The sequence below is a fragment of the Ylistrum balloti genome, unplaced genomic scaffold (genome assembly GCF_031769215.1).
Source record: "Ylistrum balloti isolate Yb309-2 unplaced genomic scaffold, AGI_CSIRO_Ybal_v1 Utg369772, whole genome shotgun sequence".
Taxonomy (NCBI): Eukaryota; Metazoa; Mollusca; class Bivalvia; order Pectinida; family Pectinidae; genus Ylistrum; species Ylistrum balloti.
This window is the reverse complement of record NW_026781965.1, coordinates 3,062,152-3,123,099: the sequence shown is the minus strand read 5'-3', so window position 1 is coordinate 3,123,099 and position 60,948 is coordinate 3,062,152. Positions and strand designations below refer to the sequence as shown.

The window sequence follows — 60,948 nt, the reverse complement described above, 5'->3', positions numbered from 1 at the left end:
AGTGACGTCATAACTTCGTAATGAAATATTTAATTGTGACGTCAATAAAGAAATAAAGAGGAAGTATATCGTATATTTATTTAGTTTTAATGTCAATCAAATGAAACGTTTATAAATGCTGGTAATAGTATATCATGTTTCGTGACAAAAAGAACATTCGTTTCCATTTTATATGATACAAGTGTACTATTAAAGGCACAACATCTCTAATTTCTTCAGTCTGAAATAGAAGAAAGAAACATGTTAGGTCATCTAAATAGGAAACATACCACATTTTTTTAGTAAAGTTATATCGAAATGTGATATTCACTTATGATCCTTGTGTAATCCTTTCACAAGTCTGAAATGGAAATAGAAATGATCCCCTCAATACGAAATATTCATTCTTTTTATCAAAGTTATATCGAAATGTGATATTTACTCGTGTTTTGTAAAATCCTTTCACGCTTACACGATAAGTAAAATTATTAAAGTTGATGTACACATTTACTCCATGTTTGTTCTCTTCTGTAAAAAAGTTCTAATGTAATATTCTACTACAACAATAATAAGTCACATGTAAATTGGTTTGGTTAAGCTTCTTCTATTTTTGCATAAAGTTTGAACAAACGGCATGCCTACAAAGTTTAAAACATGGTGCATTCAATTTAATTTGATAATTTAAAAATTATGCAGTTTATGTTTTCTATAATGTATTTAAGCTATTTCTCGGTTTCGTTTTCCATTTTAGCTTTCCAATTTCAATTTTTTGAGTGAGTTTACACAGTCGTTATAATTATTTAATCTCGGAACCCTTTGATGTCTCATTACTCTCCTATGTTAGTAATATGTTGTTAATGTGTACACCTTTTGAACCTAAGCTTGTCTCTGCTGTTTAGTACCAGTTTCCATGTTCATAATCCCATAATCCGCACCTACATCACAGCTAGTTTGTTGCCGGGTGGATGTATCTAATTAGTCTGGAGATCGGTATCATACAAGACTATTTGTATAGATAATTAAACTCCCTAAAGCACTGTTTAAAAGATTAAAGTTTATTTGTATGGTCTTATCGGCGTAGTCTAATCTGTTAATGAGTCACTAATAATTTAGCATCTTTTGTTTCTATCTCTGTTCTAATCTTTGTTTAAGGAGGTTGATATGTCCTTGCAGGCTACAGTCAATCATACGCCAGAGAATACTTGTCACGATATTGCTTCATTTTTTGTTTTAAATTACGGGTACTATTTACTCGCCTCATCAATTTCATAAAACTATTTCCTTTTATGTTGTTCTGTTACCTGGAGTGTTACTCTCTATGGTTAGTAAACAGAAGGGTTTGATGAAATAATACTTCCAGGTCATACAGTTTATGTCCTTGTTTTCGCTAATTTTGCAATTAGTAAAACGCGTACTGCCTCAGAAAAGAAAGCTCTTGTGATATTTTGTACAACATACCTAGATTAATAATTCTATGTCATTTCATAACCTGGTAGCTTTTCCCGAAATAATGATGTTCAGTAATATGAATTTCATAATTTATAGTGTTGTGATGTCTAAAAGAATGTTAGGTTAAGTTAAATCATTGTTTGTATTGATAGGATGTATTGTAACTGCTGTAATTTTAAAACGATTTTATGCTTTTGATAGGACACTGAAAATGTCAAATGGCTAGTATACCTGCGGAATCTTTGTAACTACTACACTCCGCTGTGGGTCCAATTATCTCTGCTTTAATCGTAAACAATCTGTATATCTACCGCGCCACCCCTAACCTGAGGTCTGAGGTTGTGCCCTCCACGACCTCTTCTTCCCGGGTATTATGACATATAATATTATAAAGCTGAATTGTCGTCCTCACGCTCAGTTCGATCTGAACGACACGAATACTGGCCATAAATCAGCACGTTAGCCAGTACCTAGTGTCACACCCTGGCATGGTGTGCTGGTGTATCATCGACAGTGTCCGGCCGGAGACCTGATCGGGTTACACTTAGATCTAGTCTTGTCATCTAATCATGGACGCAGCAATGCGTCCAGGAACGTGAACACCTCTAACGAAGCTGAAATCGTTACCATTGCGTTTGTAAATAAATAATATATATATTTAAACATGAATAAATATAAATTAGGGTTTGATAAACGTATTTTCTGTTGTTAAATCTATATTTATCTATAAGACCATAAAAAGCTTGGTCTATCATATATTTGTATTATTTTCACTAATACATCGATCACATTTTTAAATACATCTACAGCAAGATATTACTTTTACATCTCTATAAATAAAATGTGTGACCTATTTCAAATGATTGTAACGAGGACATTCTTGTGTTTTTATGCACAACGATCCATTGTAAACATTTCTCATGAATTTTTGAGATACAATTCTCTACGTTTATTCATCAATATTAATTCATTATCAAAACATTATCTTATCTCTGTTGGCATATTTGATACTCCATTTTTCTATCCTTTTTCATTTTTAAAACTTATTTCATTATTCATATCCAGTATTGTGTGTGATGTATGAACTCTGTGTATTGTCTCCGGTAAGTTTATATAGTTAAAACCTAATATGACTCGGTCACATTGTTGTCTAAACGTTATATATTTTTGGATATAAGATAACATGAAATATAACTAGTGGTTGTGAAGTTATTTGTAAATTTTGCATTGTGTAGTTCATATGATTTATGACATTTGTATGTAAAATTTCATGTATATGCTTTTCAATATTTGATTGATGTGGTATACATGTTTTATTGTATTTGCTTCATGTGATGTAAATGCAGTGTGCAATGTATGTAGTGTAAATTTTTACGATATATGAATTGCGTTTTTTATGTGATCTATAATATTAGTATTTGTAGTGTGAGAGGTTTACCATATTGTGATTTGTTTTCTTTACTTAATCTACTCTAGACCTTCTGGACATTATTTTGTTTATATAAATCAGAAAGCTAACATGTCTTCTAAATAGTAGTATCATTTCCGATCAATGTCACAAGGACGAAAAAAACAGGACAAAAATGAAACATTGATAAACTCGTTAAGATATTAATTATTAAGATTGTTTGTAATACGTGTCTGATACAGTATCATAACAGACGAGTACCTGATACCTTTTACACGGTATTAGGAATAAGTGGAGATTTTTCAAATGTTTTATTCTATATAGGACTAATAAAATATTTACGAGAACACCGGCATGATTGCTGATATACAGCTGATGTATGCTGTCGTCTGCCACCTTTGTCATGTAAGTTGTATGCCACAAACTTTCTTTAAGTTTAAATGAGCAATAAAACTTCAAAGATTTCAATATTCATATCTGTACGAATCACCCCTTCACGTTTGTCTTCAAACTGTCTAATACAATCCATCTGCACAACGAAGTGCTTACATAAAAAATTATTATTATTATCGAGATTATTTTGAATTTTAGATGTTGAGGATCAAACAAACTTATTTCCTTAAAGTTTTAAAAATTATATAAAGTTAAAGTATCATCTGACAAATCACAAAGCCCGAGATTCATAAAGTTTTAATCTTCTTATAACAACTGGCCAGGACCTTCAGACGACTCGCCATAGAATCGGGATCACATTTGGTGGAGTGACGTCATAGTGTGGCTCTGTACTTGAAAATCTCTCATTCTAGAACCAAACGGTGGTATTAAGAAATGATGTCGGATTTATTTGTGATAGCATTTTTGTTCTGTTTTAACAGATAATAAATACAGAATCTGACAGGAAAATGAAGATGATAAAAATCATTAAAATAATCATTTCACCTTCAATAAAATGAAAAAATAATTAGATAAAGAGTTAAAAATGCAATAAAAGATATTTTAAATAAAATTTGGTTTAAAAAGTTTTAAAATAAATAAAACGTGATTATAATAATAATATAAATGGTTTGTCTCCTATCATACAACCTATATAGGTATGCTGGAATCATATTAGTATTCATGATATAGCCATTTATATTAGCACAATATTGTTTACGGTACTCTGCGTTTATTAAACAATATACAATATTCAGATATAACTTACAGTTATTAATTTTTATATGTAACACGTGTAAATTTCGTACGTAAAATTGTTATCAATATGTAATTAATAATTATTGTAAACTTGTAATCAAGAATGTTTTATGTTGCACTGATGCATAATTCACAACTTGTTAAGTTGTTATTTGCAATTTCTCGTACGAGTTAACTACTACTATTTCATAATTAACTTAACCAATGTTATAATCGTGTTGATTTGCAATTATTCATTAATTTATAATTGGAGATCAGCAATGCTTTATTTGCTTATATTTTACAATTAGTTATTAGCATTTTCAATTATGATTAACATGAAAATTACTGCATGTATTATCAATGTAATATTCTTAAATATATTCTTTTCTTTAACTAAAATGATATATGAATATATTATTGCGTTTTATTTTTAGAGGTCTGTCTAAAGGGGCTATTTTTTTCCCCGTCAACTCAAAGCACCAATAGTCACCAGAAATTATATACAGGTAAGCCCTTACTTAAATAAAGAATTCGTGATTCAGAAGTTTAAACTTCAATTAGATAACAATGTCGAACAGTTGTGAATATTGCGGAGATTTTGAAAAACAAATTATTTGTGTACATTTGTAACACCTACGATCATTAGTTGAAATTAACATTCATATATGATATCACATACCAGTTTATATTAGTTTATTTTTTCGATTATCTCGAAGTACTATTCGTTTTCATTTTCTGCAACTTATTGTTTTTTCCTTATTAATCGTGAAACATTATATTCTCACAAATTCGCAGGTTATTTTTGCCATTAGAAATGAACACAGAAATAGAAGATTTTATTTTTTATGTACGTTAATAAACAACACATTGTTCTAGTCAGCAGTTACAAATGGGAATATTTTATTACTAAGACCTAAACAACAAAGAAAATACCGACACGTCAATAAAATCTTAATTCAAACTCCAACTTGATGAAACAGGGGCAAAACACGATTAAAAGTAAAGCTAGGTAAAACATTGATGCTACACAAAATGCAACGGATATTTGTGAACTCAACAGTATTGGTCTTTTCAGAGGTTTTAGTTCGGTCAGTACAAACTTACGCGAGCGACAGGCCTTTGTGTTAACGGCAAATGGTCTATGTACATGATGAAACACTGGTGAGACAGGTTTCTACATCAATTATCATTGATAATCCCTGCTGACGTTGTTTTTGTTGCTATAGATTTGTCAGCCTACATCTTCACGTACTGTGAGTTGTCGTCATGTTCAACAGGGACGCTATTAAAAATACAGTCAACTAAGAAACAGCTGATGACAGATAGCTACATCAAAAGGAAAATTCCATTACATCGAGTTTTTCACTCAGAAGTAACATGCAAAACTTCAAACTTAAAATTTATTTCGTAAACATATTATTCCGTTGCTGTTTTAAAGAAGGCCATCAAAACAAGCTCGCTTTTTCATATGATGCTAGATGATATGAAACTAGATGTTATGAGAAACAAGGTGCAACCAAAATAACAAAGAGTGTGAGGTTCTCCCGGCTCCCTCATCAAAGGAGGGGGCCTCACCTTCAGCAGGTGGTTCGTAACGTAACGTAAAAAGTAAACTTCTAACAGACTGCAGCCCATAATACATCAAACACAACGGTTATTTAATATTATACACCCCGCGGAATATTCCTGTCGCATCAAAACCGCCTTATTAATGAGAAAATGTTTTATTATTATATTCGTATTTGCATTCCACAATTACCTGAGACACCATGGATAATTGTGATCACCTGGGTCATTTAACGACAGCTACATTGCTGTAATGTACAGGTGTCCGGTACTGTCCACACAGAGATCACTTATACTTCCAAATACATCGAGAACAAATAGGCATGTAATTATTCTAAACATGGCAACTAATAAGTTTTACTTTAAATGAAGACGAATGATTTATGGAATTGAAACACTCATATGAGGAGATATTTCTCCCATTTCAATCTCGAACTATGTAAAATAATGTAAATACAAAACATTTGTAACTTGAATTTGCCTTTTATTTGGTAAATCAAACTGCATAATACATACGCAACGATACATTATACACAATTTTATTATAACATTCCGGAAACATAGCTAGCCGGTTTTTTTCCGCGTTTTGAAAAAAAAATCAAACAGTGTCATAAACATGCTCGAAACTAACCACCACCAAATGGAGCCAAATAATACATTAAGGTATTGGATTACATTTATTGCATCTGAAAATGTTGAAATCAATTCTAATCAATACTGCGAGTTAAATCTTCAAGATTCACTGCATTGGAATAAAGCATTATTAAAAATGATATACGATACAGTAAATTCATCGTTTAAGTATCACATAATATATACAACTGATTTTAACAGTTCTCTAGAGATGATATCTCAAAAGGTAATGAAGATATTAAGACCCGGATGTTAAAAGCTTAACTTCAGCACGAGTCACGTGTAAGCACTGCCTTTTCACGCAAATGTAGATAACAATCTGGCCACTTTACAACTAGGAGATGGTCATCAATCGTAATTAGGACCAATACTCGCTTACACCTGTCTAAACGACAGATACACCTAGCTGTATCAGCCGACTTTTCTCCAGCTGCCGTCGTTGCGCCCTTGTTTTCCTCTTTCACTTTGCCAGAGTGTCTTTGCCGCAGGGGAATATAACCTAGCATCTTTAAAAGCACAAGATGGTATTTAGAGAAAAGCTATGTACGCTCCATTAGGCTTTCAAGTGTCAGTACTAATGGAAATGGGAGTTAATTCACTCTCAGTCTATCAATAGTATGTGATAAATTACACAAGTCAGCACGTTGACATTCACAGTAATTACGGTAGGCTGGAAACTTTCTTCATACTTTTTTTTACTGGAAGATTGATTTTTCAATACAATTTTAAATTCGAATAACTGTTTGGAAAAAACCATTGTATCCAATGGGAGTTTAAGAAAAAATCTTTTGAAAAATGAATCTCTCGACTATCTTTTTATCAGGGTCTCAAACGACAAGGTGTTAGATTATATAATATTTATACCCTTCGCATGATATGTTGACACCATGCTTGTCAAAACTAGTACATCATTATATATGCTGTAATATAAGTGTAGGTGATCAAGAAAAAAAAGGGAAAAAAAAAGAAACATCAAAGGCATTTAATTGCTGTGGGTTGTGACCCTTGCATGTAAATGTACTTTCTGGTAACGAGGCAAATTTCTCAATATTTTAATAGGATCGGGGAATGTGTAGAGTTTTATTAGAATATATTAAAAATGAGTATAAGAAGAATGTCAAGTCAAAAGTACACATAGTTCATTTTAATTTGTATTTAAGTGCACCTGTTTGTGATTACTTCGTCGCCATAATTTCAATATGAATCTCTATTTAGAGAGCTTTTGAACTTCATTAATTGTACTTGCATTCATTTCATATTATTCATTTGCTGGTTTAACTAACATTAATCAGCGTTGGTATTATGAAGAAACACTTGTGAATATATGTAACGCAGATTCAGTTCTTATCTGAACATGTTTTGTTCATTTATATGTGATCATCATTACGTAAAATACAAAAGACAACGGTTATTTGTTAATTTGATAGCAACAATAGTCTGGAACTAGTTTGGTATATGATATGAAATCATATATTTGTAAGCAAACATTAAATAAAAGGTTCTAGGTCATTTTAAGAAAATCTAAGCATATATGATGACTTATAATAACGAGTGTACAGTTACGACACCCCATATTCCAGGGAAAAAGTAGTTTGGTGGGATTCTATCACAAGCTAATGTAACAGGTGAAGGCAGTTACGTAAGGTATGCTTACAGTTCCTTTCAACATACCTAAATCATCTCAGTAAATTAGGCGTTCAACTTATCATTTTTAATTAAATGAATAAATAACAAAAATATTATTGAGGACAAAAACGAAAAAAAAAAAAAAAAAAATTCACAAGAAAGAGGCAGATTTGTAGTGCCAGAATTTTCATCCTTTCAATCATTCTTCAGGCCAAGAAAAGAATGCTAGAATTTTTGTCCTGCTGATATGGGGGTTCAACCACAAACTTATCGTTGATTTTTTCTACCTCGTGCGTCTCTATCGTAAATGAGGAGCTTTTTAATCCTGAACCATGTAGGTATTCTACTTGATTTTTATCAGAACGTCGTTCGTTATTCTCGGTCTCAATATTGTTTCGTCTGCATGCCTGGCGGATACAGATAGCTAACGAGTTGCTCTGTCTGTGGGGCAGGTCCACACAAAACGCTCGCTAGTCACACATCTACCGGATTCCATTCATCTTATCTTTCTAGGCTTACTTTTCCTGGTAATTAGACGGAATGTAAAGTTAAGCAGAGAACGACAAAGTCATGTATATTTTTGAAGATACAAAGGTATCGTTAATTCACAAAGGTAATTGTAGGAAATACGGCGCCGAAACTTCCATCAGCGTTGTCATAAGGTTAATTTGTATGTCATTGTACAGATTCTACAAATGTTTCTTCCGTAATCAAGAAGAATCATGCCTTGGAATTGCTGAAAAACGACAAATCATCATGCAAAAAAGGTGAGAACATAGCAACAGTTATTAGAAGCTAGGTGATAATTACAACGTTCTAGCATAATAATTCTAACGTCTTCCTCCACTTTATCAATACGCTTGTTGCATGAGAGAAACACTCTAAATTGATAACTATCTCACTAAATATGGTGGCAATATCATGCTCAGTGGCATACTGTCTGGAAGGGGATGTTTATATAGGTGTAGACAAGAAGTGCGTTACAGAGCGTGGCTGGGAGGGGCTAATATGCTTACGAAATATAACGGACTTTTTACCGTTTTGATGCAATTAATCGCTCACATGCTTCCTATTTAGACTAGGAAGTGCTCCATGTAATGGTTACTTCTGTGGCATCCATTTCACCAGCAATGAGGCGTGGTGGTCACTGAAACAGGCCGACACATCCCACTAGGGACTATTGTCCCTGGGCCACACCTGACTGCACTACACCTCTCCATATCTCCTCTAAATAGACTTGTTACTATATATTTTATGCAACAGGATTATAAATTGAAATAGTGTTGTATTCAGTACTTGTTAGCTTTACTGCAGATTCAATCTAAGGATCTGAAATGGTCCATAAATTTCTTTGGAAAGAGACATTTGATAAAACTGGCTTAGATGACGGAGATTTCTTAATCAGTCGGAGCCATGATCCACGACCGGGCTCCTGAAAACACCATGATCGTATCTACAAACTTAGTAATTGATTTGCAAGTGAAGCAAAGGATAAAGTGGCTGTAAACAGAAAGTTGAAAATAATTCTCGTTTGCCTAATGTATTATAAGCAGTACACGAGGGCAAGTGTTCAATCATAATATACTGCCAAAATATATCTTTAGTAAGTGTTTTGGCAATTAGACTATTCAGACACATGTCCTACAACTTATGATATATGGAATGCATATTCATCATGTTATACAGAACTCTTCAGTTATTTAAAAAAAAAGAATTAGCACATGATCAACTTTGAACGTATGAACTAAAAATGATTTCAACAATAGCTTTTCTTCAAAGTATGAAAAATAATTGGAAAATAATTTTTTTTTCAAGAGTTGAAGAAGAAATCGGGAAATAATGATGGCAAGGAAACATTAAGGAAGATTTTTTTCCTCAAAATCAAACTTTAGAAACTCTTAACATTCAAGTACATTCGAACGCCTCGTCATTCCTCACACGACTACAATGTAGTAAGTACTGGTTTATAATTTTGTTGTCATTCATCATATCGTGTTCTATTTGTTTGTATAAAATGATATATTTTCGAATATTTCATTTTATATCCATTTTATTTTAAAAGCTGGTCAACTATAAACACAGGAGATCCTTTCAGAGAAATGTATCCTTTTAGTTTTTGTATTATTTACCACACACCTGTGATGTGATGATTATAAATATGATAAGGAATTTTCTTATTCTTGATAAGTAATGACAGACCCAACTCCTGCATCACCATCCACTTTCCTCAAGTCAAAAAAGCTTTCATCTCGACAACATTTTCATATATATTGTATTTCTAATAGCTTTGAAGTGAAATACTCACACTACAACTTTTTATGGAAGCAATAAAGATGAATATTTTGCTAACTTAATTATGCTGAATCATTCGCAGTTTACATTATGTTTTATGAAAAAGAGAAAGTCAGTTTAAACGTTCCAGCCAAACCACGACATAATGAAATAGTTGAACACTAGTGTAGATGTTGCTGATAAGCGAGGGGTGGTTCTATACACGAACAGCAGGCAGTCATAAGAAAAAGGCACTGAGGTGTGAAGTACGATCACAATATTTTAATAGCATATGCGGTTGGGAAAACTTGGGCGCCAGTGTTTCTCTTTAAAATTTGTATTAATTAATAAACATATAAAGCAATTGTAGAGGGGATTTGTATTGTACTGATACTTAATTGAGCGAATTTCAACAGCACTTGCTCACTTGAGTGGAAATGAAAGCCATATTATAAGTCGGACTTGTTAGGATTATATTGTACAATATATATCCATTTATGTCACCCTAGTAGCTTCCCAGGCACATCATCTCACCCGCTAGAAATGTGATTGATTTCACCACAGGTAGTGGACATTTTCTCACCTGTACATACCCTGGCACTAGAACATCTACATCAGGACAATGAACAGGTTTAAACCATTATCGAAAACATCCAAACGCCAGGAAATAGAGTATGGTGCCCTGTGGTGGCCAGAGCTTGCCACTCACAATCACCGGTAAGATGCACGTATATCTAGAAGAAAATACCCCACCAGAATACGATAATAAAGTATGACAAATTCATATATATAATGAAAAACTATTTACGTAAAGTTCTCTTAAAGAAAAATTGAAAAAAAATACTTTTCAGAACAACAATATCTGTAGTAAAGATATACTTCCAAGTTGGCATTTTTTCCCTCTTACAGTTTACATCGAAGGTTCCCATTATCGCTTCGTATACCAATTTGGAAACAGGAACTGATAAATAGTATGACACATTCTTGTAAGGAACTTAAAAAAGTTTTGTTTACATAAAGATATAAATCATTGAAAAATACGTTAAATTACATATTTAATCTAAAAGATTTCAAAAGTACACAACCTGGTGATCTGATATCAAAGAAGTTACATATTCTGACGTACGTAATGGAAAATATTATATGTTCAACAATACGTGTTTTTCACAATTGATGAACAGATCATGGCGATACGTTCATAGTTAAGGCCATTCTGTTATCATTATGTAAGAAAATATTCACTATCGGTGATATCTTCACAACATTTTTTAATAACTGATCAGGTCATATGTAAATATCTTGAAATTAACGTAAAAGGTGTATTCAAATATACCATTTGAAATTAAATGCGCTACCTCCATCAGTGTTCAGAAAGAGAGATTTACGAGAAATTTTTCAATGAGTACAATCTAAATTTGGGATAATGGTTCATACCTGATAAGAATTCATTCAAATGAAGCCAGTATGTAATAAAGAACAAAATATCATGCAATACATTCGACAGTTTAAGTAGCATCTATTTAAATGAGATTTGAAGATTTACTGTCTATGTTGCAACACGTCTTTTCTGTATTAAATCGTTCATATTTAACTCAACTCCTGATTATGCTGTGTATATTTGATAAGTAATGAAATCAATTTGTTTTATAAAGTTGATCTATATATATATATTGATCCATTTTAAGCTTTCAACTTTACAAATCACACGCAATTTTGTGGTAATACATTTTACATTTCATATAGACTAAGAGTCACTTCAAACGTTTGTTCTCTTTTAACCGTCCTTTTGTTATTGCCTTCTCTCAATTCCTATTTCGGCACATGTCATTTTCTATATATACGTTTTGTATCTTTATTCCTTCCTTCTTTGACGAACGTTTGGAAATGCAAACTCTATGGTGATAGGTTCTACTATTAAACGTTTGAACAAGGCAGAACCTATAAGTATAAGAAACAGAAAGATATCACTGACTGCCTTTATCTGTTTTCTTTTTCTATTAAAAATAAAACTTATCATACACACACTATTTTAAACGGAAGCGGGAAACGACAGTACATAAATTATTATTAAGATCAACAATAGCATGAATATGTATTATGAGGGACTTCCAATTTCAGTTTGCAAATCAGTCTGTGATATGACTTCAATTTGTTGAAAAAAATCAGAAACATTAAACAACTATGGCAATACCGATTCATAAATTCAGCTGTATGAAATGATAGATTGAATTTATTCGTGGTTGTTGGATTTCTAATAGACAGGTGTTACACCGTTGCTAATATTTATACAACTAATAAAAGATATCTTGGGGAAAAAGATTTTCAAAAAATAAGCAATATTCTCGTCTATATCTAGAGAGAAGCAGGTACACAACATGAGTAGAGGATACAGATGGGGTTAAACATCATTAGTGGTGACACATTTAATGGAGGCACATATGGTTCCTGTGATATCTGTCTTTCTTTGTTGAAACAGATTTGCATGTAGTGGAATTGGATAGAAAATTGTTCATACATTCATATATATACAAGACTTTGCCCTGTAAAATGTGTTTACTCAATATCCCAAATTGAAGAGAAAAGAAACCCCAAAAGATTGAATTATGGAGTTTGAGTGCCTTTCTACATCTAAAAAAATGTGTAGAGTTAAAGTGAGTTTGCTGTTTAGGGTGATTGTGATTTCACTATTTAGAGTTATTGTGAATTCACTGTTTAGAGTTATTGTGATTTCACTGTTTAGAGTTATTGTGAATTCACTGTTTAGGGTGATTGTGATTTCACTGTTTAGAGTTATTGTGATTTCACTGTTTAGGGTGATTGTGATTTCACTGTTTAGAGTTATTGTGATTTCATTGTTTAGAGTTATTGTGATTTCACTGTTTAGGGTGATTGTGATTTCACTGTTTAGAGTTATTGTGATTTCACTGTTTAGAGTTATTGTGAATTCACTGTTTAGAGTTATTGTGAATTCACTGTTTAGAGTTATTGTGATTTCACTGTTTAGGGTTATTGTGATTTCACTGTTTAGGGTTATTGTAATTTCACTGTTTAGAGTTACTGTGATTTCACTGTTTAGGGTTATTGTAATTTCACTGTTTAAAGTTACTGTGATTTCACTGTTTAGAGTTATTGTGATTTCACTGTTTAGGGTGATTGTGATTTCACTGTTTAGAGTTATTGTGATTTCACTGTTTAGAGTTATTGTGATTTCACTGTTTAGGGTGATTGTGATTTCACTGTTTAGGGTTATTGTAATTTCACTGTTTATAGTTATTGTGATTTCACTGTTTAGGGTTATTGTGATTTCACTGTTTAGAGTGATTGTGATTTCACTGTTTAGGGTTATTGTGATTTCACTGTTTAGGGTGATTGTGATTTCACTGTTTAGAGTTATTGTGATTTCACTGTTTAGGGTTATTGTGATTTCACTGTTTAGAATTAGTGATTTCACTGTTTAGAGTGATTGTGATTTCACTGTTTAGAGTTATTGTGATTTCACTGTTTAGAGTTATTGTAATTTCACTGTTTAGAGTTACTGTGATTTCACTGCTTAAGGTGATTGTGATTTCACTGTTTAGAGTTATTGTGATTTCACTGTTTAGGGTGATTGTGATTTCACTGTTTAGAGTTATTGTGATTTCACTGTTTAGAGTTATTGTAATTTCACTGTTTAGAGTTACTGTGATTTCACTGCTTAAGGTGATTGTGATTTCACTGTTTAGGGTGATTGTGATTTCACTGTTTAGAGTTATTGTGATTTCACTGTTTAGAGTTATTGTGATTTCACTGTTTAGAGTTATTGTGATTTCACTGTTTAGGGTGATTGTGATTTCACTGTTTAGGGTGATTGTGATTTCACTGTTTAGGGTGATTGTGATTTCACTGTTTAGAGTTATAGTGATTTCACTGTTTAGGGTTATTGTGATTTCACTGTTTAGGGTTATTGTGATTTCACTGTTTAGAGTTATAGTGATTTCACTGTTTAGGGTTATTGTGATTTCACTGTTTAGAATTAGTGATTTCACTGTTTAGGGTTATTGTGATTTCACTGTTTAGAATTAGTGATTTCACTGTTTAGGGTGATTGTGATTTCACTGTTTAGGGTGATTGTGATTTCACTGTTTAGGGTGATTGTGATTTCACTGTTTAGAGTTATTGTGATTTCACTATTCAGAGTTATTGTGATTTCACTATTTAGAGTTATTGTGATTTCACTGTTTAGGGTGATTGTGATTTCACTATTTAGAGTTATTGTGATTTCACTATTCAGAGTTATTGTGATTTCACTGTTTAGAGTTATTGTGATTTCACTGTTTAGGGTGATTGTGATTTCACTGTTTAGGGTGATTGTGATTTCACTGTTTAGGGTGATTGTGATTTCACTGTTTAGAGTTATAGTGATTTCACTGTTTAGGGTTATTGTGATTTCACTGTTTAGGGTTATTGTGATTTCACTGTTTAGAGTAATAGTGATTTCACTGTTTAGGGTTATTGTGATTTCACTGTTTAGAATTAGTGATTTCACTGTTTAGGGTTATTGTGATTTCACTGTTTAGAATTAGTGATTTCACTGTTTAGGGTTATTGTGATTTCACTGTTTAGAGTTATTGTGATTTCACTGTTTAGGGTTATTGTGATTTCACTGTTTAGAGTTATTGTGATTTCACTGTTTAGGGTGATTGCGATTTCACTGTTTAGGGTTATTGTGATTTCACTGTTTAGAGTTATTGTGATTTCACTGTTTAGGGTGATTGTGATTTCACTGTTTAGAGTTATTGTAATTTCACTGTTTAGGGTGATTGTGATTTCACTGTTTAGGGTTATTGTGATTTCACTGTTTAGGGTTATTGTGATTTCACTGTTTAGGGTGATTGTGATTTCACTGCTTAAGGTGATTGTGATTTCACTGTTTATAGTTATTGAAATTTCATCGTTTAGAGTGATTGTAATTTCATCGTTTAGGGTGATTGTAATTTCACTGTTTAGGGTTATTGTAATTTTTCTGTCTCGGGTAATTGTAATTTTACTCTAAGCACATATAATTGCAGTTTTTCTCTCTATTTACCATATGTTATATTTAAATTAGCATTGAAGGATGGTGTGAATATTTGTACAATCCTTTGAAGATTAATCTTTTGTCAATTCTTTTTCTCGAAATAGCAAAGTAAATTCTTTATATTTTTATATTTTGAAATATCTACATACACGACATGTCAACCTGACATTCAGGAAGCGTTACGTTACCCAAATCGCCCAAGGACTTACTCAATATCACTGAATATTTTTTTCCGCAGCCTAGTTTAAATACGTCTATCGTGGACACTTCTACATTATTTCACTGTTCCTTTTGTCTATGGGTTTGTATTTTTAAGTAAGATGAAATGTATGTTAAAGTTAAACTATTTTACTGCTTTAAAATTACCACTGGTAACGCTTAAGTGTATCAAGTTAATTTAAATCCAATTAAAATATGCTACTTCGGATTTAGTGTATAGTTTACTATTTTTAATCAATGCCTTTGATGTTTCAAATTTAATTAAAATTTCTTTTATGAAATTGTATCTATCAATATCGCCTGTTTATTTTTGAAACTTTATGATAAAAAAAAATATGTAGATAAAATGCAAATTATGATCTTGATTGTAAAATAAAATTCCAAACAGATGTGTCATGTTGTTTCGAAAGCGAAAATCTCAGCACTGTGTGACAAAATAGACGAATTTGTTCGTCTAAACATCACTTTTTCGAGGTATATAGCCTAAAAAGTAATATTTCGGACGCAAAATGTTTCCAGGTTTCCATCTTTATTTCGATTCCTGATATCTTCTGTTTATCAATCATCGTTTTTGTATGTATGTTTAAACTATATTTTACAATGCAACGTCAATTATCTATATTTTTAACTAATTATATGGTGTATGCAGCCATACATTAATTGGCGGATGGCTGATATAGAATGGAGTTATTGAACTTTTATAAAGTTTACTGTTACATACGAACACTACCTCCAATTACTTCACTTGGAGAGAACACCACAACATGCAGTGTCACACTGTCGGCGAATCAGGGAACACTGATATCACTCCACTGCATTCGTTCTCTGCGAATCAAGAAGGGGAAACTCTTTCTTATACATTCTCATCACTCCATCCTCGGTATGACAGGAAAGCATCACATCTTTTACATTGTCGGCGAAACAGGAAGAAACCGATTGATTGTTTTTATTTGACGTTGAAACCACCAATACTTTCTATCTAAATACCCGATTCATTTCTCTTTTACCCTTATTACATATAAAACCTTACCATTTGCCCGAGATCCACACAAATTGATGAACACTAAATATTTCAACAGCAACATTTTACATCATGTAATAAAATAGGAAAGAGAGTACTAAACGAAGACTAAAATGATGAGCCATTTGGATGACGTATGAAAGAAGGTTGACCCGAGACTTGCATTAAGTGGTTGTTACTAATTCTAATCCTCGGCTTTGTGTACGGTAAACATATTGTGCAAATACCTTTGTATTGATGTAATACTTTCTAATTTGGAAGTTTTACGTTCACAGTCGTCGTAATCATAACCCAATGGTGTCAAAAACAGGCTGTTTATGCTAGGATAATATGCCTTTTGCACATCAGCAGTTGATTCATTCGATATTGCCTAACAATTGAGTCCAATTGAATATATTTAAGTGAAAAACTGCTATATTAACAGAGGTAACTCCATCAATTTTTTATTTTCCTAAAAAAATGAAATTTAGATTTAATTATCAAATTTTGTCTCATTTAGCAATTCACTCAAATGCTTTTTAGAAATAACACTTACGTGTCGTCAAACCATCTCTTTCGTATTAATCCTCCTTAACTTGAAAGCAAGGACATTGTATAATTTTCTACATCAGGATGTCTATAAACAACATGACCAGAGAAAGCTACCTTAGCTGAATCAAGGGAAGGATGGTTTCTCAATCCAAATACCTATAGCGACAAACCTTCTTCTAACACATACGTCGACTTGATATTGAGTGACAACTACAGACACCTGCATTATTAAGAGGTTTATGCAGACGACCAAGAAATGTTACAGTCGCTTCGATGAACTCACAAAATTCCCTGTGCGATATAAAGATAACTGTTTTCGAAGTTTTTGATCGTAAGCATGCATGTCTGTTTCTATGTCACAAACAGCTTTTCTTATTTTAAGACTATGACATTACATGGATTTGACCTGGATACACATGACAGGTGTTGAAGCAGCAGAGGACAGTTTTCCTTTCAAACCCCCTGGTCTTTTCCTTGTCCTTTACCGACGATGTTTTTTCCGCCCAGGTTTTGTTAATTTCGTCGATTTTGAGATATAATAAGTTTCATTTTCACGTCACTATTCCAATTTTCTCATATAATTCACTAACTTAACCATTTGCACTCTTCAATCCTCGATTTTTTTAAACAGTGTCTATGTATTGTGGAGAAATCTTGGCATACCGTTCAAATTTTGATAACCATTCAAGAAATCGGTGAAATGTTTTCCAAGAATGAAAATAAAACTCCGCACACGAAGTGTGAATCGTATCAATATTTGAAACAGTTGGCCAGTTATTGAAAATCATAGCATTCACCTGTGAAAAAATAGCACAAATAACGTTGTGGTCAGCAATAAAGTTTTTAAATCGTTTAACATATATTATTAAACAATGGACAAACAAGTCACAGCTGAAACTCCACCATAGTAAAGGTAACAAAAGTTTATTGGCAAACACTGAAGGATGTCAAAAATCGTGTGTATTTAACTATGTATGGATATAATAATGTATTTGATAAAATGTATCGCGTTGACGACCGATAAATGAAAATATGTTTACATGTTTCATTGATGCAACATAACGTTAACTTTCACAGAGATTCATCCCTCACATTCTATTGCATCCATTAAAAATATCGACGAGGGTTTTGCTCAGAACAATGCAGTAAGCATATACCCTGAATTATATATTTACAATAAAATACACATTATATAGAAAGCTAGCACTTAACCATATACAATATTGTCTATTAGTGCTATATTAGGGATTTCTAAAAACTAGGTTAGTCACAATTTCATAAAAACGTATAACATGAAGACCATGTCTCCATTCAGAACACAACAATGAGCATATATAAGTACCGCCATGACATCATCTGGCAAGACAAAAAACAGTCACATGACTAATACAAATCACGTGACATGGATTTTCTATTTATTGAGTAGACAAATGGAAACTGTCATCAGTAATATCTGTTATGAAATTTGCAATGGAAGATAAAAATCCCTGGTAAAAACAAGGGAAAGCTACATTTGCAGATGATAATTAATGTTTTTTTTCCAAAAATGAAACAATGAAATAGTTGAGCAAATTTTCATAACATTGGCAAGAAAAACCTACAATGTAGTGGAATTTTAACAAAAGAGTGACACTGAAATTGGAGAAATTTTAATCTACTAAGGAAACGGCGTCTATTACACTACGTTTTAATCCATAGTAACTTAAAGTCATTGATGAAACATTAAAGAATCCGAGGGGTTAAAGCTAAAACAAGTGGACTGAAGGCATTCCGTTTACATAAACCCGTATTTCATAGTTGTTGTCAGTGACGGCTCAGTGACGAAGTGATTTAATCTATTTTGTTTATGTCTTAATAAATTCAAGCAAAAAAATCATCGTGATTTCACATTGACATTAAAATCATATTACATGAATTGATTGCTTCAAAAAGACCATGGAAATTGGATAAAAAATGATAAAGTAGTATATGGCACAGCGATGGCGGGAGTAAATCTTCGACTGCCATGATAACCCATCAGATCCATGTGAACTGAAACAGCAGCACTACACGGTGATCAACTATATCGTTATTATGCTCCGAGATGTCTAACCATCCTCTCAATTTACGACATAATTATAAAATGATTTTAATAAAACAAGTAACAAAAATATTATTATCGACGTGTATAAGCGAAAAGTTAATCTAAAAACCTGGATGTCAAACGGATATGAGCTTTTTGTTCAATTACATATTTTGTTACGAAAAAAAGTTTATCCACAGTCAAAATTTATCAGAATGATATAACAGTCGCATTTAAAGCAGGCGCACCTTGTATTACATATTCTTTGTCTATTTGTTTTTAAACAATAATAATAATAAAATAAAATAATTATGCTGAACATATCGGTCTGTTCCCGAAGTGCTCGGGTCTCCTTTCATTGAACAAGATGCCAAGATCATACAGAAATATATCTTTATTATATACTATCTCTATTCGAATTAAATACATTTTGTCTGGCATATATTCTCATCACAACATCACGACACACAAGAACGAAACTCTCTTATCACCCATAAAATACACCATCCAGCGCTCACATGAAAACAAATATCATAATTATGTAGGAGTAAATACAATGCAAACATTGGTATATAACTAGTCAGTATCAACCAGACTGTGACACATATCCGGTCAGTATTAACCAGACTGTGACACATATCCGGTCAGTATCAACAAAACAGTGGTACAAATCTGGTCAGTATCAACCAAACTGCAATACATATCCGGTCAGTATCAACCAAACTGTGGTACATAGCCGATCAATCAACCAGACAGTGTTAGAAAGCTGGTCGGTATCAACCAGATGTGGAATATTACACACATTGGAGCTATGTGTATGACACCAACGAGTAAGTCTTGTTTCGTTTTGCATAAAAACTAAAATAAACGGGGCTGAGGTATGCATGTTTCCAATGAATTGACCGTCTGTCCACATACCACGTGTATTACACGTGTCCATAGAACATATCCATCCATACGATAATGTACGTAGTAAGAGATCACATGATGCACTCCAAGTTTCTTTCATTCTTTATCAACATACACCAAAGTTTCACCGCCATTAAAGGAAACGTTCACATGGAAATGTTTAATGGATATATCACATCTCGTCTTCATGGCCGATCTGTGCCGCTGTTAGGGGTGGCTTACGTCTTGGAGGGACTGGCTGCCGCCGCTGCTGCCGCCGTTGCCACTGTTGTGTTAGACTCGGTTCGTCCTCCTGCCACACCTGGCGGGTAATAGTACGCTGGAGTATCTAAACATCAAAACAAATTCATTGTTAAGTATATGCCATTCTGATAATTCAACATAAATTATGAGGTACAAAAATCAAATACTCGAAACCAGTTCCAGGGTAGGGCATTTCTTACGTGAATTATCTTATCAAGATGAAGCTGATATGATCTTGATATTGGCAGCATTCAGTTTTTTTATTCTTTTTTCACTTTAGATGCGCATTATGGTCGTGCAGGATTTGATCGGTAAATTAGCAACAATTCCACTCGAGTTTGATGTGACAAAACGAATTGAAATTATTATACTAGCTGAGCATATTTGTGTAGTATATAAACATGATTGCTTAAAATTCGTCCTGAAAACGTGAAAGTAATGAGACAAAGACATTAAAAACATCTTACTGAGTATTCCGCCAGGTCCGTATCTCATTGTCCATGCCGGGTCTGTGGTGTAGGGTGTTCCTACTGCGTTGTATTGGGTGTAGGGCACAGCCGTGTTATAGTAGTCACCGCCTGCAATTATTAGAATTACAAGTCATCAGAAAATAAGAGCTATCGGAAATAAGGCATGAATATATATATACAACAGGAATTCAATAATTTGTTTCAAAAAATAAAGAAACCACACTTTTTTGATAATGACATCTGAAGTTTTAGTTGTACGGACGGAATGTAAACACAGTATTCACCACAAAAATGAGATAACAGAAAGAGGCATGTGATATATAGTCAAAAAATCATGACGTGTTTTTATCTTATTTTGTGATAATTTTTATTTCCTTTGATGTAAATTACACTCGAAATACCACGTGATCAACATCTACATAATGTTATGTGTATGATTTATACAACGTAACACGCAACGTTCGAATGCTTAAGACAGGACGACTGTTTCTTGTAACGACTACAAATGCCTGTTTTTCTTATGTTCACATTTTGTTATAAACGGACCTCTAACCGTCTCAAATAACTGCTCTCCGAAGTATTGATACCGCCCTCTAATACCGTGATGGCATTCAGCCAGACTGATGGACACGATAGCAAAGCATTGTAGCATTTCAATAGGTGTTTATGAGTTTTTCTCCGATTTAGTTGTTATATACCAATAGAGAGGTAAACAGCTTGAAAATTATCATATTACCGCGCAAACAAACACCGAATGGAATCTATAGCACAGATCATTGGAGAGGGTGAATCTTAAGACATACGGTTCCGCAAGACCTTAGTGTCAATTATTTTGCAACAAGATCCAGGTTCCGATCTAACAATGTCTATCTGTCACATGCGTTCACTACGGTAGTGCAAGCATTGGATATGTTACTACGTCTAAATACTATATTCAAACTCTAAGTTTACTCTAAATAGGTAGTACCTGCCATTTCAATTAGCAAAACTCCTCAAACCTAGCGGTTTATAAACAAATATAAAAATAAATAGATACTAAATTTACTCGTCCAACTTCGTTTCATATACACTGATCCTCTCCGCATAATGATATCGAAGTTGTGAAATGCTATCCAAAATCTTTATTAATCTGTTAATACACCGCAAACTGTTTTCGTTATAAAAGTTTATGTTCTATTATATTACGTAACAGGGCCATGGGAGCTGGATGCCAATGTCTTGTCCAATTTTATTTGATCCGATATATTTTTATACAAAATGAGAATTAAAATGATTCGATTGAAGAAACGACACATATTGGTAGTGATGATTGGTGAAAGCGAATGGAATCTCTGCATTGGCTTACAAATGAAGCAATTAAACTCTAACAATTACTGATCAAAGATTACCGATACTCTGGTCCGTTACTCTATTAAAACTCCTCCGAGGCCAATTATTCAGGGGACCTTTCAGACAAGATAGATTAAATTGAATATGGGAATAAGAGATCTGATTTCGATATCAACACAGTGGGCACGGCGCTGGATGCTGTATCCCGTGTTATCTGATTCCCGGGAGGGGGACCTTTAGCAGATATATGGGGATTGTTCGCCCGACAACATATTGCAACTGTAATGTTTTGTTTGCGGAACAATATTGATTGTTTCTTCGGCACAATTATCACCAGACATGTTTCATCTTCGGGTTCATATTTCTGTCATTTCTATCACAGAATAATGATTTTATCAGACAAATAAAACATTATGAATCTGTTAATTTGCCCAGTCCGTCCGCGGCACATCCTCGTTGAAGATAATGCCAGCCTGCCCTACACAGTCGAAGGTTTAGTTGATACTCCCAATTTGTTATCTACCTGTGGTTAGATTCTAACCGATCTCATTATCCCTCCGGCGCTTTATCATCCCACTTTCACTTCCCCGTCATGTTAGCATTTTATTCTCCTTTTTTACCGTATCTTTATGTTTTATACAGCCAACGTGTCATTATTCTTATCTCAATAAAATACACGACTTATAAAATAAACAGAAATATCAGGACTGAATCTCCGGTAATGGAACAACAGATTAGTACACTAGGCGATTAACACTGTTCATTGTCAAAGAAAATCACTGATATGTGTGTAGGAATTAATTAATCATGGCATTTCTATATTTTACGGACACTGTTAGTTTCTAGGGAAACTAGGGAAACATGCTGTTGAGGGGGAAAATAAGTGCGTAAATATTGAAAAACGTTTAAAGGTGGTGTTAATTCAGATTAAATTGAAATATTTGTGACGGTCTTTCTGAAAACATTTTTAAAAATTGTTAATTTTTTATTAGTCTATGTCATTATTAAATTTGATGTTGGAGAAAAAAAAGACCATTTAGAATCTTATTTGATAACATCACTTTAAATTAATATCAAAAATCTACCGAAATAATGTTGTATTCGATTGATTCATTCTCGGAATCTCTCATGTCAAATGCACACGCAAAAACACTGCTTTGAAAATGTTTCATGCAAACTCAAATCTGTATCAGCTGTGCACATCGCCTGTCTCCCAGGACAAGCAAGGCCCGCTCTAAGTTGATCGTTTGTTACTCGTACCGCCATTGTTTAGTAATGTTATTAACTCTTCTCCATCATTACACTACCAGTGACAAATGCACTCTCGAGGCCATTAGCGAGATATGGGAGTCTTACTTCTATTAAGTGTATTGTTATGGAAAATCGACAGTGAACATCACTTTCATGTTCCAATCACTGTTGTCGTTTTATTCCAATATTAATACCCGGTTAATTTAGCTGATGAATTGTAGCAAAAACAAGCTAAATGTTAACAAGTTTGCGTGTCAAGAAGATCGCTATTGGCGGGCACCAATTACTCGCCATGACAGTACACGGTCTATGTATACAACGTTGGTAAATATAGATTCCTTTACGTTGACTTTATACTCGTCGATCAATCAAATAGTCATAGTTTGGTAATTAATAATTGAATTAACTTAAATGTAGGCAAAACATTTATAGTCCACCTAATGGTTATTTTCGTTTCGTTTAGTTGAATGTTCAGATAAATATAGAAATTCCATTGAAGTTCAAAATATACCTTAATTATTTAAAAACATAAAATGTTATACTTGGTTATTGTTAAGTTGTGTCGAGAGCGCTTTGACACAGAATATGAACAATATATATCCTTTGCAAACAAAAACCCGAAAAGCAAATCATATGTGTTTATAATCAAAATATCTTCGAAGGGCAATTTATTTTCTAGAGATGTTACTTCGAGCAAAAAAGTTGTCCAGTAATGTATCGATAAATGTCAATTATTTACTCATAAATTTCTTTTAATATACCCAAATAGCGATACAAATAAACATTGCAAAGGGCTATTGAGACCCGCACTCCAGGTCGACCTAGCTCCGACGGTAAGTGGTTCTGTAAAATTACGAAATATTGATGACAGGGGCAGTGGAACGAAACGCGTCGCTATAATAAGACAGCTATAATACGATGGCCTTTTTCTCTTGTGTTTGTTCCATAGCAAGAACATCATCAGCTACTTTAATTGTTTAATCTGTTCCGGGATGAACAGACCATGCGTACAGTTCCACAACATCGGAATGATTGATGAAAGAATTTCTTATTCCGTTTGAAAGGACCGAGTTGACAATACAACCAAATTATAGGCCCAGTGAACATGTCTTGGAACCACTGAATTGGAAAATATAATTTTGTCCGCGTACATAAAGAGAAATTAAATTTTCCTCGAATAGCAAGCATCGTTCTTTCTTAATGATCCGAAATGTAATGGGATGGCACTATAGACACTTAATTGTATCCTTCGGAAATTGCACCAAGAACAGTTGTTAGAACAATTTTATAGAACACCAAGTAAACAATGAAGCAAATAAGAAGGATTTTATCAACGTAATGAATGAAAAAGAAAGGCAAACTTTAAAACAAGGCCAAACTAGATATTAAATAGAATTAATGCGTTACTGTATAAATGCTACATGTAACACGATAATTTTTCTTAAAACTAAAAATAAAAATAAAACTAAAATACAATGTTTTTTATGTTTCAACTACTCTGTGAAATGGAAGAATCCTCTATTGCAGAGATGGAATGAAAGTCGGGTTACAAAGTTCAACATCGGAAGAATATGAAAGGCATGGCCGCAAATCTAAGGAACTTCAGCTCTTTGTCACGAAATGCAAATATCCACGATTTTTCGGTATTTTGATAGGCATCAAATGCTTAGTAACTTATTTGCACGTTATACATAGCAAATCAATGCCGCATTGGTTTTTAACGTGCACAAAAAATACACACATTTTGTAAAACCGTCACATATTACTTTGAAATTAATATTTTTCATGAAACAGATTTCCTCGTTTGGATCGCCAAAACAAAATCTATTTCTCTAACAAAGACAGCACCAGCGTCGTATTTCCTTAAATTTCATATATTTAATACACCATGTTATGTATATAAAACTTACTAGGCGCAGTGCCGGATGTGTAATTCCCGCCTGATATAACAATAGGAGGTACGACCGTCCCCACCACAGGTTGACTTGGATATGTTGCATGCGTTGTAGAATTAAAACTGTTAGCTTGACCTAGACAAAAAGTAAAAGTTCTTTGTAATCTCTCAAATATCAAACACATTTATCGTAGAAGATATTGTTTTTTATAATATCTTCAGACACTGTATGCCCAAATGATATAATTTTCTACTGAGACTTGAGTATTACAATAAACAACATATCAAGCAATTTTGATTTGAAGCCATGCTAGTATATAATACTGTCGTGTGATAGCTACACGCACCTTAGGACACAAGATAAGCGTGTGAGGATGTGGAAGCACCTTAGGATGGAGATAAGCCAGTGAAGTTGTGAGGAAGCGTAAGATGAGGGAGACATGCAGAATGTAATTTTTGTTAATATAGAGCATGCGGAGAAGGAGAGTTGTAGCGTGCCCCAGTGATAACGATGTGATCACTAGTAGAGGAAGCGGCTAAATTGACAGGATATTGGCGCGGGTCTCTAAAATCAGCCATCAAAGAGCAGCAAGGAAATGAGCGGTGTGTCAGCATTTCGTTTCAATCAAATGTTCTTGGTGGTTTAACTCCATATCAAAACATGTCGTTAGCATTTCACACCATTTTACACAGTGTAGATAAGGAATCGGGTCAAAACCATGTATCATGGAATAATGCGGCGGCTTCGTAGCAATATCTGCTTCATTTGAATATTTCTTGTATGATACGCCAGAGCGCAAATTTACGCCAGGTAAAGCGACACTGACAGAGTTCGAGCTACGCTGAAGTAAAGCATGGGCCATTTTATCAGAATAAGATTATCATAACTCAACAGAACGCTTCACTCAAGGTTTGGTAACTTGTGAAATAATTACTTAATCAGCATCCAAAAATTCTTTGAATGAATTTTTTTTTACTCTCACTAATAACCTGTCTGACATTGCTGAACAAAGCGTAAGGTTTCCCACTTTTTCCGGACAATGACTACTATTAAAAACTACAAATTTAAATCTATAATAGAGCACCCAAAATTGACGTTCTACACAGAATGCCCTAATGATAGTCTGAAAGTAACAATATACCAGATATTTCGCCTGTATTATTGCACTTTTTAATCGTTTACAGTCCGTCATTGATAGAAAGTAATTAGAGTGGTGAATTCATATTCCTCATTTGGGCCTGCTGTATCATTTTAAGCCAACAGAGAGTGCTCTGTTCCAAGTGCATTCTATCATACTCGTACAGAATAGTGTATTATATGATATTTAATACAGATGATTATAACGTAATGGAGGATTGTGTTCATTATAAAGTTGTGATTAATGTATGATCGGTTACAAATAATACAGAATTATATATGGAATAGATATGAATATATATTTTAATATATAGTAATAATAAAGCTTAAATATCCTTTATTAGTTACAAACTAAAATTTTAAAAATATATCACTGCGAAAATGTTAAAATGCAGAGAATGAAATAGAGATATATTTAATTTTGATGGTCTATCTAGTTATGGTAAATTACACAACGGTAAAAGCGTAGTCTAGAGCAAAAGAAATTATCATAACTATAAAAACTAAAGCATACTAAAATAATTAAATTACTACAGATGAACTAATATATTTATCTACAAAATATGAAAACTAACACATCAAACTTTTATATTGCACAGCAGCAATTTGTGTTATTCAATAAAGGAATCTGTCGATGTGTTTACTTCAGGATGAAATGAATGTATGATAAGCCAAGCGTGATATAAGAGCTGCTGAACCCTCGGACAATGCCCTGATAATGACCAGTGGCTACTCTCTTTATGCAAAATCCTGATATATGTAATTATGGATAGCAACTCGATTAACTTCTCAGATTTTTCACTAAGATTTTACACCACATACCTCTAATCAAAGTGGCGATTAAATAAGAAGTGAAATCGGTATAACTTGTGAGTGAATATTCCATCGTGATGAGGTTATTGTAAAACAATTTTCTAGTGAAAAACCAAGAGATGAGGACAGGTGCTAGTTGTGCAGTTGTTAATGAGGGGATGACCGAGGGATGAGCAACTCAGCTATATCTGGATCTATGCAAAAATTGAAGATATGCTTACTTGTAAACTGCCCCGTAAATGACGGCAACGGAGTATGGTAGGGCTGAGTGAGGGTGGGCTGTACGGGTTTAAGCTCTGTCAGGTTGCTTCCACCTGCTTGGGAGGGGGTTCCAGGCTTAGGGGAGGGTGTTTTTGTGTTGTTATTATTGTTGTTTGTAGCAGTGATATTTGTAGTTATGTTGTTGTTTGTCGTGGTAGTGTTATTATTGGAGGGAGTTGTATTGTTTCTGTTGCTTGCTGAAAAAGGGGAAACAAAAATTCATGCTAGGTATTGCACAATGCACAACAATAACATGACACATTCCAATGAATACAATCAGGTATATATGATCAACATAACTGATACAAAAGCAACATATTATTAAAATTGCAAACGCGGGACAGACATTCTGTTATATATTATAGTTTAGATTTCACACTTAATAACTTAACAAATATATTCGTTGCTCTTAGAAATAAACAGTGAAGGAAAAATAATTTACAAAAGATTGTTATCTTTACATTCACGACAGATGATAAAAAACTGATATCAAATGATATACTTAGTCGATTTGTGAGAAAAGTGATGTTTAGTAAATAATAGCACATTTAAATCAATAAATTGCAATACCTTGTCTACCTAACCGTGATTCTGACAAACACAAACGGATAAGGGATCATTTTAATGTCTTCCATAATATTAATTCACTGTTTTGTTGTTTGTCGATTGTTTTGAATCATACCCATTACCAACACTATCAGAATGGAGTAAGGAATCCTTGCTATTCTACGCTGATTAAAAGCAGATTATTCAAAAGTCAATTCGAACATCCGTCTCCTAAATTTGCAAGGATGGTAAAACTATCGTGATTGCATTTTACGGCGCGGCGACTTTTGTCAAACCTTAACTGCTATCAAAATCAAAGAAGTTCTGCAGAACAGATTACCCCAGCTACAGTAGCACATCACAATTTTTATCATTAGCTTTCACATCATATCGGTACTATCTGTGAAATATTACCCTACACACGTCCACAAAATACCAGAGTAGAAAAAAACTTTATCTAACGTTATACCGTTTCCATGGTGACTTCTCATGATTATAAAACAATGATAGTAGCGCATAAAGCATTATTTTACATACGAATCTGCATGAGTAACAGATTATCATTCTTTCAAATATGTGTTCTATTAGGAAACATCCGATAGGCTACTGTTTCGTATCTCTGAAAGATAAACTTATCCCGACAAATATCTGACATGGGCAGGAGAACATGATGTTTCTGAGGAGCAATGACACTGCATTACCTTCAACAAAATCTGCCGGAGGAATGTGCTCGCCCGTAATTCGACCATCCGCCGTCACAGTTACTATGACTGGTCTCACAGACTGGGCATTAACGGTTATAGGCGTGGTTATGGGTTGACCTCAAAATTAAAATAAAAGCCACTCGTAAACTAAAATTTTCAAAATCATACGGAGTAGAAAAATAAACTTTTGAAATAAAAAAACACTGATAATATACCAAAAATGAAAACAAAAAATAAAAGCTCTTTCGAAATAAAATGCTCTTGCCAAACATTCTCATTCAGGCAAAAATAAATATACGAAGGCGGGAATCGCATTTTTAAAATGAATTGAAATTTGGGACACCAATATACACCACATGAACAAAAAAGTGCAAAAAATAATAATATATAAAATCGGCAAACACATGCAATAAATTAGTCGGTGTCACACACACACATATATATATACATACATATACTTGTATATATACTAATGCAAACTAGTTATTTACTGCTACAGAAAATCACCTACCTATAGATGGAGTATAATTGGCTGTCGGGTTTTGAGATTCTGTGTTTGTAACTGTCCCTGCCATAGCGGTAGTCGGCATCGTATATTCCACTGTTTTAATGTCATTTGTTGACGTAGATGCGGTTATGAACTGAGCATTATAAGTTGGGGGATGACCCCCTGGGGTGTAGATCTGTGCCCCGTTAGGTAAAATCACTGTTTGATGTTCTTGTGGTGCTCCGTTTTCAGTGCGGGATAGTTTGGGTGGACGGGCCGCGTACCACATCTAAAATCACCAAAAAATACCAAACATGACCAACTTCATAGATGTTTCCATAAACAAATGAAAATAAGAAAAACAGATATTGGAAAAAAATCACGTTAAATGTGTGGTGGATTAAACATGAACATATAGAGTGGATATGTATCAGTTCTAAGAAATCTCATGTTTACCCATTTATTTTGGTAAAGTTGATACCTTAACCAACAATGCATGTATTTTTTACATTATCAATGAAAAATATGATAAATACTTACATCTACATTTGTGACATTGTTATTATTGCCTAATGGTTCTGTCTTTACTTCCGGTTCATGCCCATTTGTAACTGTAAATAATAAAAAAATACATACCTTTATACATACAACAAAAAAAACCACTCAACATAAGAAGTCATAATCCAAATTGATTTAATAAAATTAGAGCAAAATATGAACAAAAGAAAGATTAACACGGAAACTTCTGAAAAAGTAGAAAATAAGACCAGGTGTCCCAGAAGAGTAAACGTTTGGTTTGTACATACTACACTTTAATTGATATACATTGAAGTGTACAAACGCAAGCCATATATAGCTTTTCAGAGATAAGTTACTGAGAAAACATTGTTTGTTGTCTCTAGCAGTCTTTCGATGATTCAAGAATTGCCCACTCTTAAAACTTGTGAAACAGAAAACCTCGCACAATGGAAATGGTATTTTGGTAAATTTATTTTGAATGCCTTTGCTCTTTGGACATGGCCCAATTCAATGCCTAAAGATTCCGCTGAACCATTCCTCAATTACTATTAATTTCCTCCTCTGATCGTGTTCCGTACTACTTAACTTCTAAAGCATCGGCGCATTATAATAGAAAATCGGCCGAAACATCCTGAATTCTGCCAGGCTGGTAATACACGCCAGTTTGCCGGATGCCAATTCAATGCAAGTAGCATTAAGTTAGTGACACATTCAAGAGGTGTCTCTTTTTAACGAGGAGACAACGAGACAGAAATCTGATTTACTGTACAAAAAAGCACCTCCAATAAAGTCGTAACGAACTTAGTCTGATGGCATTGGCTTATTCTAACAATCTGATTCTCACAAATAAGTGCCATCTACACATTGGTTATTTGTAATCCCTATTCATAATAATAGAGTTATCTTTGATTGAATTACTCGATATCGGACGTGGACCAATTCATGACCACATTTACATGCCAGATAGGGTGTAAAGAAGCTGCCCACACTCACACGCACACAAAGGGCAAAGAGGCATATATCTAGAACGAGAACGCGAGACTACCATACACGCGTCTCCAACACCTGAATGTACCTTCTGTTATCGACGCGTTATGAAAAGATGTATTTTAGTGTGATGAAATTTTCAATTTTGTAATAGTTTAGCTAAAAAATATAAAGCGACAGGCAAAATCAATGTATGTAGCAATTAATAAGCAAGGTAGTTTAATGGTATACGTGTGTAGACGAATATAAATGAAAGTCCCTTGAGTTTACATCGGCGAGAACATAAATAGTCCCCTGCGTCATTATTATAGCCAGACAATTTCTCTCATGATTGTCTATCAGGTAAAATGAATGTGCTGATGGACAAACAGTTCATACTGCAATTTGTGTTTGACTACTTGAAGATAAGGTCGGTGTAATTCCAACTAAACAGGGTCTGACGCTGCAGCAGTTAGGAGGCATTTTAATTGCTGTTGCCATACTCGGGCACTATGATCATTTAATCAATCGATTGGCTGTTACCGGCCTGAAGCTACACGTGCGACAGGTAACCTGTACCATCCTACTTATCTCATCGATTTATTCACCCTGCTAATTATTATCAGTCGAGGTGTCCTTAACTGTAAATGGACTCATCATATTGGCCACAGTCATGTCACAGATAGCGCAGCCACGCGCTCACAGGTTACTTATACCGGCTAATGCCAACACATTGGTGCATACTCATATGCCAGAGATAATAAAGTATCCATCCGCACTAGCCGAGTACGTATTACAATATATATATGTGGACAATGGACGTGGCAGATAAGCAGATGTTTTAATGTATCTACAGAATAACATTAGCATATTTTAATTCTATGATTATCTAATAATATCTAAATGTGATGTAACCATAGAGATTAATTCATACCTTGTAAAAGCGGCAATATGACTATGGACGTGAGTAGTATGAGTGAAAGGCTTAGCTTAACACGAGTAACATGAAATACTCGGTCCAAAACAGAAACTCCATAAACATATGATTTTGTTGTTTTATGAACCATACCACGACATAAAATAATGAATCTATAACATAATCAGGCAAATACTTCCAATTTTGAGGAAGTCTAAAATATCTGAAATATGTCTCGATAAGGAAATAAAGTAGCGCATGATTTGTAAATTGCAATATTGATTTTGAAACGTTCAAACCGTTTACAAATTAACGACGGCTACACGAGCAACACTTCCATCTGTTCCTTATTGATTAGCTATCGGTTTGGCGAGGTTTTGGATCAGGTAGCCAGTATTATATTCTTTATTGCATTTAGCCAGACAGGTAAATCATAAAATCTTTCAAGTTTGCCGAGTCAGCTACATATATAACATTAATTATATGTGTAGGTTTTGCTAATTCCTCATGTAAAAATAAGTTTATTCCGATTAAAACATTTTAAAGCATGGATAGGAAATCTTGGTTTTAGTATTTTGAGTTATGACTTGTCAGAACCAACGAAGTTTTGAATAACCTGATAGCCATCGACAATCCACGTGTGTATGAAAAAATAGTCAAGAGATTCCGCTATACTAAGACATCGTCGTATTGCGAATATTCTTAATGAATGGTATCATTTTAAATGTCATCTTGTATAGTTATAGGGGAATTGAATAAAACAAGCACACCGGAAGGACTTAGCCAAGACATATTTTTCTTCCAAAGATAACATTTACAGCCTGCCATTGTGGATGAGCTTTTGATGATTAATTTTATAAGTTCTGCGACAATAACAATGGTTCTTCAGCGCAAAAAGCGGACACGAAGCCAGCTGATCTCTATACAACTGAGTATTGTATTGTTTTGGCACGCCTTTATGTTATTTTTTCATTCCCAGTCCAGATATGAGATAATACGTAACCGAATAGCGTGATGGACAAAGTCTGTTTTTGTGCGACATTCTTTCAACATTTAGGACTCTGATAAAACAAGCTATCTCCCGGGTGGTGTTTCGAGATATACAAAAACTAATCTTCAACATCTATCCGTTTTGTGTCAGTCCACGCATTGATAAAATCTCCACCCATTCTGAAGTTGTTTTAAACATATAAAGCAATGCACCGTTCCGTAATGGATTTTCCCAAGTGTTTGGTAGTTAGTGTATAAACGATTTCTACTTGGGTCAGTGCTAATTAGTAATTATATGCAGCCCTACCATGAATATAGGACAGTTTGGGAGTAAATCCTACTGTAAAGTTAATCATAGTTCTTACTTCTCGCCACACATAACAGGTTCATAATAGCTAGTTTTGTGTTAAAAGTCTGTAAGAGTATGAACCACTCTACTTCACATTCATTATTACTAGGTGGAAAATAGGATCCGTAAAGTGAGGTGGCAATGGTCTGTTTCTATACGTACTTACACTTTAATGATTATTTAATTTTAGTATGTATTACACTGGTACTAATTAAATTAATTAACAATGTTTTGACAACTATACCGGTTTGATAAGATCGAAGTTATTTCAGGTATTTGCTAAATTTCATTTTATAACAAAATGTTTAAAGAAGTATGCTAAGGCGACATGGAAAATGTATTTAAAACTCATTCAACGATTGAAAAGAAATCCTCATTCTCAGATTAATTAAATTTCCGTCGTATGTACTGAATATATATTTGGTAATATTCCAGGTTTTTAAATATACCCTGGAGCGTCCAATTAATTGCCCCACGCGTCGCACCTCCAATATATTCAGGTGTTAGTCATGTACATCTCACATTAAACGTTACCTTAGATTTTCAAAATTAAGGATGAAGACAAACATTCACAGATTCGTCTCCAGTGTGTCAAAACATGCTAATCACTAACGCTACAGAATTTCATTTCCGATACGAACAAAAAACCACAACCACCTACAAACAGTTCTCATTTACATGAAATATACTTTTGATAGATTCCTTACCTGGTTGGTCCTCTCGTTTTCTTTTTACGCTGGAAGGGTCAGCCATACTTTGAGCGTTTTGATTTGGAATGCCCAGTATTCCACTTATTGAATAAGTTCCTGTTCTCTGAAGAGAATCTGCATTAGGAGAAGATGTGTGTGACAGAGGGGGACTGGAGGCGTCGTTGGACGGGCTTGGGGAACCAAGTTTGGCCTGGTCTGCCATTCTATTACGTACAATTCTGAAAATAGAAAAATGTTACGTGTCATCATGAGTATGTTATTGTACTTGTGTTTTGGTTCTATTCAAAATTTTATTTTAAACGTGTAATCATATTTCTGGTTCTTTTCCCTAAATGTCTTAATTGTATACTTTCTGTATCTTTTAAGTAGATAAATACAATCTACCACTGACCATAATGACGCTGTGGCGAGACAGTGTCTGTGAAAGCCATACATCAACAAAACTGCCTCGGATCAAAATGGAGCACAGCCATGCATTTCCCAAAGAATAAACAACAGCACATCGGCATTGTCAGCGGGACATCTTTGAAAACTCTATCAGTTTACTTTTTCGTTTTCCGGAATTGATATGTATCATTGCAAACTGCTAGCTAGTTTCGGTAAATTACCGACTGCCAATTGCCTTGCCTTCCTACTTCTAACGCCTGTGGTCTGATGCACCAAGAAGGGCATGCTGGCTTTCTCAAGACTCCCCACATGTATCCTACGCCAAGAATGTTCTAATGAGTTGATTTACAACTACACACGAAATTCTGCTGTTTACGTAACAGTCATCTTGTGGTTGACTATACCTATTCAATATAACATCCGAAGTCTGATCCCATCACCATTGTCTTTTAGAATAATACAATTAATAATGATATAATTGATTTAATAATATTTGTGTAATCCATTGGCAAAAATGCAGATTCTAAATTGATTTTAAACCGTTTCATAGAAACAGAAGATTTTTTATCAACTAGATATTTAATTGAACTGTATCGTTACCTTAAACTTTCATAAAGACAGAAAAATATACAACAAATTGACATGTTATTTTGGTGAAACAAATCACATGACGTGCTATTTTTGTAAGACCTTTAACTTATTTTGTTCCCAGTCTATACAGATATTTTCAATCATTGAAGGAGTAATGGAGTAAAACAGACGTGGCCTAACATTGTTTTTTGCGTTCTTTTGTCATGTGGAGATAAGTACTATCCGGAATCGTTTAACAAGTAGTCAATGCTCTTATCTGAATGACTGGGTATTGCATGTTTCCGTCACTCCTAGCTTTTGTTATCTCTCGGAGTTTCTACGAGACAAACATCTCTATTTCTTTTGTTTGTCTGCCTTGCGGTTTGAGAAACTAAAGCCGGTTCTCGTGTTGGGGTGCCGGTGAAGAGGTCGTGTTTGTGATGGGACACTCGAGCACATGTTTGACGTTTCCTTTAGTGACATTGACGACTCGACGACACGAAGTCTTTCGGCATTCCTTGTCCTTAGATATTCATTCTACTTTTCATACCAGGGTTTTAACTTATCATATGAACATCTCAAATTATTAAGTGGAGGTACGTCTCCCCTATCTATCTCCAACAACCAATATCCGTTTGTATCCTTTATCAATTCCAAATTAATAGGTCCTAAAGAGGTACGGTTACATTACAAACTAAACGTTCGGATACATAATTATCTACAGAAAATAAAATGTGAAATAAGGGTATATAAAGATATTGATTTTCCAACCAAATAATCACATTCTATGACTTTCAAAATGTCATAATGGCGCATATTCTAAAACATGTTTTAATTTCAAAATGCGATAATGTCTATTCATTTAGACAAACGTGTTTTGAAAAAAAAAGGTAACAAAATTAGTTTTGTTCGGATGCTTTTACAAACCGTTATTTTGTCGGGTTGTTTATTTTGTGTCGCTCGGTTATATTACTAAATTTTATCTCATTATGCGAGTTTTGTACCGATATACTTTCTGCGAACTGTCGATTTTGGAACAGTATTGGTAGAGACGAACAAGTCATGTCAGCAAAGGCGAGATGACTTTCTAACAACAGTCGTCTATAGTTGTTGATCGTGTTCCGTTAAACATGGTTGTGCTGAGCCTTTTGATTTTCCTTTTCTGAATGAAAGGGTAAGGGTGGCGTATTTTATGGCTGTCGAAAGGTACCCTATGCACGTTCGGTTTAAAGTTTAACTGCAGCACACCGCTCTTGGTTTGTGGTGGGTAATTGAGGCCCATTATTGGTGGTCTGTACCGAAGCGACCTTTACACAGGACCCTCACAGGATTCAGTGAGCACGTAATTCCTTCCCAACCCGAGAGGACACGGGACACTAGTATTGTAAGGCTCGGCAATAGTAGAAAAAGGAGCAAGAATTCGACTGTAAAATTTATTTTGCTAGTGTTTCGTCGTTTCGGTTATTCGATACCCGTCACTTGGATCCACATCATCAGAAGCTAACTGCCAACTGTACTCAATGTCCCCTTCAGAAATAAACACATACCCACCGTCCGCTATCCCCACTGTACCCGGTGATTCCTCATAAAAACTCAATGCTAAACATAAACTAACGCGGTCCAAATCGCTTCCTTATAATGGTGATTGAACACGCAACCATCCTCGAAACAGTTTCAAATTTTCGAGCAATTATGTCATTTTCCAGAAAGATTTTGCGGAATCACGATAAAGTTCCCGATGGAGTCTGCCATCTGTAGTAAATCGCGTGGCCCACCTCACAAGGCAGATTTGACGCACGTCATCGTATAACGCCATGCCCGTATAGTAGATTATGTACATGCATGTAAATAGTATCATGCCAAAGTTGACAACTTATATACAAAACTAGTAATAGTAATTACATCATATCTTCATTATATTAAGTAGATTATAAAATAAACGTCATATTAATAAATTATCTTATTCACCAACAAAGAACACCGCCATTGCATAATGAATAATACTATGATATTGAAAAGATAAGTGCCAGTTCCAAACTATTCATTATAATCACTGAATATATCTAATTATTTTATTATATTCTTCACTTAGTGTTTAAAAAAGAAAGTTACCATTGTTATTTTTTCCTTTTTATACAACTATGTGTTGACATTATTTCTGTAATAAATATGGAATGAAGTTGTTTCCATATAGAAATAAGATCCTCCCGATAAATTCTAGCCATTGCGTGTATATGCTAGCCATTCAAGAGTAAAATTACTGGTACTCAGAAAGACCTATAGAAGCTAAATTTAGCGAACATTTATCAACATCAATAATATAAGGCAATTAAGCAAAACATGCAAAATTTACAATGATAACGAACTTGCCACGCTGTTAAAACTAACACTTTATCTAATAAAATATAAATATGATGGTATTTCAAACATGTTCAAGATATGTGTGTCCTTTAAAATTTTCCTCATAAATAAATGCGTTAACAAGTAAAATTTAAAGAGGACAAAGATATTTTATTCATGTGATGAGTTCTGATTCATTTTGGCTGAAATGCCATTTTTTCACTTGACTTGAACACTTTTGTCATGGAGACGATTTGTGTTTTGTCTAACCAATCTACTGTATTGTCGGCCTGGTTACAAATGAAAAACCAAAACTGCCTTGTTTCAAAACACATTTTCTTGGAGTTACCAATTAGAATTTACATTATAAAGATATATTTGAATACATAATGAACGTTTTCATTTCAAAGGCTTCATTTTAACCATGGCTCTAAATGAAAATATCTCTTGTAAAACAGTTACGTTTTTTTTTAAATGCTGACCTGTTTTACGACGTTTGCCTTTTAATTAGGAACATGTGAGGGTTGGGGACATTTGTAGTCAATCCCCATCCCTTAATGGTACTGTGCACTGCCTACAACCACTAACAGCTGGGAGGGTCATCGTTTCTCAGTGTCAATAAAAATAAAATTGCCGAATATGAATACGCTCGACTAAACCTTTACGAAGCTCCATCCCTCTGCCATTTGCCTGGGCATCAGTGCTTCATAGTGAGCGACTCATGCAGAAAACATACTAATTTGTTTATAAATACGTGTAAGGGATTTATAATAGAAGGACAAAAACTGTCGAGAAAGCCTGGGCGAGTTGGCAATAATGGGTTATTTCTCATATTAAATATCGATTAAATTTCTCGTCGTTGTACAAGAAAAGAAAGATCTGATGAAGTCATTAACGCTAACGGTTATCTTAGAAACAATTCCTTAATTTCCTGATTGTAATGGTGAATCTAATGTTAACCGTTGGTAAAGTTGATATCGTCTGGGTCAACAATAACATGTTACAACAGCATTACAATTAAGCATTTTAAATAACTTCGTAAGTTATAATAATTAAAACAAGACGGCATGAAATAATAGTAAGACCTTGTATATACAAGTTCTTTAAAGTCCAGTAAGAAAGCATGCTGCTGCTAACATAAAAATAACCAAAATGATACAAAGTCCGTTACATTTGTAAATAAACGGGAGATCAATTTTTGAATTTTTAATTAGAAAACACTGTTCGATGTATTGTTATGTGACATTACGTACACATCAATATACTATTAGTGCGTATGTTATTTGTCTACACATATTGATATAGGATATTACATTAGAGGAATTTGCCTTGTCATAGAAGGCTGTCTACTTGGGTCTGGTTTTTCGTTCTATAGATAGGGTCAGCGCGAGCAATGTGATGTAACAACGATGTATGTTTTATAAATATTGATACTATGTAACAGACGCAGGGCAAGCATTTCAAAGAGTCAGATCTAGCTCCATCCACAGGAACACCAGTGCGACGAGTGCAGAGCGTAGATCGGCTTCATGCTCGATTGAAACGGAAAATTTGAAAAGCAAGATCTGAAGGAAGTTTCTTTATCTTGTAACTTATGATTATAACTTCTGCACAGAAATGAACGTTTTGAAAATTTCCGTCAGATAAATTTATGTAGTTTTAAACACCTTACAACTGACAATTTAGTCATAGCTTATATCGGGTTTTAATAACTAATAAAATGTGTCTATGTAAAGAATGGGCTGGAAAGCTGCAAATAGTGACGTTGATAAAATTTCTAATTGATCTCGTATATATATACATTTTATATAACCGGGGGCCTACGGTAGAGATGGGAACCATCGACAAGGCAAATATTTTACTTTGTAAAAAAATGGGTGTCCTATTGAGTCAACTTTAATTCGTCGTCTTGTTTCTTCTTACACATTTCAGAGATTGATCGTTTTTAAATTAGTCATAATTTAATAATTATGATAGGCCATATTTTCTTCATGAGGTATAAAACTAATATTAAGAGTTGTAAGTGTAAAAGTACAAAGGGAAAATTGTACTTAGAGTTTTGGAAGAGACACCTAGGCAACACGAGTTGCTATTATGTTGAGACCTTTGTTGGTCATGAATATACTAAATTTATCTTCACAGATTACCAAGGCCGTACATCACTCACGTTAACAAGTCTTAACAGCTATATTGCTTAATATTTCCTGCTACTACAAAAGACCAAAGGGATCTGTGAATTTACTTTCGGTTTTGAGTAAAAGTGTTTGACTGCAGTTTGTGCCCATCCAGACGGTTTATAGGTGTAAGTAATTAGTCTTCGACATAATGTTTTAAAGTTTTGACTACACCACAATTGATTTTAAAAAAGGTAGATATCTGGTCTTAAAGTAAGCTTTCTACAACAGTCAACGAACTATGAAAATACATGAGAAACAAAATAATATATACATGAGAGATTGTCTAATCGTCCGATTGTTCGTATGTATTTTTCTGACAGTATTCAGGAGAGGGTAAATGCTGGGAAAACGTTTCTGGGAATATTCGGAGAAGAGCGATTTATCATTATTCAGTAACTAACCCTAATGTACAATTTTTTCGTTATGTTTTGCTCCAGTTAATATCATCATATTTAATACACTTTGAGCAATAAGTCCATATTGAGATTTTTATTTTAATAGTAAATCATTCATAGTAAATGTGAATGACAGCGTCGATACTTAAACAAATCGAACCCCATGTTTGTGTTGTTATAATGGTCCTCAAATGAGATTATATCTTTAATGTTAACCATGCTCACCTGTTGATCGAGCTGACACTTGGAACATTTTCGGACGTGCACACCTGTTCGGCCAGTAGTCTGTCTCGAATTTCCCATGCAAACATGGTAGGATTTTCATGTTTGTATCGTGTAATAGCATCAACCACTTTAGGTGTTGCAACCTTAGGTTTGGAACCTCCAATTACCCCGGGTTTAATGGAACCCGTCTCGTAATACCTAGAAATAGAAAAACCAAAAAAAAGAAAGTACAGAGATTTATCTTGACAAAATCGAACAAACAGTTTGCCTAACAACTCGAAAATAAGACGCTGCTTATTCTCTTTAATTGTAAGCAAATGCTGGCTAATTTATGTATGTACCGGCAGGATTGTTTTCAGGAAAGTCCTATTTTGAAGTAGGCTTATTTTCTAGTTTTCTGGGTATTCCAAAAAAAATTAGAGCAAACGTTAACAACATTTTTGTAAACCCAAGTGGAACTTTAGTCCAATTCTGCAATAGCTGAGGACAGGCTATATAATTTCCCAAATGCCTGTAAATGAAACGGAATACCTCTGAAAACTATCACAAAACAAAGCAAAACTGCAAACTAAAAATTGTAATAATCATTAACACGCTAATAACCTCAATGTAGTTTGAAACTACATATAACATTTGTGTTCGGACGTTACATACTGTAAAGAAAGCCTAATGATACAATTTAATATCAGCTTCAGTCAAATAAAATGTTATAATGCTAATCAAAATGGTAGATATTTCCAATGTATTCATAAGTTTATTGCACTCTATGTACGATATATTTATTAATTAAATTTGTAACAGCTCGGTGGAGTATTTTACGGTATATTGTAAAATGTGGTTCCATCTAATGCTTCACTCTGTTACTTTGTAGTTGGGATATTGTTTCGTGTTATAGTATATGTTACAGAAAAAAATCTTATTTCGTACTACTTACGTGATATATTCAAACACTGAAATATGACACTTTATCTGACTAATTCCAGAAACAGACCTGTTTCTATGCTTTATGCATATATTTTACATAATTGAACTACTGATATGTTATTTCTGATAGGTGACATCAACTAAGGGTTATCAGAGACGAACAGACAAGCCTGGTTTTATCACAGTGATCTAGTAGTAAGGCCTCTTGGAACTCCTATTATACATAAGCAGATGAACACGGTGCACAGCTGTGAAAATGTTTATTTTTAATTTCGTCCCTAGAAAACATCGAATAATTAGTCTTACACAAACACATATCGATAAACTTTTATCTATAAAATAAAACAAAACTTAAGGAATTTCAAAATGAAACTATAACAACAAAAATATGACTAGAAAATAAGACCGCTTATCAGAGAGGAGAGGAGTACAGAGTTGGTTGTATTTTTCAGTATTCCTTTCTTTCCTGTTAATTGAGTCTTCGTGTTCAATGTGGCGACAAGCTGTCACTTCATTGAGACACTTATACGATCAGTTGTGCATATGATGGAAACTGAAATTGAAATTGTTTTCAGACGACTAACAATCGTTCTCTATGATCGAGTTGTATACCCAGTATCAAGCCAATGTCGAATTTCAATACACTTAATCCTCATGTTATTTTCTTAGTGTACAAATTAATCTCAAGACTAGCACAACCACCACAAAACACAAATTTAAGAAAATGCTTGTTGGAAAAATAACATGCAATGCTATATAATTTCTATTGGTATAAACATTGAACTATAAAGGTTCCAGTGTGTGTATAGTAATTTAGCTTACACCAATTCAATATTATTAGAGCAATATATCCTATTATAGAGTATTAATAGCAAATTCGATATTAGCAGATGTCTCACTATATATACATTGTTTTTTCACAACTGTTCTAGCTTTGTTTTAACTCTAACACCAGGATGATACAATTTTTCCATACGAAGATAAACATCATGTCCTCTTACATAGAAATCCTGACAGTGACGTTCTACATGAAGACTTGAATCAGGTAAAATAAGTGCTCAAGGGTTTTTTAATATCTGCTATCGATAAACTATAATTAAAGTCAATTCATGTTTTCCCTGGCCGAGATTATTTGATTTGAAATAATCGTGTTTCTCACACTTAGTGAAGAACTCTTTTTATGTATGAATCATGATTCTTAATAAACATTAGATGTATTTCAACAATTTCAATTTCTCAACAAATAATTTATAACAAACCGTAGTTACAAGAGAATTTCCAAATAAATGACTATAATAACTACTAGTGAATAACATGGCATCAGTAATGCAGTTTTACAGGTAAAATATCAGACATTTTATCATATGGAAATATTCTTTTTGTAGCATCTACCGTATATGTGATTACCTGCAGGACATCATCGTAGTTGATATTAAAACTTTTCCGGAGAATGAATCTGAGGCCGAAGTAAGAAGATGCTGCTATATTCAATAATGATAAGCCCTCACTGACATTTTCTTACTACTGAGAAATGAATTTAGACATCAAGTTGTGTTGGTATTCTTGTGCCTAATTAGACAAACACAGGACCTGAGGAAGCAAGTTCGTTCCCCATCATTGAGTATCAAAGCCTGTCTTTTTCTGCCTTGTTCAGGCCAAATTTCCTACCTATATATCGCACCAATGTGATCGGTTAAGGAATTAGCAATACTGGGTACCCTGTATCAAGGAACTGTTCAGTAACCCGAGCTAGGTCTGTGGTCGGTTAACCCGTGTAATTACCGTGTGTGGATGTAGATACAACGTTCGCCCTACAAAGCGATGTGGTTTGTCCCTGGCCACGAGGGGACAATACAACCCCTTATCCTTAACCATAACAGACCCACCCGGTTGACCCTCTCGCGTTCATCTGGTCAGATCAGTACCGAATGCACTGGTCATAATTGTTGCGTGCCGCACTGTCCGTATTCTACATGCCTCTCATAATTGTTCTTCTGTATGCCTAATTGATCAGGGGGGCTCGTAATTCATCCCGGCTCTCACCCTTGTATTTATAGTACCCGTTTTATCTTCCCAACTTTAGGTACAAACTAACAAGATAAACCAATTCTCGTATCAACTTATCCGCATTTCATGAAACAAGAGACGTTTAAAAACACATAAAATAGTTTGTAAGATAAAGTGATATAAGCTATGTTCAATGGAATATGTATAGAGGTTAAACAGAGACATTTCTATTTTACTGAACAATGAAACAAAAATGTAATACCAAAGTAAATAAAATTGCTGTTATTTAAAGTGAATAACTGACTGACGAGGTGGTAGGTTCATGGTCATTGAAACTTAATATCAATCTGGTTTATTGATTGTATACTCTGATATAATTTTTGCATCTATTTAGAAAAATTGTACTACGCTGGTCTTGTGTTAATACATTGAAGCCATAATAGAACAATTGCTTCCAAACAAATATGTCAAATAACTACAGAGTAAAAAAAACTGCTGATGTTCCCAGAGATTAAGCATTGCCTTTAACGCTTGGATTCTTCAATAGCAAACTAACGCGCACTTCTTACTACTCACCTCCCACCTATTAATTAAATAGATCTCCTGACTGAATTTAACTATGTGCATTATAGCGGTACACAGTCCACTATATAACAATTTATTGATTTACACAGGGAAAATGTTACAGACATATCTTTTTATGTAATTTATTAAAATGAAAAACTCGTTTAAATAATGTGTTTTTATCCTTAATGAATGTTTTCGATATTAAAAAGCGGTTAAACTTTCACATTTTCACCAGTAGAAAATTTCATTAAATATGATTGTATGATATCATTTAATGAAGCAATATTTTTAACCTTCTGAGACTTGTACGGATAGACATGTTGCTGATACAAGTGACTCTAAAATCAAATGATTCTAGTAGTTAAGGTTAACATCTGGTAGCCACGGTATTATCTTGAACAATGTACTGGATTTTATCATTAATGACCTCTGGCTATATCAACGCCCAAACATATAATATTCAACGCCAAATGATAGCAGCGATCGTGCCATTTCGTGTCATCTAAGTTTAATATCGACTGGGCAGGTTGAAATGGCTATTTGCCTCGTAACCAAGAGTAGGTAACCAATGTCAGTCTCTGTGGAGTTTTCACATAAAAGCTTCAAAAGTCGCACATTGGAATCAAAGATGAAAGACCCAGCACTATGGTTGGAGGCAAAACACACTAACCTGCTGATGGTTATCTACCAACCGGCAAATGGCTCGTTTTATTTTCAATCGTTTCATTTAAGAAATGCTGTCTAAGAGACGATGATTAATAAAACCTGGACATGCGAACTGGTCTGCAGTTGTTGGCAGACGAATAAAAGAATTTAAATCGAAAGAAAAGAACTTACCTCCCAAGAATTTTGCTGACACATCCATGGGATACCCTGAGCTGCCGGGAGATGTCGCATGGCCGAACTCCCTGGTGGGCCAGTTCCACAATTCTCTGTCGCACCACATCGGGAAGTGGTCTCCCGTTCACAAATACACCTCCTAACTGATTAACCCCACCATGACCTGAAAATGGACAAACGCTTCCAAAATTATATGAAAATCGAAAAAAAATCTTTATTGGTTTTTGGCTTAAATTTTTCTTAGTAAAAATATATAAATAAACTGAACAGAAATTTTAATGTAACTCCATTTATTTAGTATCATAAATTAAAAATTATTTGAAATGTTTTGGTGTGTGGTTTTTAATTTGTTTTCGCTGAAGTTACTTGTGTTTAAGATATAAATATAAAAAAAAATATGTTAAAGGAATGATGTGAAATTAAAGTAACAGATTAAACGTAAGAAAATGTAAAGTTTAAAAGAAATAAGCTTGTTTATTTTTTGAAACCATCATGGAATCTTAAGTAACTATCTAGATCTAATTTATTCTTGCTATTTATTTCATATAACTTTATTAACCGGTTTACACAATATAAATAATCTTCTTGGGGAAAAATATAATATTGACAAATAAACGAATAAATAGGTATTAGATCTAACAACGGGAAAAACCATAATAACAATGATGCGTTAATTACAAAATAGTTTTACTTTTCAACGAAAGCAAGAAAATCATAGAAACATTATATTCATTAAACGACTTCGAGAAATGTACTATACATAATTGTTATATAGAAACTATTCAATCAGAAGTAATTTATTACATTGATAAAATATGAAAAAAGTAATATATAAACAAAGAAATAATCGATGGAAAAAAAGTTTTATGTTTCGAACATTTCCGCCGGAAACAGCGATAAATAAAATAATAGAAATGTTTACACGATTAATAGAGTTGACCTACGATATACACATTGAGGAGGACAACAGAGGACAGCTAGGCTCATTTATCGTAAATAAGCGGATAAAATGGCAGCCTTGTTATTGTTTTAAAATCATCCGTTGTCAAACGGAGCTTGACTTAACAATTGTAGAGCTTCCTTTTAATTAGGGTTAAATATATAATCTACTCACAGCTCTGTAACAAAATCACTATTTAAACTCAGTGCAAATGTATAAATGTGAATATATATGTTTAGGTGCGTATATACGTAATACAGGTATTAAATTTTTCAATGTTTGCATTAATCTATCGTTTGATGTAGACTAATTAAAATCAATAAATATATTAAGATAAGTAAAAGGTTTTAAGTATTTTCATATGATGTCGAACTTTGTCCAGTAGGAGGTCAGTGGAAGGCGATCAGGTAGTGTCATATTTACATACGGCATACAGATATATATTGTGAACGAGAGGCCCCAGCCGAACACACAACCACACAACATAAATGCAACACAAACATAAAATTAGTAACGAATCACTCATTATCAACGCTAAATGAATAGATAAACCATTTGATCTTCTTATCAACTCTCCGTGTAAATATATCAAATATATTTCCCGAAGAAGAAATATCAAAGCAAAAAATATTAAAACCAACAATATAATTTCTTTGAATTTACATTTTGTAATATAACAGAATTTATAGTACAGCGAACCCTTCCAATCCCCATTGTTGGCAAAATTATACTTCACATATGTTCGTTTATTTTGTTTTAGTATAAATTTTAAAAACATTTTTTTGTTCTGTACATTCTAATCAAAGTATCATCATCATAATACCATTGATGAATAAATAAAAAGATGTCATTACATATATTAACATTAACATTTTCAATTTTTTCGATTTTAGAATTTGTGTAAACAGGACATTTAAATTATTCTTCATTTGTAGAGATTAAGGAACTGGCAGTGTCCCGAATCAATGGTCGAAAATGAACAGAAAAACACCGAAAAATTATCTAAATTTCCAAACAACATTTTCATATCAACAAGTAAATTTCAAATTCTGAAATATTTTCTGTTGAAATAAATTATTCCAGTTCAACATACGAAACGATTACTGTAGCATTTTATTTGATTAAGACTAAGTTATATCACAAAATAACACACGATAACTAATGCTTTATATAATTTCGGATTTTTTTTTACCCTTTTTCACAACAGTTTTTTCTCTGAAATTTCCCTAAAATACGTTTTGTTTTACCTGCAAATACGTCGTACGAACGAGGAGGCAGTTGGTAAGCTAGAGAGTGTGGTGCGTATGATCCCCACGTGTTTTGCATGGTTGGATAGTTAACCAAATACTGACGAGTATGAGAGGCTCCTCTGGTGTTATGGGATACGACTGTGAGAGGAAGCCATGTACCCCGATCGAGCGCGGTATTGTGTACAAGTCCCGGTCCACGCAACAAGCTATAGGTTCATTTGACAGAGTGGGTTCACAAGGCTTTTGTGTTCATCCACACACCAACAATAGCCTGTGCATACCTCCAATCGGGCCCACCTCTAAATGACGAGACTCCAAACAATACAACTTCATTCAGAACACCATTCAAGGATCTATCCCTGATTTTTTCATTGACTTGACTGATTGTCTTCATACGTTGCTTCGTTCAAGTTAATCCTAGAATTTGGAATTTTCGTCAATCACAATATTTTAGAAATTCAGTATTTTTAAATCATTCCATATTACATTTTCTTTTTCATCGGAAAATTTACTTCGATGCAAAATATTCCATTTCAGGATATCTCCACTTTTTTCTGTATTCAGGAACCATGTTAATATGGTTATGTCTTCCTCCTTCTGTTCTTCCTCTTGTCAACCTTATCCGCCTGTTTCAGTCAATCTATTTTGGCGGTATATAATGTGTCATTTCTACGACTCTCGGCAATTTAACGCCCCAAATGTCAAAGTTGCTGAAACATGCACAGAATTTAGTTTCAAGACGAGATAATGTCTAATCTGTCGGTATTACAGTACGGAACAAATGCCCCCACTTGTTAGTCAAAAGAACAGTGAGGCAAATTGGACCAATTTTGCGGTATTACCATCAATTCAAATTGCAGTATTTTGCTTGTTGCTTCCTTTAGCTGCAAGTTCAAAGTTTTGGCTCAACTTATATATTTCCCTAATAACTCCGATCTCTCAAAATTAGCCACATTAGGTAATTGATCGTGTAAACTGTTCTGAATATAATATAGGTTGTATTGCACTGGATATAAAAATACACGTTTGGTGACTAGTAAAGGCCACCGTGTCGTCCGCGGAGAACGGTGAGTGTAAAGACTAGCAGAGTCCGGGCCGTGGGATCGCCCTGTACCAATCAAAGATGCTCTTAATAAAATCACAATACCACAGCAGGTTTCCTTTTCTGATCACCAAAAACAAACTTTAAGTACTTAAAGTTAAGATTTCTATAAGATCCCTGATAAGCTATGGCGGATATTTTTCACGAAAACCTCTGACAGCAGGTGAGAAAATTGATGTCCGTGCTTTGGGCGAGATATTCATCAATTGTGTACAAAGAGAAAGTAGCCTTGATCTATACGAGTGACACTAACAGAGTGTTCTCCATCAACCTAGTCGAGAGCATCAAGAAACAGCGCACCACCATTTTACCTGGCTATACCTGCACTTTACTTTATGGCAAGTAACACCATCAAATCGAAAAATTCAATCTGTATGGCTGATAACATTGTCGTATGATGTATATGTATACACGTGATCAAGGTACATGTTCCTGGATGGGAACAAAGACCCCATTAAAGGAGTGGACAGCAGGTAAAAACTACCAAATAATGACCAAGTACAATCCAGTACAATGTTCAGGTCTTCGATAGAAAAAAAGACTTGTACAATTATAACAATTCATTCCTTTCTGTACAGGTGAAATAACAGATCAATGCAGATGATTTACATATCTAACACTTTCTGTGAGAATTTACTCTTCCATCTTAAATGAACGATATATGAACACTTACCACACTTAGCGCTTGACAGTCCTTGTAAATAATAAGAATGATGAAGACATCAGTGAGCTATTTAAGTTTTAACACCAGAACAGATCGAGTTAGCTACTCTATGTGGGATTTGGAGTCTTGGTTTTAGATTGATATATACAAACTCTGTTGGTGAGGCGTGTAGGCCCGTGTTATGGTAGTTGTAATAGATTTTCACAGTGGGACAATAAATGGACTACTTAGGTTCTCCTGTGCTCTGATCCGAGCCATGGGTCCGACAGTGCTCGGATGGCGTGATGCAAGATGTTCAGAAATGGTTCCGGGCGGGTACCACAATCATGACAGTCAACATTGTCGGGTCACCCTGCCAATGGTTGACTAGCGATCCACTACAAGGCCCATGGAACTGCTGGGTTGTTATCAGGTTAATTTGGTGCGCGTTAGTCCGTTGAAATTATTACTGCAATGGGCACGAAATGGAGCCAGCAACCTGATCCGTTAATATGTGGATACGCATACTCGTTTTAGTGAGGGCTGTTTTACGGGTGAGAGATCTGGAGTACGGTACAGTATCATAACACCAATATCATTTTATAAGCTAACTAGCAATGTACGGCCACGTATGTTGCATATACATTCTAATAAACAAAATAATCAACAATTTATCATTAAGGACCGAGGTTCACTAACCACGGTCTCTCGTACCTGTATTGAACACCAATGATCAGGTGTAAATGATAATACAACCAATCCACGGGTACAACAGTGACTTACTTTTACAGGAATGGTAAAAATCCACCATATTCAAATTAGGATTATGATATCGATAAGCAGTTGTCAAATCCATGACCGGACACCTCTTTAAGTACTCAGTCGAATGTAGTGTTCCGGATGAGAAGGGATCACCGACTTCTATTCCAAAGCTATATTATTCCGGTATCTGGTGGTTACTGGGTATGTCGATGTTTACTAGAATACAACGAACTCTGCCCCTCAGTGTGCCGTGTTACTTCCGTCACTTCTCTTCGAAATCTCTCAACTGCAACTACATTAACTAAATTGATGCCTTTTCGATATTTAGTTTCAACTTGGAAAGCAGACATGAAGCGTATAGGTATTAAGATGTATATATCATAAATATTACAGGTCAGTGCTGGTTTATAACATCATTCAAGCATCATAAGCAATGCATCAAAAGATAGTATTTCATACGGATGATCGATCAAAGTTGGACACGCCTACCGCGCGACAAGTCCAGCCCACCTGAGTACCTGCCCAATTAACCATATAAGTAAGTCATGTGACTTGTCGCCAAGTGTCCCGTGCTGTCAATCTAGCTAGGTGATGAGCAATCAGTGTGTTGTGTTAGATCTCCACAAACACCACTGGTGCGTGTTTCGTACACTACCTTTCGTGTTTTTGTAAACACAAGGGTCGACATTCCGTTAGAAGAATGACCACATTTTATGACAAGATGGATCAACAACTAAAAAACTTCTTCAGAAGTACCAGGAGAGTGACCACATATAAATAGTTGATTCATTGGTGTCTATTTTCTTCCTCTAGACGTTTTTGACTGATGTGGCCTGGTGTCAATTCGTACGACCATTTGTCCAATTACCGATGATGGTTTAATGAGCCGCTATCCCAGAGCTCGCAGCATTGTTACAATACATGATAACAGTCATCAGTGTCATGTTAACACCATCTCTTATCCTCGAAAGTGTTTAAATTTTCAAATTGTTGTTGAATGGCAAGGCCAGTACTACAAACTGGCGTGAAATCATTTGAACCACATAAAAACAAATATGGTGCTGATAACCATTACATTCCAAAATAGAAACAACTATTTCCTTTGAAAATATACATTTCATCACATCAGAAATGTATTTGAAATGTATACTTTCTGTTTATAATTTACAAGAACACTATCTATTAAAACAATTGATGGGTTTTAGTAGAAATTGTGACAAAACATGTTTTGAGTGTTTTAATGTTATTTGTGTATTGAGATATCCGCTATCAAGCCTGCCGTTAATCTGTCCGAGTGTCTCCTGACTTGACAGTCCTCATTCTGGTCCTGGAGATTTCTGGCTATTTCGCCTGATTAATCCTTTATTGAGTTGTCAAGCACCATACAATTGGGTATTGGCGCTTCTTAACAAACCACGCGGCACGCAAAACAATCGCCACACGCAATTTTCTCCCAGCACGAGCATTGACTCGTGCTCATAAAGAGTCACACAGAATTTGTGCACGCGTATTTCGTTACAACATATATGAAACATATTGAATATTGCAATTATCTTGATTTTTACAAATTTCTTAACAACACTATTGAAAATGGAATTAGAAATAGCCTTTTTAAGATGTTGACACTGATTAACAAGTACACAATGTGATTTTAGAACTGACATCATTAATCTGACAACAGCTTTCTATTTCTTCATGATATTTCTAAAATGATATGGATTTTCAAAAGAAAAATCTGGTGAACTTGGATTTTATCTGGCCATCATGCCTTGTTTCATGCCGATTTCATTAATGATTTTCTTTTAAAGACATTTCATGTTTATTGAAGTCATTGAATATTACCTCTATATTGCTTATCAGCCTAACAATTATGAAGAGATATCAAATAATAATATGCATTAGTTTCTTGGTCAATAATTATTTTCAAAAATATATTTTTGAAAGCAATAACCACAAAGATAAATAAATAATATTGTGAATGCAATTCAGAAATAAGAATTTGTTCAATTTATTTTTTAAAAAACAGATTCAATATGAAACCAAACCTAGGACAACCATGAAACGGACAGAGGATACACCTTGGCTGGTCAGCCAGCCCATATGCATGTTATTGTGATTGGGCGTTATCACTTTAAGCAGAAATTCTAACAAGGTTTCGTGTTAAAATGTGCCTCCTCACGAGATCTAGCCATTTACTTGACAGCAGAGGAAAGTTGCCTCGACAGAACGACATCCCAACCGGAAGTTCAACCCTTTGTTAAACCCGAGCAATTCTCCATTCCGTAATTCTAGACAATATCTGCCACTTTTAGATGTTGTGTTACTTTGCTTTCAAATAAAATACAACTCGGTCTTTGTTCGGTCTATACCCGGCTGTTGTTATGTTATGACACAATGTGGACCTGTCACCGAACACTCTGATAGGGAACCGGATAACCTGAACAAACATACACTCACGTCAATCAAACAATCGCACTTACTAAAATATTTTTGTGTGTACAATGATACAAAATTATATTCTTCATAACATTTTCAATTAAACCCGGGACTCGAAATTCAACCGAAGGTGATATTCATTGTTAATATTTTTATCATGGAGGTACGTACCACAAATATTTCAAGCGGACGTAATAATTCCTTTTTTTTTAAATTTGAAAAACAAAAGTGAAAGATGCAAATAATATATGAAATAAAATATCATAACAATGATAGAATATTTCTTTCATAAATAATTTTCAATTTTTTCATATCATGTGATATAAAATATAGCAAATCCGTTTTATTTGAAAACGATACAAATTGCTAAAAAATTGTCAAACATTTAGTGAGAAAGAAGAATAATCTTAACAACGTGTATAAACAAAAATAATAACCGGAAAATATTCTAAGGTAATAGAGCTCCAATTACAATTTTAAAACGTGTAAACAAGAAATGCGAATTTTCAGTTATAAAGGACATGCATAAGTCAAAAAGATGTAGAAGATTCCGCAACTCCAAGGGGGCGTAACCAAAATCATTAGTAATACATATACCCATGAATACACAAACAAAATTACTAAAATACGAAGCGTTAAATGTTGACCTGCTAAAGATTGCATTATTCGACGGGGAGTTGCCATTCATGACATTTTTACTTATTTTTCAGACTGTGACTATATTTACGGTACATGATTTTCAATACTCTGCCTGATGGTAAAAAAATACAAATAAATACAGGATACATAAATACATTAGTGTCCTTATTGTTTTATATGTCTTCAGCGGGTTCAGAATACATATCGTATTTTTTTTATTCCTTCTTACACAGGCATTAATCACATTTTGATTTATTTATCTTTTTTATTTTTATTTATTTATTTATGCATTTATTTACATATGTTGTTTTTGTGTGTGTGAAATATTTTTGATAGTCGCGGACTGTCGCATGGTTTGTTAGCGACTTGAAGCCAATGTCACATGTATCATATTCTTATCAAAACGTGTGACATCACAATTGTGATCGCTCTTCTTTATTAGCTATTAAATTAAAGCAATGACATAATTTAAATTCACAACGGTGATTAAGTTTTATATGTTAAAATACAGCATTAAGAGCAATTTCTTTGACAGCAAACAAATTCTGGACTTAAAATATTGGTAAAAAATTCGTTGATAACCCACATGCATGAACAAAAATATTATATATATATATATAGATATATCAGTGACAAAAACATCAAATAACACTGAGAATTTATTAACCGAATTGTTAATATACATTGTTAAAAAAAGATTTTAAGAGTGCTAAATAAATACGTAGACGATAAAAAAACCACTTCGAAGTTTGAATGTACAAGTTCCATTTTGTTTATTACATAATTATTTTTTAAGTATTGTGGGGATGCGTTTTCGTTCTTTTTTATGGAAAAAGCAAAACAATACTGTTTAGTACCGAAATACATTGTAATGACACGCTGTATAATTTATACTACATTTTGCCATTCGTTTCTATTGTTTAAAGGGTTATCGGTGTTTAAAGTCTACAAAATGATACCTGCTTGATACATTTTTTCTGTCATAAAAATATTTCAATAAATAACAATCTTAACTAAATATTAACACCAGTTCAACTGATTCGTTTACGGAATACATAGTAATCTGCGATTCAGCATAAGCATATTTAAAAGTGGCTGATATAGTCTTTCTATTATAAAATGAATAAATACACCCTATAATAAAAACTATAATTTCATACTTGTTTGATCCACTTTCTTTACGATTGAAATACTTATAGATATCTATATTGGAGAATATATTAAAATCTACCAGAAGAATTATTTTAATATTTATCAGTGTGGATCTAATTGCGAACGACAATCAATGATGTGGAACTTAAATGTCCACAAAATCCCCCTTTTTCATGCCTCTGGATTAACAGTCCGACACAGGGCTGGCCATGTTTTGGTATGTCACTAAAACAGATGTTTTCACTAACATAGAGTAAAAAACTGACAATCCTCCATGCCGATTGGTTTGATTTGTACGATAATACCTCATTCTGCCAAGTTTTTTTCCGCCGGCCTCGAGTTCAAAGCAAAACACACACAAAAAAAATATCCTATAGATCTCTCGGTACAGATTCCAATCAATAACTCCCGGCCATCTATCAGCGTGCCTTTCCTAAACAAACCACAGCCCTTTTCTTCTTTCTTTAACTTTCACTTTCAAACAGTTTTTCTTACATTTATCAAATAATGATTTTTGTGAAATAACACAGTGAGTAAACGGGGAAAAACATTTTTTCACCATTGCCTGACGTATATTGAATTTGTCAGAGTTGAAATACTATCAATAAAAGTAATATTACAGATTTTTTTTATCTTCAGATTTTAAAATTAATCTTTGCTTACTTACTAGTGTAACTTAAAACGAATAAAAAATCTAGTGTTTGAAAAAACGTTTTTATCTCAGCTTCGTCCATCAATCAATCCACCTGACGAAATTAACATAGGATTTACGAGGGTGGATATCGGCTGGTTAAGGGTACAGAGCGTGTGCCTCATCCATTTCCCTACATCTCTACTACAGCACTCCACTGATTGCTTTCTCAGACATTCTTGTCATTATTTTTTTTTATCTATATCTCTAAATCGATGTTTTCAAGCCACACAGTCAGCACATCCACCAGTTTTTCAACATGTCAACTTTCACCTTGTAAAAGTCAGTTTTCACGCTTGTATACATCCGACCAGCCCAACTCAACACAAAGCAATACCAGAGTAAAATTTTAGTAATAATTAATGAAATATTGAATGGCGTCTAACTGCTTCCAATATTATTTCACACTTCTATTGAAAGAAAGTAATAACATGCTGAAATCAAATATTTTACTAGACTTTAAAACATTTTCCTCGGCTTACGAACAAAGTGAAATATCATTTTTATAAGGGAATCATATAAAAATTTTAATTAAAAAATGGCATGCTGTTTATGAATTTCTAAAATAACATGCAATGTTTTTGTTTAATTTGGTTTAAGTAACAAAAAACCTTGTTTACCTTTTATACGCGTAGGTTTTCTGCTAAAAAATCCGTTACATCCCGCGGGTGGTAGAGAGTAGGGTCCATAAGATGGAGGTACGGAACTAAATCTGCAGGCTCCAGAATTGGTAACATTTTGATAGGCACACGCACTGTTAAAATCGCAGTAGGATCCCTGTTTGTAAGAGGGTGGGTAAGCATATGGCACTGTGTCGCCAAAGTACAGCATGTCCATAGCTTGGCTCCGTCACTGGTGTATCATAATACAAACAGGAATGAAAAATCAAATGAAATATAGATCTTGTTTTAAATTTCCACTGATACAACTCCCTTGCGTCACCAACACAGACACCGGGGCTCTGCTTTGGTCGATCCGATGTCAGCGCTGCTAATAGTTTTTATGCTGGAACTCCAATATCAGTTGTCATCCAAACTCGATCTTTACTCGTTGGTTCTACTTCAATTTTGGTATCCGATGTATTTTTTACTCTAGGTATATGTGATTACAGCGAGTATATATATAGGGTTGTGAGCAATGTAGTGGGGCTAAGTCAACATCACTGAGAGACCCGTTACAACATTGCACTACATCAAAGACGCTAGAACAATCAAGTGTCGGACTATTAGGACAGGTTGGTATTTGGTGTGGCCAGAATTAAGAATATTCATATTCTATACGCCGCCCGTGACGAATCAGCGCTGTGGCGGTCGTGCGGATGTTACGATATCAGTGTCCGGTGTCTTCCCCATCATTAGGGATGCACTCTCGAGTATCAGAATTAAAGATCAGCCGATAGTCCGTCTTTGAGGGCCGCTGAAGCTAACGACTGACGAGAAGTCTCCAGCATATGTCCGTGCTCGACTCCATCTACAAGTGAGGTGCCATGTCCCCTTGAAACACTGGTTCTGTAGACAGCAAGCCTGCAGGGCTTCTCACTCTGTCAAATTTTGGATGGACACGCGCTCCTAACCAACAAATAAGCAAGTCTTGGGAGTAGTTTACTGTTACAGCCAAGTTTGCTTTCCTCCGCCTCTTACTCCTCCCGGCTCATCTCATTATATATAACCTTATCAAGCTGTAAACATAATATCTGCGTGGTTTTAACCAACAAAAATCATAGCAGTAATCCGATTTAGACCGCTGTGTCTGTAGGCCTCCGCCGTTAGGCAGCCTTCAATTATAAGCCGAGTCAACTCAAATGCCAACAACTTTGAATACGTTGACGGTGTGGGAGAAAACATACAAAACCTTCATTAACTCATCCTTACATATGCCTTTGTTATATCATAAAACACGACAGAAAATAGTTTTAGACTTGATTACTTTATTATAGAAATGATGACAACTTGGCAGGAAATCGGAATTAAAGGAGAGCGACACTAGTGTATTCCACCACATGAGGCGGCTTAGGCAAGTCCGAATTTGTCTCCTTTATACATCTCTGGGGATCGTTTAAAATTGTGCCCTCTCCATATTAATTTTCTCCGTGGAACGATTACTTGTAACGTTGCATCTCGTCCTGATTAATTAACCAAAGTTTATCTTAAAGATGGTGGAATGAGATGATAACAGAACATCACTCTTTGCCTCTGTAGCATTTGATGATTCCAGCGACATGGCCACCTCTGCATTTGTCTCCATTTGGCATTCTGATCTCTTGATAAGGGGTCGCTCTTTCACACGCCTCCCAAGGGAGGTAATGGGAGAGGTTTTCAATTAAACAGTCCAGACAATTATCTTTCTACCTTCATTTACATTTCGGTTGTCACAACTACTCCGAACAAAATAGTCGTTAAGTTTTGTTTAACTAAATATCACAGGGAACAAACTGAGGAGAGATTTAATGTCAGCACTCAATTAGATAGAAATACCTGTTTGCATCCGCACACCTGTTGATATCGCAAATATCTAGTGTGGTTAGCGCGTTACAAATGCGGACTAATCACTGAAAAATGTTAATTAAGTTCTTTATAGATAAACAGGATGTTGGAAACCGGCCGATTTAGCGCAATACATGTATCGGGTATTTTAACTAGATTTAACTAGAGGAATTTGTAAGTTTATATTTTACGAAATATATTCAGTTCATTTAGGCAATCAAGTTTTCGCATTTACACTTTAAAGGTGTTTTGATAAAAAAAGTTCTTAAACACAATATTAAATTGAATCTCGAACATTGACTCCATTTAACCAAGTTTCCAATATAATATATATATCTTGACAAATATACGAAGTAATTAAAGACGGAACATTCCTTTAAGCAATTGCTCAAACCAAGTCCTCGACAGTGTATGACTATATAACCCAACTTTGCTAATATTACTACCTACAATGGATGGGACGTGTTTTATGAAGGGGCAGTTCACGGCCGATCCATCTTTCTACTTTCTTTGATTCAGGATGAGCGATGAAGTTAAGACAAATGGATGGTGGGGGTCATTGTGTCTTATAAATCACAAGAAAGCTCGCTCGTCAAAGCTACCAACACATACATCTGGTCCCTTTCATGCAATATGTTTATAAAACATTCATCTTTAGTTTTTCCCCTCTCGACAATTTCATTGTCCTATTTGGATTGCTACTTGTGGTATTATTTACCGCATACACACTGGGCAGATCTAACATTAAACTTCCCGATTTACCTGTGACTGGATAATATTATCATTTACCTCACTATCACTTTCTTCTCTAAAGTCAATGGCTTCCATATCATTACGAGACTATTTCATTTAACGCTGTCATTACCTATGGCAAGTTAGAATTAATTTGAGCAGTTTGTATAGAATCTGTATCCTGTCTCGATCGTTGTAACGCAAGAATGATCTATTTATCATTTTAGATGTAATAATCCCAAATTATCATTACCGCCTTCAGACGTGTTTTAATGAAGCTACCTGATATATTTACCTGTACAGTTCACAAACTAAGTGACGATAAACGTGTATTCTGCTCTCTCACCCATTAAACCTAATTAGCTAAAGCCTTCTGCACCGCGGCTGAGCGTAATGCCATCATTAATACAAGACTGTTAATGAGTAGACGGGGGGTCGACACTCGCACGTGAGTTTCGTCCTTAAGGAAGCAATGCTCTTTTTTTTTAGATATATATACCCACAGGACAGGAACTTATGCATCCGTTACTTTTATCTTTAATTTAATTTCGATTAAGTTATTGATTATATTGAAGAAAATTTAAGCAGAGGTATTTGTGGAAAAAAGTAAAGTTCCTTTTAGACGAAGTAAGAGAACGCCTGGCCTGTGTCTATGAACTTGTATGAGGTAAATCATTCACATGTAAAACATATGCAAATGAAATGTAAATCGGGATTATTCGTCAGCGATGATGGGGATAGAAAGCACTAGTCACTTTCAGACCCAGACAAGCATGTCCAGTGACAAGCTCCAAACAACAAGATAAATAGCTCGGGTTGAATTCTTAATACAATAAAACTAACAGTAAGCTGACTGCTATTTAGACATTTATGTAAGAGTGAACGACCCTCATTGACGACAGTAGGCAGTGAGAATGGCTCTGGACTAAGCATAAAAATTCAAAAACGCTTCGAATCCATAAAACACTGCAGCACAATAACAATGTGATAAGTGATATCTCACTCAATTATGCATCTTTACGTTTTTGAGATTTATCATTCTAAAAATGATCGCATTACAAAATGCATTAACAATATGATACGCGATAAATTATATACGTTACAGTGGACTGAACGATTCAGAATAATATTTAATAGTAGAACTATTGATTGTGTTTGATATATATATATATATATATGTTAGCATACAGTGGACTAAACGATTCATAATGATAACATATTGTGGACTGAACGATTCAGAATGATAACATATTGTGGACTGAACGATTCAGAAAATATTTTATAGAATAATTATTTACGGAGTTTTATATCTATAATATATTAATGCACAGTGGTCTGAAAAATTCATAATAATATTTAATATTATAATTATTGATTAAGTTTTGATATCTATAACATATTAACAAGTTGTGGACTGAAAGATTCAGAAAATATTTTGTAAAATATTTATTTACAGAGTTTGATATCAATATGTTAACGTACAGTGGACTGAACGATTCAGAATATATTTGATAGAATAATCATTTACCGAGTTTGATATTAATATATTAATGTACAGTGGACTGAACGATTCAGAATATATTTGATAGAATAATTATTTACCGAGTTTGATATTAATATATTAATGTACAGTGGACTGAACGATTCAGAATATATTTGATAGAATAATTATTTACCGAGTTTGATATTAATATATTAATGTACAGTGGACTGAACGATTCAGAATATATTTGATAGAATAATTATTTACCGAGTTTGATATTAATATATTAATGTACAGTGGACTGAACGATTCAGAATATATTTGATAGAATAATTATCTACTGAGTTTGATATTAATATATTAATGTACAGTGGACTGAACGATTCAGAATATATTTGATAGAATAATTATTTACCGAGTTTGATATTAATATATTAATGTACAGTGGACTGAACGATTCAGAATATATTTGATAGAATAATTATCTACTGAGTTTGATATTAATATATTAATGTACAGTGGACTGAACGATTCAGAATATATTTTATAGAATAATTATTTACCGAGTTTGATATTAATATATTAATGTACAGTGGACTGAACGATTCAGAAAATATTTTATAGAATAATTATTTACTGAGTTTGATATCAATATATTAACGTAAAGTGGACGGAAATATTTATAATATGTTTAATACTAAAATAGTTTACCCTATAAAAAACCGAGTATTGATATCATGTCAGTACTATGAACGATGCTGTCTCGAGGCATGCAAAAAATTTTAACAGCAGATTAATTTAGATGATACGCTGTAAGCTTTACCTTTATTTCTAACTGTACAAAACGACATACAGATACACAGTGACAGTTATCGATTTCCGAAAATATCTTATTTTACATATTTCGGGGAAGTAACTTTGAAGAAGTAATGATGCATATGTCATTTTATTCTGAAGTGGCACTGAAGCAGATTAAGTCCAGATGGACAATTTTTAAACTTTTTTGATCATTGTTCATATTTGAGCAGTGTTATTTATTTGATATTAAGCGCTTAAGCGTGAATACGACTTGTCTGACTATTTGATGACAAGATAGTGCTAGTTCGGATGACACCATCAACAATAGCAACAATCAACTCCTCCATCACAACTACAAAATTAACATTTAATGGGCTCGTGCACCTAGCAAGTGCCCCCGGGTGACGCGGCGTCTCCGCCCCCTTCACCTGTTTGGGTATGACAGGGTGAATGAAGGGGTTGGGCAATCATGTCACTTACTTGGTTATCAACACTGTGCTACTACATCAAACTACCACAGTGAAATGACAGTGTGTTGTTGACGAGAAAGTCAACGTTTTCCAGTTAAATGATCTCTGTTGTAAGATGTTAGTCATTTCTTTGGCATTTATTGTTGACAATTATTGCGATTAGCCCTGTTTTAATATCCCCAGTGTTTTTCACATGTATTTGTGTGGCCCAATCATATACAATGCTTTAATGTTAACGAGAACACATTCATTAACGGGACCGTAAAAGTTCCTTTATCTTTTCGAGATTTTTTCGTCATCATATGATAAAGTCACAAATGATAAACTGTCCCCAAGTTATTTTTTCGTGAAAACTAACAACCACATAGCATCACGACATAGTTTTCTCGTGAGTACAACTGTCCATATGCTGATTTGTTTGAACTTCAAATTGATGCCGGACTATAAAGCGATAACATTACATACCTGAATGTCATTGTGAAAGTATGCCTACAGTTACTTATGTATTGTGGGTCAAATCGACTAAGGATAGTTCGGCCAGACCACAATCTTAATCAATCAATTTGAATTACCAGAACTGTAAACTCTACTGTCACATTATACAAAATATAATACGTATTTCTATGTAAATTTTATCGTTAATAATACTACTGTATTCTGACAATATTCCTAATAGTGACATAACTCACCGATATCATATAACACTAATAGTAACACGATACACTGATATTACACTAATAGTAACACGATACACTGATGTCCTATTATACTAATAGTAACACGATACACTGATATATTAATAGTAACACGAGACACTGATACCATATTGATAGTAACACGATACACTGATGTCCTATTATACTAATAGTAACACGATATACTGATATATTAATAGTAACACGAGACACTGATACCATATTGATAGTAACACGATACACTGATGTCCTATTAATAGTAACACGATACACTGATGTCCTATTAATAGTAACACGATACACTGATATCATATTAATAGTAACACGATACACTGATGTCCTATTATACTAATAGTAACACGATACACCGATATCATATCACTGTCAAACGATACACGATATGATATTTAACGAACTCTCGTAAAACGTTTACAGAACTAGCGAGGTTATAGAACATGTAATAATTCACGAAATTTCACCAAAACTTCCATAAATTACCAAACACACTCATAAAATTGACAAAAAGTAACTTGGAATCTTGACAGATATGAAACAATTAACGAACTGTTAAGATATGAAATACTTAATGAAACTAGTTTAACATTGGACACTGCGCGAACTTATAAGACAGTTATGCTGGGCCAAACTCGTAAAACTAATTTAATAAACTAACCCGGACAGAATGTTATGTTAATCTAAATCAAAAAAAGGTTTTATGTACCATAGAACCGTTTACACATGTGTTGATTCA

General features: G+C 34.0%; 1 protein-coding gene across 1 annotated transcript; it reads right to left on the bottom strand.

The window, feature by feature from the left end:
• Positions 1–20,121: 20,121 nt before the first annotated feature.
• LOC132543910 (paired box protein Pax-8-like) lies at positions 20,122–54,373 on the bottom strand. The gene is made up of 11 exons (XM_060207460.1): positions 54,157–54,373; positions 43,919–44,084; positions 39,584–39,781; positions 33,487–33,707; positions 29,580–29,650; positions 29,064–29,328; positions 28,550–28,669; positions 27,263–27,499; positions 25,107–25,226; positions 20,614–20,727; positions 20,122–20,231 (listed from the first exon to the last, which is right to left on the bottom strand). Exons 1-11 carry the CDS (start codon positions 54,371–54,373, stop codon positions 20,122–20,124), a joined length of 1,839 nt encoding a protein of 612 aa, XP_060063443.1.
• Positions 54,374–60,948: the final 6,575 nt, after the last annotated feature.

Coding starts and splice junctions, on each gene's coding strand:
- LOC132543910 (XM_060207460.1), bottom strand. CDS start 54,373: ATGGACATGCTGTACTTTGGCGACACAGTGCCATATGCTTACCCACCC. Junction 28,670..29,063: donor CAATTATACTCCATCTATAG/GTAGGTGATTTT, acceptor TTTAATTTTGAG/GTCAACCCATAACCACGCCT. Junction 25,227..27,262: donor ATTTACGGGGCAGTTTACAA/GTAAGCATATCT, acceptor CTTTTTGTCTAG/GTCAAGCTAACAGTTTTAAT.